Source organism: Furipterus horrens, unplaced genomic scaffold (genome assembly GCF_987537825.1).
Source record: "Furipterus horrens unplaced genomic scaffold, mFurHor1.1.pri manual_scaffold_10, whole genome shotgun sequence".
Lineage (NCBI taxonomy): Eukaryota > Metazoa > Chordata > Mammalia > Chiroptera > Furipteridae > Furipterus > Furipterus horrens.
This window is the reverse complement of record NW_028327180.1, coordinates 55,364,437-55,436,525: the sequence shown is the minus strand read 5'-3', so window position 1 is coordinate 55,436,525 and position 72,089 is coordinate 55,364,437. Positions and strand designations below refer to the sequence as shown.

Below are 72,089 nucleotides of genomic sequence, written 5' to 3'. Positions count from 1 at the left end.
TACCATCTAACACCTGTCAGAATGGCTATCATCAATAAATCAACAAACAAGTGTTGGCAAGGATGTGGAGAAAGGGGAACCTTTTTGCACTGTTGGTGGGAAGGCAGTTTGGTGCAGCCACTGTGGAAAGCAGTATGGAGTTACCTCAAAAAATTAAAAATGGATCTACCTTTTGACTCAGTGATCCCACTTCTGGGAATATATCTGAAGGAACACAAAACACTAATTCAAAAGAACATAAGCAACCATTTGTTCATGGGAGTGCTATTTACAATTGCCAAGATACGGAAGCAGCCTGTGTCCATCAGTAGATGAGTGGATAAAACAGCTGTTAGCCAAGGAAGATGGCGGGTGAGTGAGGAGAGGCTGCCCTTTCTTGCTCCTGATATTTGTCTATAGTTTCAGCTAAATATGGACAGAGCATCTGTTAACATATGGATACAGGCAGGAGTTGAACTGTAGCACTGCTGACAGTGGAAGAGGTCACCTCTGAGCGACCCGTCTGGTGAGGTTCACGGAGGAGACAAGGGAGAGGCGCGAGTTCTGGCTGGCTTGGCTCCCCAGACAGCGGCTGGAGGAGCACAAAGTTTTCTCAATATCCCTGGTTCTCCCCTGAGAACAGTTGGTGGTGGAGATCCAGGCTCTGCCCACTGGCAGAACCAGGAGTTGGCCAGGTGGCATCTGGTTCTGGGAGGCTGGGAGCAGCATTCTTGTGTGTGTGTGTGTGTGTGTGTGTGTGTGTGTGTGTTTTAATTTGTTGATTGTTTTCTGCAGATAAGAGAGGAAAGGCTAGGGGTAGGGAGAGATCCTTGAGGAGCTCATGTGCAGGAGCCCACTTGCAGGGGTGTGCTTGGGCCCCACACCCACCACCCGGGCCAAGCGCCTGCTGACCCTCCCTCTGGAACAGAGGATCACTACCGGCCCGCATGCATGCCAGCCAGTGCAGAGGAACACCCCTGGCCTGCATGCCAGCACAGGGGAACGCCCTCTGGCCCGTGCACCCACCGCCGCCCTGGCCTGCCTGCCAGCTGGAGGGAAAAAGTACACTTGCCATGCTTGACCTGGGCTACAGCTGAAAGAGGGTGAAATGAACTAGAGGAGCTTTGGAAAACTTTGGATGCTGGTTCTGGAGAAAAACCTGGGGGAGCAGCAGACCAGACCCCAGATAGATTCAACCTCAGTGCTATGGGACAAATCTCATAAGCAGACTACTCCCCTCCAAGAGGCATCAGCCAGAGGCAGCTCAACAGCTGTCAGAAGTGGGCAGAGTAACTTTCAGCTAACTTAAGGGAAGGATCCACCAAAGAGCAACACAACAACCAAAACCAAAATACTATTAGAGTCCAAATAAAAGGAATAAAGAGCATCCCAAGAGCATCAAGTTAAGGAGATCAAGGAGTCTGTACCACTGAATCACACAGGTATCTACCACAGAACGTCACACCACAAAGGCAGAAAAAAAAAAGAAAAAAAGAAAAGCAGGTCAATCTAAGCAGAAACAAACAAGAACAGCCATCCAAAATGGGGAGGTGGAATAATACCACACCAAACAGAAACAACATCCCACCAAAAGGAAAAAAGAAATTCCCAGAAGGAGGGATAGATGAAACAGAAGCAAACAAACTATCACAAAGAACTCCAGGGAGGCTACAAAGAACTCTAGGGAAGCTACAAGGAACTTACTGAGAACTACACCAGCATGAAAAAGGACATAGAAACTATCAATAAGAACCAGTAATAAATGAAGAATACAATTTCTGAACTGAAGAACACAGTAGAAGCAATCAAAAGCAGGGTAAATGAAGCAGAAGATTGGATCAGTGAGTTAGAGGACAATGTAGAAAAAAATTCCCAGACAATGCAACAAAATGAAAAAAGACTTAAAAAGAATGAAGAGGGTTTAAGAGAACTGCAGGATAGCATGAAACAAAACAATATTCATATCATAGGGATACCAGAAGGAGAAGAAGAGGAGCAAGGGATAGAAAACCTGATTGAAAAAGTAAGGACAGAAAACTTCCTTAACTTGATGAGAGAAAAAGTCATGCAAGTCCAGGAAGTGTAGAGGGTTCCAATGAATATGAACCTAAGAATGCCCACCAGAATGCACATCATAATTAAAATGGCAACATTCAAAGACAAAGAGATAATCCTAAGGCAACAAGAGAAAAACAGCAAATAACATACAGGAGAGCTCTGACAAGACTATCAACTGATTTCTCAACAGAAACAGTACAAGCCACAAGGGAATGGCAAAAAATATTTCAAGCAATGAAAAACAAAGGCCTACAACCAAGACTACTCTACCCAGCAAGGCTCGCTTTCAAAACGGAAGGTGAAATAAAGTTTTTCAGACAAAGGGAGACTAAAAGAATACATCTTCACCAAACCACCATTACGAGAGATGCTAATGAGAATGCTTTAAGAAAAAGAAGAGAAAGAGAGAGGGAGAGGAACACAGGCATGAAGGGACATGAGTAAATACTTGTCAATAATAACCTTAAATGTAAATGGATTAAATGCTACAATCAAAAGACACAGGGTGGCAGAATGAATATGAAAACATGACCCACATATAAGCTGTCTACAAGAGACACACCTCAGAACAAAAGATCTACACAGACTGAAAGTGAAGGGATGGAAAAAGGAATTCCAAGAAAATGGACTTTGACTGCTGTGGCTCAGTGGATTGAGCATTGGCCTGTGAGCCAAGTGTTGCTGGTTCGATTACCAGTCAGGACACATTACTAGGTTGCACATCAGGTCTCAAGTCGGGGGCGCGAGTGAGAGGCAACTACACAGTGATGTTTCTTTCCCTCTCTTTCTCCTTTTCCCTCTCTAAAAATAAAATAAACAAACAAATAAATTCTAAAAATAAAAATTAAGAAATAAAAGAAAATGGACATGAAAAAAAAGCTAGGGTAGCAATACTTATATCAGACAAAACAGATTTCACAGCAAAGGCCATAAAGAGAGACAAAGAAGGACATTTCATAATGCTTAAGGGAACAATCCATCAAGAAGATATAACCCTGGTAAACATATATGCACCCAATGTAGGAGCACCCAAATATATAAGGAAAATGTTGGAAGACTACAGGAAGGATATCAACAGCAACACACATATAGTAGGGGACTTTAACACCCCATTGTCAACAATGGATGACCTTTGAAGCAGATAAACACCAAGGATATTGAAGCACTGAACAACACTCTAGATCAAATGGACTTAGTTGATATATATAGAACTTTTCACCCCAAAGAAGCAAAATATACATTCTTTTCAAGTGCACATGGGACATTTTCAAAGGCAGACAACATGGTAGGACACAATCAAGCCTCAACAAATTCAAGAAAATTGAAATTATATCGAGCATCTTCTCAGATCACAATGCCTTGAAACTAGAAATCAATCTCTAGGAAAAAAAATTAAAGACATTCAAGCTCATGGAGAAGGAATAACATGCTATTAAATAATGAATGGGTTAACAATGACATCAAGGAAAAAATCAAGAAGTTTCTGGAAACAAATGACAATGAACACACAACATCCCAAAACCTATGGGACACAGTGAAAACAGTCCTGAGAGGAAAGTTCATAGCAATACAGGCCTACCTAAAAAGGATAAAAGAATCTCAAATAAAAATCTAACCCTACAGCTACAAGAACTAAAGGAACAACAAGAAACAAAGCCCAGAGTGAGTAGAAGGAAGGAAATCATCAAGATCAGAGCAGAATTAAATGACATACAGACTAAACAAACAATTGGCTTATCCAGAAAAAAAAGAAAAGAAGACCCTAATAAACAAATTCAGAAACGAAAGAGAAGAAATTACAACCGATATCACAGAAATACAAAGGGCTGTAAGAAATTACTATGAACGATTGTATGGCAAGAAACTTGACAACCTGGATAAAATGAACAAATTTCTGGAAACATATAGTCTTCCAAAACTGAATCAAGAAGAAGCAGAAAGCCTGAACAGGCCTATAGCACCTAGTGAAATCGAAGCAGTAATGAAAAAACCTTCCAGCACACAAAAGTCCTGGAACAGATGGCTTCACGGGCAAGTTTTACAAAACATTTAGGGAAGAACTAATGCCTACACTTCTCAAACTATTCCAAAAATCCAAGAAAAGGAAAGACTCCCAAACTCTTTCTCTGAAGCCAGTATTACCCTAATCCCAAAACCAAGTCAAGACACAACAAAGAAAACTATAGGCCAATATCGCTGATGAACATAGATGCTAAAATCCTCAACAAAATTTTGGCAAACCAGATCCAGCAACACATTAGAAATATCATACACCACGATCAAGTGGGATTCATCCCAGGGATGCAAGGATGGTTTAATATCCGCAAATCAATAAACATAATACACCACATAAACAAAATGAAAGACAAAAATCACATGAACATATCAATAGATGCTGAAAAAGCATTTCATAAAGTACAACACCCATTTATGATTAAAACACTCAGCAAAAGAAGAATAGAGGGAGCTTACCTCAACATAATAAAGGCCATATATGAGAAACCTGAAGCCAAGATTATACTCAATGGGCAAAAACTGAAAGCATTTTCCCTGAGGTCAGGAACAAGACAAGGATGTTCACTCTCCCCACTCTTATTCAACATAGTCTTGGGAGTTCTAGCCACAGCAATCAGACAAGAAAGAGAAATAAAAGGCATCCAAATTGGAAAAGAGGACATAAAACTGTCATTATTTGCAGGTGACATGATAGTGTACAAAGAAAACCCTATAGACTCCACAAAAAACCTACTCAACATAATAAGTGAATTTGGCAAAATAGCAGGGTACAAAGTCAATATTCAGAAATCGAGGCATTTCTGTACATCAACAATAAAATAGCAGAGGTAGAAACTAGAAAAAAGTCCCATTTACTATAGCAACAAGAAAAATAAAGTACCTACAAATAATATTTAACCAAAGAGGTAAAAGATCTCTACTCAGAAAACTACATAACCCTGAAGAAAAAAAATTAAGGAAGATACAAATAAATGGAAGCATATACCATGTTCATGGATGGGAAGAATCAACATCATTAAAGTGTCCATACTACCCAAAGCAATTTATAGATTCAACGCAATTCCTATTAAAATACCAGTGACATATTTCACAGGCCTAGAACAAATACTTCAAAAATTTTTATGGAACCTAAAAAGACCCTGAATAGCCTCAGCAGTCTTGAGGAAGAAGAACACAGTAGGAGGAGTCACAATACCTGATATCTAACTATACTAAAAGCCACTGTAATAAAAACAGTCTGGTACTAGCATAAGAACAGACATATATAACTTCCGGCCAACATGAAGGAGTAGACAGCCACGTGGCATCTCCCTCCACAACTAAGAAGGAATACAAATACCTCAAAACTAGAAACAAACAGAGGTTCCAGAAAAAAATACTGCATGGAAGTCCAGCAAACAAAGATATAAAAAAGAAATACTCATCTAGACACGTAGGAGACTTGGAGTGGGGGCAGAGAGGACGCAATGTGGTGGCAGCAGCAGTGGCGGCAGCAGCAGAGGCAGTGGCAGGTCGGCAGAAAGCGCAGTCACACGTTTTAAAAAGTCAGAAGGGACACCAGGGGAGCATTCCCAACTCCTCACTGGACCTCGCAGCCCATGGTCCCAGCACTGGGGAAAATCAAGCCTCACTGCTTCTGACTGTGGAGACTAGTGAGGGTTGTGGTGGAGGCAGAAACTGCCAGTCTCTCACCAGAGTTCACTTGTTTAAAGGGCCCACAGGGTCCTAGAACATCCGCAGACCCATCCATTCTGGGAACGACAGCCAGGGTGGCAGCTAGAGGGGCACCAGTCCAGTGGGGAAGTGGGAGAGGTGCCTGGAAAAGGGGCCAGTGCTGGGCAGGCGGCATTGTTCCCTCTCCAACCCCTCCCCCACATACAGTGCCACAATGTGGTGAAACAGGTCGCCCTGTACTGACGAGTCCCTAAGGCTCCGCCCCTTACAACATAACAGGAGCGACAGCTCTACCTGGGATGTGCAGGCAAACAACCACTGGAGCCTGTCAGAATAAAGAGACAGAGAAGTATGGCCCAAAAGTGGGAACAGATCAAGGTTCCAGTGGGAGAACTAAGCAATGAGGAGATAGCCAACCTAACAGATGAGGAGATAGCCAACCAAACAGATGCAAAATTCAAAACACTGGTGATAAAGATGCTCACAGGCTTGACAGAAATGCTTGAGTACAGCAAACGCATAAGAGAAGAAGTGAAGGCTATGCTAAGTGAAACAAAGGAAAATCCACCCAAAACCAATGGTGAAGGGAAGGAAACTGGTGTTCAAATAAATGATTTGGAACATAAGGAAGAAAAACAACAGTCAACCAATGCAGAATGAGGAAGCAAGAATTGAAAAAATGAGAGAAATTTCCCAAATTTTGCGAAGGAGATGGACATACAGGTCCGGGAAGCACGGAAGGTCCCGGGCGAGCTGGACCCAGAGGGGACCACACCAGGACGCATCATGACTGAAATGCCAAAAGTGAAAGATAAAGACAGAGTCCTGGGGGCAGCAAGAGAGAGGTGGAGAGTTGCCTACACGGGGGTGCCTATAGCCTATAGGACCAGCAGCTGATTTCTCAGAGGACACTTTGCAGGCAGGAAGGGACTGGCAAGCAGTATTCAATGTGATAAAAAGCAACCTACAACCAGAGATTACTCTATCCAGCAAAGCTATCATTTGGAATGGAAGGGCAGATGAAGTGCTTCCCAGACAAGGTGAAGCTAAAGAGTTTATCATCACCGAGCCATTATTATATGAAATGCTAAAGGGACTTACTTAAGAAAAAGATCAAAACTATGAACACTAAAATGACAACAAACTCACAACTATCAACAACTGAATCTAAAAAATAAAAACAAAACCCAACTGAGCAAACCAGAGTAGGAACATACTCAGAGATATGGGGATCATATGGAGGGTTATCAGCTGGGAAGGGGGGAGGGGGAGAAATGGGGAAATGGTGCAGAGACTAAGAAACATAATTGGTTGGTACAGAACAGACAGGGGGATGTTTAGAATAATATAGGAAAGTGTGAAGCCAAGGAACTTATATGCACGACCCATGGACATGAACTAAGGGGGTTGGGATTGCTGGAGGGAGGGTGGCTACTGGGCAGAGAGGAGCAAAGGGGAAATAATTGGAACTACTATAACAACATAATTAATAAAATATACTTTAAAAAAAAGAAGAAGAACAGACCTATAGATCAATGGAACAGAATAGAGAGCCCGGAAATAAACCCAGGTCTATACAGTCAACTTATATTTGACAAAGGGGGAAGAAAAATAAAGTGGACTGAGAAGAACCTTTTTACCAAATCATGCTGGGAGAACTGGACAGGGACATGCAAAAAAATGAAACTAGACCACCAACTTACACCACACACCAGAATAAACTCAAGATGGATCAAAGACTTAAATGTAAGCCGTGACACCATAAAAGTCCTAGAGGAAAACATAGGCAGGAAAATTTCTGATATTCCACTGATACTTCTCCTAAGGAAGGGAATAAATGAAAGAATAAAGAAATGGAACTTCATCAAACTAAAGAGTTTCTGCTCAGCAAAAGAAAACACCAGCAAGATGAAAAAGAAACCAACCATATGGGAAAATATATTTGCCAATGATACTTCAGACAAGGGATTGATCTCCGAAATATATAAAGAACTTACACATCTCAATACCAAAAAGACAGATAACCCAATTAAAAAATGGGCTAAGGACCTGAACAAATGCTTCTCCAAGAAGAATATACAGAGGGTCCACAGGCATCTGAAAGAATGCTCAACATCACTAGCCATCAGAAAGATGCAAATAAAATCCACAATAAGATACCACTTTACACCAGTCAGAATGGCCATCATCAACAATCAACAAACAACATGTGCTGGCGAGGATGTGGAGAAAATGGGAACCCTAATGCACTGTTGGTGGGAACGCAGACTGGTGCAGCCACTGTGGAAAACAGTATGGAATTTCCTCAAGAAACTAAAAATGGAGCTGCCTTTTGAACCAGCAATTCCACTGTTAGGATCACACCTGAAGAATCCTGAAACCCTAATTCAAAAGAACTTATACACGCCTATGTTCATAGCAGCGCTATTTACAACAGCCAAGTGCTGGAAACAGCCTAAGGGCCTGTCTGTAGATAAGTAGATCAAAAAACCGTGGTACATTTACACAATTAAAAACTATGCAGCAGAAAGGAAAACGAAACTCCTACCATTTGCAATAGCTTGGATTGAACTAGAGAGAATTATGCTTAGTGAAATAAGCCAAGCAATGAAATTCAAATAGCATATGGTATCACATAATACAGGAAACTAATAAACAACACAAACAAATGAGCAAAATTGAACCAGAGGCATGTAAACAAGGAACAGACTAACAATTACCGGGTGTGGTGGGGTGGGAGAGGGGAGGGAAGGGGAGTAAGTAGGGGATGGGTTTAGTAAAGGAACTAGTATAAATAACCTATGGACATGTACAACGAGGTGGGGATTGACGGTGGGAGAAGGGGTGGGCTGGGTAGCGGGGAGCAATGGGGGAAAAAAGTGGGACAACTGTTATAGAAAAACAATAAATAAATCAAAAACTTAAAAAACAAAACAAAAAACAGCTGTTGTTTTGTGGGAGGGAAATGAGACCCCCTCCCACTGTGTTGTTTCTCCCATCCTGGGCTTCCAGACCAGCTCAACTTCTCCTTACCACCATTTAGAAAACCCTCCGTCATTCTTTCCAGGGTGCTTGGGAGGAAGAGTAGGGAGAAGCAGGTCTATGCCATTTTGCCAGGGCTGAAAGTTGTACCACAATGTTTTTGCTAAAAACACAGAGATTGATTTCTGAGGAGATTTCACAAATACAATGCCAGTTTTTATATGTCATCACACCAAATAACTCCCAAATAATCTGAGAAATGAGTGTACTATGGAGATATGTATCATTTTAATGTGATTAGTTCTCCGTAGCTTTAGGTGCATTTATGGCCAGTACTGGTATCAGAAGCAAACTTTTTGCTGTGTAGTGATAATGTGCGAGGTTTCTTTCCTGATGAACACAAGAAAAATTATGTTAAATGTTAATATACACATATCCTATTCTCTAATGATAACATATTGAAAGCAACTTGTAGAATTTCTACAGGCGTTTAGACTAAAAACTTTATTATTAAAATCACATCTACTTGCCAAAAATATGCAAACCACTGATGTGATGCTATATCAGGATCCCCTCACCTCTCCCAACTGCAATTTACAACTGTAATTAATTGTGGATGACTTGGCCATGACTTTGTAATTTATTCCAGGCTAGAGATTTCAGAAACAAAGCATCTCCACCTGTCTCTGTCTTCAGTCTTTATTGATTTTTTATTTGGGGAAGTGACAAAGGTACTAGACATCCAAATAAATTACTGATCATTACCTTCTTTGCATGGTTCTGAATTTAAAAAAACTACATGTATATAAGACATACATCATTCTGTTCAATATAAATAGTTTATAATACCTTGTAAGTGTCTCCCCCACTTAAAACATATGCACAAACAAATATATATAATCTCACTGGCATTTATTGGTTTATAAATGAAAATTCTATTGGCAGGCTTTTAAAAAAATTTTAAATTTTATTACATTGTATTGATTATATTGTCACAATAGTTCTATTTTTTCCCCTTTGCTCCCCCCCGCCCAGCACCCCCTCCCCCAGCAATCTCTCCCTTGTCCAGTCCATGCCCATGAGTCATGCATGCAATCTCTCCGGTTTCTCCCTTTCCTATATTATTGTTATTTTAGAATTATTTCACTAACTGATTTCTTTTTATAACAATAAAAAAAAAGTAACATTCCCCCTCCCCTCAGACTTTAGACCCTATAGAGGACAATGGGCGACGGTCTCATGCTCTTCTAGCTGTGGCAGGCTTTTTTTGATGTCCCAAGTGATAATTAAGTTACATTATCATTACAAAATGTCATTGTATTTGTACACAGACTATTTGGATGTTTTATGTCCTGTTCATTAAAAATTTTCAGTACACTTTTACATTTATGATCTTCTGTTTCTTTTATGACCCAGCTTTGTAAATTATCTTCATTTACTTATTTTTTCTTTAGGTCAAATAGTCAACTTCTAGTGGCCCTGAGACCAGGATATGGATCTTCTGATGCCAGGCTCTTTGCAGTGAACATCAGTCCTTCTGTGACTTAAGTCCAAACACAGGGTGAAAGGAAACATGCAGGAGAATACAAAGAGGGTTATTTTGTGCTGCATTAGGAGTATCATCTGGACCCAGGAAACACTGTTAATTGCCAATCTGGTGTTAATTGACTGATCTATGTCTAGTCTATGACTAAACATTATTCATCCCATGCTGATTAATTCTATATGAATCTGATAATTTCATTATTGGCTAAAATTTATGTTTTAGCCATATCTCTATATAAACAGTCTCCTACCCCATATACTCCATATCCCAGAGACTGTCTATTAGTAGTTATTTAAAAAATTGTGATTCATAGAATTGCCATTTATGAGTTGCCAAAAAAAATGCATAGAATGATTATTATATAGAGAATGATGTTAGACTCATTATATGCCAGTTAATCTAACTTGATTCAGAATCCTGCACAGAACAGGAGACCAAATTGAAGACTCAGTCTTCATCTGCTCACAGATTTAACCAGAGAATCCATCTCCACTTTATATGAACAATATAATTTTTTTCTTTATTCAATGTGCTGCCTTCCTCACTTTATTATAAAAATTGCTTGCAAGGTTTTGAAATAATTGAATCTATTTGTTTCACTTTCCCTGATGTATTAATTTCTGGGGGCATGGTACTATAGAAAATATATGACCTAGAGAACAGCCTAATTCTTGTTATAGCTGCAGCCTTACTGAGGCAGAAATTGGCGTTTATATAAAATGAAACCATCTCCAATGCTTTGTTCGCCTTTCTAGAGCCGCCTTTGTTTAATTGCCATGTTTAGAGTCTTTACAAAAGGCCTGCTTTGGGGAGTAAGTGGATAGGAATGAGGGTGTGCTGATAATATGTGAATAAAATATCTGGTGATATGTGAATAAAATGGTGATATAAAAGGAAATTGATTTTTCCCTCAAGCTGCAATCTGTGGAGGTTGCCTGCCTGTCACCAAGAGCTATATGAGTCAGCCTCTGATTTGTGAATTACTATCCTGACCCTTCCAGACCAGGATTGCCTTGCTCTGCGTTTCTATGGTGTCCAACTTCCCCATCATAATGCATGGTTTTTATTGCTTATCGTGTCTTCTATATTCTATGATAGATGTTCAGGGCCAGGGATAGTGTCCATCTTGCTTCCCTTTGCTGTACAACACCTAGTTCAGTGCTGGCAGGGGTGGGGGTGGGAGGTGCTTAATAAATGTTTGCTCAATGAAAGAATGAATGCAGTTTAAAATTTGAGCTCACTTCCAAGATCCTCTATAATTCTCCTTTTTAGACATTATTGAGGTAAAACTAATATGCAAAAAACCCTGCATATTTAATGTATACAATTTTATGAGTTCGGACATATGCATACACCCATGAAACCCTCACCATCATCAGCTAATAAACATACCCATCACTTCTGAGCGTTTCCTTGTGCCCTCTGCTTTGCAGTAAGTATACCACAGAAAATGTAAAGCCACGTTTGAGCATATGACCCTGTGTTGTTACATCTTCCCAAACTACTTGCATTGTTACTTCCTCCTATCTTCCATCCCTCTTACAAATGTTGGACAAAGTAAATCATTCTTGAAATGCATAAAATGAATGGGGAAAAAAACCAAAAGAATAAATACAGGGAAAACATTGACTGGGCCAGCTTTCTCTCGGCCAGCTTCTCTCATTCCCCCAAAATAGCAGGCATGAACCCTGATACTCAGTTTCCATTCTTTATCTGGCTACTATTACACTGAGTGATAGTTTTAGAGAAAGAGGGAGGTGGGAATTGAGTATCCATGGCACTATCACAATTTTTATTTACCTTAAAAATAATTCTGACTTTCTATAGAAACTGTGTCCTAAACTAACTGCCTGTTTCATCTTAATCTTCTCAACATAATGGGTGCTCCACACCAGGGCAAGGCATTCTTCCCCTCACGGGAGGGAAGGCATGAATTCCACAGGGCCTGGGACTCTGGAAGGAAGTCCTCCTGTTGGCGAGGCTGATGACCCAGAAAACCACGGAGGAAAGGTGTAAGCCCCTCATAGGGGCAGGGGCTTAGAGAAGTGTCTTCCGTTCTAACAAGCACCACTCACAGTAGTTAAACAAGCGTCATGTGTGTGTGTGTGTGCACGTGCGCACACACACATGTAGTGGGGAGGTCGCCCAGAACATCCTTCTGAGTGCACACGAGCCATTTCCTCCAGGTAGTGGGGGTGAGAGGACTTGCTTATTTACTGAAAGTCTCAGTTAAGAACTCAGCCATTCACTCTCCTGGTAGAGACATGAAAAGGAGAGGAACCCATCCAATGAAGGGAGGTTCCGCTTGTAATTTATACATTCCATTTATTGGTAAACATAGGGAATGTATAGCTTTTATGAGAGTATGAGGGAAGATAATGAAACCAACATGTCATGTATGAATAAATTTTTTGAAAAGAAAACAGCATCAGGAAGACTCAAGAAAGTCACAACTCTGAAATGAGCTACCACAGACCTCAGAAGAAAATTACAGTTAACTGATATCTTCAGAAAAATAACAACAAATCATGATCTATGAGTTAGGAACAAAAATTCACAAGGGAAATACAGGCTAAGAAAGAAAAAGAATTGATTGAGAGATAAATAAGATATAAAAGGACAGCCACAAATCTTACATTTTATTTGGAAAACATATATTCAAAGTCAAGAAATTCTTGAGAATGGAGAGCGTAGAGGAGGAATTTGCTTTACCAAATACTAATACATTACTGTATTAAGTTGTGTTCCATGGGAAATAGATTCTGAGGTGAAGAATGGTATGTGAGAAATTTATTAGGATCTATCCTTAGGACCAAGACTGGGAAGAGGTAGGCATTGACAGGTGACACAGTCACATTGAAGCCTACAGCATCTTCCCTGGTGGTGGTGGGTGGGTGTCTGGAGCCAAGATGGGCCCTCAGAGCTGATGAAATTGAGGGAAGAGGGTCTGATCTTTGTACTACTTCACTGGCCAATCCTGGGCTTCCAGCTTACCCTGTGTGAGGCAACTTCCTTTAGCAGACCGCAGTCCTTGGGGAGCGACTGGGGAAGTAAAATGCCTTCATCTTGAAGGAGAGTCTTCGTGGTGCCCCACAGCACCCTCTGCACTACAACAGAAGAATAATTGAAACACAATGATACTGGAATGGACTCCTACTTATCCACATCCTTGGAACTACAGAAAGTGTTCAGAAACATATCCAGCTCTGACCAGTGTGGTTCAGTGGGTTTGGGTGTCACCTTGCAAGGCTGGGGGTCACTGGTTCAGTTCCTGGTCAGGGCATGTGCCTGGATTATAGGCCATGTCCCCAGTTGGAGGCTTTCAAGAAGAAATGAGGCAATTGGTGTTTCTTTCCCTCTCGTTCTCCCTCCCTTTCCCTTTCTCTAAAAATAAAATCTTTAAAAAAGAAACATATCAGAATATAGAAGTTGTACATACATTCAGAATACAGTAAGAGTGGTTTTACAAATTATTAGGAGAAAGAATGGATTATTCAGTAGAGTTCAGGGTGACAAGGGATTAACCACTTTTACAAAATTAAAATTATGCCCTTAATTTACCCTAATTATCTAGGACATAGATTTGCTCTATGGAACAGAAATTGAGAAAACCCAATGACAAAGTTATTGCTGTCGCATTTCACAGTCAGAGTGGAGAAAGTCTAGGTGTGGGTTGGTGGCCCTGACACACTCATTGTCTGCATTCCTTTTATCTGGTTGTTCTGCCATGGCTGAAGAGTGGCATGTAGGGATGTTCCAAGATGTCACACAAACATGTTGTAAGCAGTAAGATGGGTGATAAAGAGAGAAAAGGGGTCATTTCTTTAAGAACAAAACCAGAAATCGTATAAGTCACTTCCACTCACATTCCATTGGGCAGATCATAGCTGTGAGAGAGACTGAGATGTGTATCTTGATTCTGAATGGCCAAACACATCGCCCCAAATTAGGCCCTTTGCTTCCATTTTAGAGAAAGCAAGCATGAATATTGGAGAATACCTCTGACACACACGTTATAAGCCAAAATGAATTTCAGATGAATTAAACTTTTAGATATAAAAAAGGAAGCCATAAATTATTGGGAAGTTTATTCAGTGATGTGGAAAATAACACTCTCAAATATAAACATTAAAAGTATTATTCTAATCAAGCCTATTGACCTAGGATTTCCACTTTTAGTTATTTATCCTGAGGAAGGAAGGAACATGTGCAAACATTTAAGTGCAATAGGTATCGCATTATTGTGCATATTAATAAAAATTGAGAAGAATGAGAGATTGTTAAATATTCAATAATACGATATAGGCAATTTTATGTATTTATGTTTTTTTTTTTTTAAATTTTATTTATTTATTTATTTTTAGAGAGAGGGGAAAGGAGAAAGAGAGGGAGAGAAACATCACTGTGTGGTTGCCTCTCACTGGCACCCCCAACTGGGGACCTGACGTGCAACCTAGTCATGTGCCCTGACTGGGAATCGAACCAGCAACACTTGGTTTGCAGGCCGACGCTCAATCCACTGAGCCACAGCAGCCAGGGCTTGTATTTATGTTTTTATGTTGAGTTCATTCAGCTTTAAAATGAAATACTACACAGTCATTCAATATTTTATTGCAAAGAACATTTGCCCTGACCAGTGTGACTCAATTGGTTAGGCATCATTCCGCAAAGCAAAAGGTCACTGGTTCAATTCCTGGTCAGGGCACAGGCCTGGGTTGCGGGTTCCATCCCCAACTGGGGCATGTTTGAGGGGCAGCGGATTGATGTTTCTCACTCACATTGATGTTTTTGTCCCTTTCTTTCTCCCTCCCTCCCCTATAAATAAATAAATTTAAAAAATAAAAAAATATTTGATGTAATGGAAATATTAAGCACGTTTTTGAGTGAAAAAATTACAGAGGTGTATGTACAATAAAATCCCATTTTTCTAAAGATCATATATGGGTAGATAAGAAAACTAAAAAGGTATAAGACAAAACGGTTCATAATGCTTATCACTATTTGCCTATGTACTTCCTCAAAACATGTATAAAATATTACTTTGTAAGCAAAAAGTAAAATCATTTCAGAGACTAGAGACTCTAAAATGTTAGTAGCCTTTAAGATGCATGCAATGTGATGCATGGGACTTCTGGGTGACTTCACCGAGAAAGTGGCCCTGACTCAGCTTTTGAGGGCTCTTGATGGACGTGCGGAATTTCAGGTTTGGAAGAGGGGAGGAGCCTGTATAATAGCAAAGTGATGCGGAAGGGTAAAGTACATTTAGGGAAGAGTGAGAAATGGATTGTGTGTGGGAGATGAGTCTGGACAGCTAGGCTAGCATCCTAGTTCCAAGTGATATTAGTAAGCTTGAACTTCTCCTTTTGAATGGTTAAGAGCCATTGAAGGCGCCCATTGGAGGAGGTAATAAGGTTAGATTTAACTGCTGAAATAGACAGTGGTATTTTTCCTGTCCCTCACCTCCTCAGCCATGCCTCTCGCCTCCCGAGTCACTACTCCAGCACATGGCCAGGAGCACCCTGGGTTTCTCAGCTCCCCTCTATGTTCAGGAAATCCTGACTCTTAAATTATTCATTGCACCCATGTTCCCCTAAGATTCATATATTGAAAACTAATTCCTGTTTTATGATTGTATTAGGAGGTGGAGCCTTTGGGAGGTGATTAGGTCATAAGGGTGGAGACCTCATAATGAGATTAGTGCCCTTATTATAGACCCCAGAGAGGTCCCTTGTGTCTTCTGCCATGTGAGGGTGCAGTAAGAAATTGGCCACCTGTGAACCAAGAAGCAGTTCCTCACCAGACAACAAGTCTTGATCTCAAGTGTCTAGCCTCCAGAACTGTGAGAAATACATTCCTGTTTATAAGCCACCCAATCTACAGTAATTTGTGGCAGCAGCCTGCAGAACAAGACACACTGTTGGTTAAGTGTGTTGCTTTTCACTAGACATCTGCAATTGTGATATTCTTCACCTCTCTGACTGGCTTAGAAAACTTTTTTCACTTGTATGGTTACATATATACTTTTGTATAAATTCATCAATGCGATTATATCAAATAAACTTTTTAGTGCATTTTAATAAATTTGACTCCTTCCATTTTTTAAAATGCATGAACATAGTGACACAGCCACATCCACACACAAACACATATGTAGGATCTGTGTCATCATTTGTTTTCCAACAAATGGGATCATACTATACACATCTTACTGAATGTGCATTTCTTCCTCATGAATAACTAGAAATATCACCAAATTGATGGGAATTATTCCGAGGCATTCTTTTCAAACTGCACATCTATGGTTTCTATGTAATATGTTTTCAGTCACTTTCCTAGTGATGGTTTTCATCATTAAAATTCAATAAACACAGAAACATATTTGTTTCTATGGGATACCCCGAAAACAGGGTTGCTGGGTCAAAAGATGTATAACTGTAAGGGGATATGGCCAGATTGCTTTCCAATGGCATTAGGAGAGAACACCTACTGTTCAGATCTCAACCAGTGGTAAATGTTATAGCTCTTTCTGACATTATTGTTGCCAGCCTGATGGGTAAAAATATCTTATTATTTTTTAAGTTTTCATTTCTCTGACTACTAGTGAATTTCAGCCTCTTTCTCATGATGTTCTTATCTATTTCACTTGTATTTCTATGGGCTATTATTTATATCTTGCTTTCCAAATTTTTGTCCCTTCATAGCCTTTTTTGATACAGGGCAAGCTGACTGGCCATTTAGATTCTCCCTGGCATCTGTGCCACAGTGTCCTGAGCACTGTTAGGGTTGTCATTTTTAAACCTGAACTGACTCCTCTGTACAGGTCTTTCTGTTGAGAGATAGTATTCCCTACTGAAGCTAGATAAACTCTAGGCAGGAGGAGCTGGGAGACTCACTCACATCCCCCTTCTGGGAAAAGTGGATGAACAGAACACAAATTTCCAGCCCCTAAAACAGCTGAATGAATTAGGTGCCTTATCAAGAACTGCAGGTGCATAGCTGTGGGCTAAGTCTCTCTAGCTGTGACAAATACCACCTTTGAAACATGAACCAGCCCACAAATAAAGTATTCCCCAGGCACAGCAGGATTTCAGAGTGACAGATGTGACTGCGGGCAGGTTTGGTTTCGAAGGACACTCTGAGGGGATGGCATGTGTCTCTGTCTGTGATTAGGAAGTGTCTGTGCTCATCATTCTAATCTATTGCCACCAGCTGCCTGCAGCCAATTGTTAGTGAGTCAATAGGGAACACAGCAGCTGCCGGGGAGGTGTAGGTCATTACGCAGTCATGCTGAGCAGCCACTGAGACTGACTTTTTCCCCGGGTGCCCTTTAATAATTAAAATGATGTGGATTGCTGATCTCCTTGTCACTACAATGAAAGAAAAATCAAAAGAAGCCAGACTTGTCTTTATGACTAACATCAGCTGGTTTTCTAAGGAGAGGCTGCCAGAGGACGAGTGCCCACCAGGATCCTCTGCTTCCTGCCACCACCTGAAATGAGTCACCTGCTCACTGCATCCTTGTCCAGCATCAACTGGGAGCACAGGCTCTCTAACTAGTTTGGAACTGTTTGCTCCAAAATAATAATAATAATAAAGAGAGACCTCTCTGATTCCTTTGCAAAGCAGTGATCTCTTTGATATCAAAGTAATTATGTAACCTGAGATGTTAAAGTGAAGAAAACCATCTCTATATGCTTGACAGGTCTCCAAGTCAAATGAAGAGAGTGGCTTGCCCAGTTACATTGGCAATGTCAAGATCAAGACCATAGCATGTCTAACATGAGTGTTAGACTGTTCATGGATGATTTGTAGGGAACCTGTGAGAACTCTAAAATTGTATGAAATTTTAGCATTTTTTTTTCTAAGTAAGAGCCCATGGTCTTCATCAGATTCCCCAATAGGTCCCAGGTAGAAAATGAGTTAAAAGTTACCATTCTAGAGGAAGCTCAGGTCCTCCCTCCAGTTACTGTGAGGTGACTCTCCTGTGAGCAAGGACAAGTCAGAAACCTCGGTGATATTCAATGGGACCCACAGAGCAGAAGGATAGAGCTTTTGGTGAAGGGGCAAAGGAGACTGTAATTCTCTTTCAACTTTTGATTTTATTCTACACGTGTTCTTTTCTCTCACCAAGGGAATGTGATCAAATGGAGCTCTGAGTGCCCCCCGTTGGGACTTTTCTTCCTTCTTTGATGCTAAGGGACCCCAGGTGAGGCTCAAGGGTGGATGACTGGAAGTGCAGACTTGTCAGGCTCTGCACCAAGCCTCTCCTGTTCTCACTGTCCCTGTCCTTAGTGAGGAAGAGTCAGAGGGCCAGCTGGACCAGGTGGGACCAACGGACAGAAGGCAGCTGGTTTGACTTGCCCAGACTTTCTTTGACCCAAACGAATAGCAGGAGCTTAGACTTTCATGCTCTTCCATCCAGGCCCACAGCTGGAGACCAGCCCTGAGCTTCCCATAGGAGCCTAACTAGCAACAAGATGGACACACCTGCTTGGTGGCCCAGCTCAGGAATAAGTGGCTCCTTGGGAACACAGAACTAGGGACTGGCCACATTCAACATGACTGACACATTTCATATCAATGGTTCACGGCACCTCAGTGCACTCGAGACCCAGAAGACAGGGGTTGTGTGGAGGCAAAGCAAATTCATTTCATAACAATGCCAGGAAAACCAGACTTGTGAAGTCTGACATACATCAACCAGCACACATTTATAAATGGACTTGTATGTGCGTGTATCCACAGGCAGATGTGTGTGCGCATGCTCTGTGATAACCAGAGATGCTTTTGAACCACCACTCCTTTAGGTGGTCCCCACTGCTAGTGTTCTTCAATAATAGAAACACTCAAGACACAGGGACTGCTCTTCTCTCCGCTTTCATCATGTCTAGATTAACGTTCACACAGCCACATGTCCAAGAACACTACGATACCTCCTTCCAGTAAGCAGCCAATGCATGTGCTGCTGCTGCCTCTGCACAGCAGAACTCAGCTTCAGGCAGCTTTGCTCTCAAGGCCACTGCACCGAAGCCCTGTGCCTCAAACAATTATTCATTTATTCTATAAACATTTATTGACAGTACACTTTGTGAGTCCCTGTGCAAGAGCTGGAGACACAAGATGGAGGAAACTGCTATGAGAAAATAAGTGAGCGAGAGGGACAGAGCTGTCAGAAGTGGGGGGGGGCATATGTGGTTTAAGACAGAGACAGCCTCACTGAAAGGGACATGTTTGAGCAAAGATGCAGAGGAGGAAGGAATGGCCTGTGCAAAGGCCCTGAGGCAGGAGTGCACTTGGAGGCTAGTGTGGCTGCCAGAGAGGAACCACAAAGTCAAGAGGTGACAGCAGCCAGTCTGCCACTCAGAAGAGAAATCTGACTCTGATACATTTTTTGATCATTTTTTCAAAGCTTCTGGACAGATAACTGTTTCTCAAATTTAAACATGACAAAGAGAGGTTCTGGAAAAAAGTTTCAGTGGTGATTTCCTCACACTCTTTTTTTGTTTCTTCTGGTCCCTATCTCCTCAGACCTTCTTTAGCTCTCTAGTTGCCCATGCTCCTGTTACATAATAGCTTAAGAATTTAACCTTCAAATTCAAAACCCAGGGGAGATCCAGAGACAGCTGATTGTCAGTAACCAGACTCATGTGGCTCATGCTGGGAGAGAAGGGCCAGAATCTCGCCCATTGCCAGATCACTGGGGGAGGAGCCCCAGGACCAGTGTGGGCACTGGCCTCATGCACAGCACTCCCATCTCTGGCATCCTGAGAAAGACCTGTTGGCTTTTGTCCACTCCCTGCTGTCACTGGCCATTGCTACGCCCACTACTGCTTCTCACACCTAGAGGTTGGCCTGGGTTACAACTTCTAGGCTCTGTTTCCATGACATGGTAGAATTCCACTGAGGTCCATGGCCCACTGTCCTCCAAACCCACTGGCCTCCCTTATGTCCTTACAAACCACAGTCACTGGCTGAACATGGTCGTCCCCTGTGACAGCTACTGGGCCTAGACCTCGAGTAGTCACCAGATCATGTTGACTGTTTCTCCTAATTACAGGTGGGATCTAGTCTCTTCTTTCCTCTCTCCTACTCTTAGCCGTGCCTGTCTGGTCTTCACCACCCTGGGCTCCAGCTGTCCCACCCAAACCATTTTCTTTAGAGCAGTGAGATCATCTTCTAGAGGACAAATCCGAGCATATCACTCTTCTGGGTCACTTAGAATGAAGTCCAAAGTTCTTCAGCTGGCCAGCAAGGGCTCTGTATGATTTTTCTCCCTCACCTGCTTCTCTGGCTTATTATGACTCAATTGTCTTCCTTCTGTCCTGAGCTCCAGTCTTTCTGCCTCTTCAGCCTCAAATGTGTCGAGTTACTTCCATCCCAGAGACTACATCTGCCATGGTCTCTCCCCGAGATGCCCTCCCTCACACCCGCCTCGCCTCCAGACACCCGCTCACCTGTGCGGTCTTAGCAAGTGTGGGTCTTCCTCAGGAATGCCCTTCCACATACTTGCCCAAATTAGATGCCCCTCCGATGTGGATTTTCAACTCCTGGAACTTTTATCTTGTGGCACTCTGCGAAGTGATCATTGATCATTAAGTGATAATTTATTATCTGGACTATAAATGCAAGGATTCCCTCTTTGCTTCTACCATGTGTTCCCAGCACCTGTTAAAGAGAAATTTTATTCATGACACTTTTTAAAGACAATGAGGCAGACATTATTCGGGGAGACTACTACAGTGGTGTTTGTAGTAGAGGAGAGATCGAGCTAAACCCCAAATCCAGTGAGGATGAATGGAGATTTATGTACAAGGAGCAGGATGGGTCAGAGGGTCAATGGATGAAAAATTAATAAGAGGAAAACACCAGAGCTAGGGAATTCTTGCTAGACTGGCTCAACAGGATTCTTGCTAAAGGCAGGCCAATGAGACAAGATATGGGGGAGGGAGGATGAGGACTCTAATAAGACATTGAGGTGGGGAAATTTTCAATACACTGGTCAACCAGGATTGTCACCAGTCAAGGACAAAGTTTAAAGATTCGGGTCTTGAGGGCTGAACCAAGCCTGAGTAAAGTTGGATCAAGGGCAGAATCTTTGTCACACCTAGAACAATGCCTGGCACATAGTAGGTGGTCAAGAAATATTTATAAAGTGAAGTAAGTGGCTGTGAATCTAATGGTGAAAGAGTAAGTGTGATTAGTGATCAAGGTTGCCCACTCCAATTTCACCTCTAACGTGAACAGACAGATGGTCAAGCTCTTCTTAAAAATTGGAAGATGATTTTATTAATTTAAGTATTCCTTCATTATATCTGAAGTTGAATTTTCTTTGAGTTCATTTCACTACAGTAACATAAAGGCCCTTGAAAAAGTGTAGTTTTTCCACAATAGATACATAATTCTCTAAGTGATTAAAAAACACACAGTTATAGATTTAGAAAGCAATGTTTTATTGTAGAATAATGTTATTTATACAAAACCAGACATTTTCCTTCCTTAAGCCGGCAGCAGAGGTTCCGAGCACCTGATAGAAGCCGGAAATAACAGCCACTGTTCCATCCGCCTCTGGGATATTCCAGTTGGCCCGGCCAGCGCTCTGCCCACTAAACATGTAGGAATGCCTCTTTCTATTTCAAATCATGGTTACAAATTTTAAGATCATTTCAGGATGTGTGGACAGCCAAGTTATGCTGTAGATGTGTTACTGTAAAGACACAGGGTGTCTTAAGCCAGTTCTTAAAACAAAGCACATTAGCTCAGCTTCTGGGTATTTGTTTCCTTCTGTTTTGCTTTGGCTCCTGGCTCTTGCCTGAATGGTTCTCCTCCCCTACACGGCCTAGGCAGCCTTATCACATTGGACTCAATGGAAGATCAATAGACTTCTTTGCATTTAAGTAGATAACACTCCATTGAAATGTAATCCGCCTCAGAGAGTCTGATTTTTTCCAAAAAATAAAAATGACTTAATGCTCTTTCAGTCAGATCACTGCTTAAGTCTGAAACACAGCAACTATTCTAACCCTTACTAAGCATGTCTGCATTTTCTTTTTCTTTGGTTCTGAATTTGTACTTGTTCTTTTATTGAGGGTTATGTCTTTGGTTTAAAAATCTCAAGTTCTTTTGCTTTTAGAAAGGAGTGAATTTAATTAAGATTAATATATAAAATATTTTAAAGTGATTTTATATTACAGTATGATACTCTATGTAAATTTTAAAAATACAAAATAACACTAAGTACTGCTTATCAAAGTGTTCATATTAAAGGAAGATTAAAGATAGGGAATATATAAAATAGAATCACTTTAACCAAGCTGCTAAAATTAGTAACATCATGAAGTTTGGGGCATGAGAAAGCAATTTTATTTTTATTTCAACTAACCTGGGGACTTAAAATTTGAACTTTCTAGTCCTGTGCCAATGTGTGGTGTATCGATTTGTTGTGTTGTTACCCGGACATACATCAGACCACCAGAAAACCCTCTGATTTCCCTCTGAAGGCCTCATGTATCCAGCCCACCTAATATCTATTATTCAGACCACAGGATGTGATTGGATGGTGTGGCATTCATTTTTCAGACCACCTGGCACCCATTGTTCAGACTCCATCTGACTGATATCCATCCTAGATCAATCCTAGGACTGAGAATGCAAGACTGATAATTCTCAAAAATGCACTTTTTTACTATAAGAACTCTTAACTTTTCTTTCTTCTTTAAAACACTTCTGGGTTTTTGTCTAGGTGTGTGTTCCTAGTTATCAAACTTGAAGAACCTTGAATAAGTCTTTAACATTTATTTCTATCTAGCAAAGGCTCCAGACTTTTTTTGAGTTCATTAGACAATATAAAGTAAAGGTACAAAACACACATGGAAATGACATGCCAATTTCAGGAGAGTGGAGACCTGAAAAAGAAGGGGGAAAAGGAGGAAGAATGGGATGAGCTGGTGACTGTAATTTAGCTTTAAAATTTGTAACACTTTGATATTGTACAAACAGTAAGATTTGCAGCCCTGGCTCAGCAACTCAGTTGGTTAGAGCGTTGTCTCAATGTGTCGTTTGTGGGTTCGATCCCTAGTCAGGGTACATACAAGAATCAACCAATGAATGAATCAATAAGGGGACCAACAGATCGATGTCTCTCTCTCTTTCTCTCTCTCTCTCTCTCTCTCTCTCTCTCTCCCTCCTGCCCTCCCTCATTTCCTCTCTCTCTCTCTCAAGTCAATAAATTTTTTAAAAAGTGAGATTTGCAAGATTGCAAGGAACTATGGTTAATGGTTCCCTCCAAGAACTCAGTTTGGGAATGTTCCAGGGTGAAAGTCAGGGTGAACCTGTCTAATAACTTAGGAACTATCAGATCCCTCCACCCAATTGGGACATTTGAGTAGGCTGGTGTGTGAGGAAATTGCAGGTGACATTAAAGGGAGAGCCACAGCAAGGGCAAAGTAGAGAGAGGGCTCTTAAGTAAACTCTTTTCTCTCTCCAAATTAACCCGAGCAGGTCAGCCTGATCAGCACTTGGAGGAAGAAAACCAAATCACAGACCGATGTCCAAGCCAGGGGATGGATGACCCCCAAAGGAATGAGAGCCCAGTGGAGGTGCAAGGAGAGTTTGCAACAGGTCCTGGTTACCACCCAACGGAGGTGACAAGCCTCTAGTGACATGAACCCACAGAGAAATGTAACGAATGTTCAGAGTTTATCTGGAGAACCAACACAAAGTGAAGCACAATTAATTAATTTAAGTAAACAAAAGAAACATTCTTCAGTAGCATAATGGAAATTTGAAGCCAGAACAAAGGGTTAAAGGAAGAGGTAATTATCAGTTATCATTATAATAAGAAACTGGTAGATGTACTTAATATTGGAATGCATATAGCCAAAAAATGGGCTAGTAAGCTGGAAAAACATATACTGGAATTCTCCCAAAGGTATCAAGTATGAATAAAGAAAAAAAAAAAAAAGAAAAGAAAACAACAGCATAACAACAAAACACAAAGAGACAGGGAGGATATAAGAAGCTTCGAAGGAAGAGAATACAATGAATGCAGGAAAGAAAATAGTGGAAAACATAATGATTGAGAATTTTCTATAATTAAAGAAGGAAGACCACAAAGTGAAAGGTTTTAGAAGTGTCAACAGAATAGATAAGAAAAATCCACACTTTGTAATATTACAATATTATACAGTTTAAGACCATCAATGTCAAAGAGAAGATTACTGGGACAAAGGAACAAAAAAACAAATTGGTATTAGACTTAGCATTCTTCATATTATGTGAGAGTAGGCTAATATTTTCAACATGTTGAAGTAAAATAAATACATTTGAAACTAGAATGTTTTCCTCTAGCTGAGTTTGTCAGTGCGGTCAAGATGTTCACAAGCATAGAATTGCCTCAGAAAAATTAACACAAAGACTGTCTTTGAAATCACTCGTGGAGAAAATATTCCGGACAAAGAGCATGCATCCAGAAGGTACAGAAAGATGCACATGAGAAGTAGGGTGAGTAAATACTGAAGACAATTTGTGGTTTTCTCAGGGAGCACTGGCCTACCGGATGAAGGCCAAAATAGAATAATTTGGATGACTAAAAATAACGAGAATGATAAGAATCAGAAATGTTGGGTTTGTAGATGCTACTTCGGTGTTTTCTGCTATAGTGTTTAGTGTATAGGGACCAAAATTTGAGTGGATTAGATTGATGGGGAAGTGACGATTGGGTTGGTGAGTAAATGGATGAGAAGGAAGAACAACAGGGCTGCTGGTTGTGATTTAGTTTTAAAATTTTTAACATTTTGATAATTTGTAAATTGTTTTTCTAGAAAATAACCTTTCACTAATGCTAAAACTATTGTGTCATTGACAACTGTAGTTGGAATTGATATCTGCTCCTGATGCTTGACTGACTTTCTTGCTTGCCTAAACTCTGAGTGTGGGAAGTGTTGGGAGTAGGCTCAGTGTATTTAATCTTCATTCATTAAGATAAACTAAAGGAATTCTATTGCAACTTTATCAGTTTTATCCTTTAGGGACATGGTATGCTATCATGACACCCATTAATCAGATTCAATCAACTTTTAGACACAGAACATCAGACCTAAGGGGAAAGGGTCATATAGGCTTGGTCATTATAGCATATGGCTTAATCCTTAAATTCTAATTTTACAAAGTAGGAATGCTGTTGAATATTTCCCTTCAAGCCATAAAATAACAAATTTGTGCATGTACTGAGCTTTCTGAGGCTAAAATGTAATTTTAATTGACAGCACCAAAATAGAATGTTTACATAGTCTAAACCAGATTTCTTTTTTTTTTTTTAAATTTCCAAGACATTTTGGAGTTCAATTCCCAACTTATATTTTGTAAACTATTATTTCAGAATGTTTAACCCTGGCTGGTTTGGCTCAGTGGATTGAGCGTCGGCCTGCGAGCTAAGTGTCGCTGGTTCGATCTTCCAGTCAGGGCACATCAGAGAAGGAAAACTCTGACTCCAAAAAACCTCCGCTGCCTTGCGGCATACCTCTTCAGGGGAAAGGCTAAGGGAGTAAACCCCAACAGAAAATCCGGAGCCGGAGTCCCTAAGGCGGTTTGACGTTGTAGTCAACACCGGCAACTCCTGCGGCGCACCTGAAGCCAAGCCGTATTGACTCCGTCTTTCCCTTGGACCCTTCAGCTGCGAAGAGAGGGGGGGTCTGCTGCATGGGCAACAGCAGACCCTCCATATCACCCTGCCCAGGCTCTGTAGCTTCAGCTTCACTGGAGAGGACACTCCAGCGTCATCGCAAGATGTCGATTCAACACGGGAGGAGACAGATACCGTGTCACTCCCGAGTTGGACTGCACAGCCATCCTCGGCGGTGCAGATAGACTCTTAAGAAGCTACACCATCGTCTCTCGAGACGGACGGCTGCCGACGATTTCAGAATGTGTTTCATTACTTAGAAAGGAATCCATACTCAGCACAAAATACCCAGAAAATAAGAATAGAAAGAAACAAAAGTTAGTGCTAACCATTCAGCACTGTTGTTCATTTCCTTCCATTATTTTCATTAATTCTATCCTACACACATGAACTAAGATTCTCTTGGCTGAGTGCCAGCTCACTTCTCTACCTCTTAGGGAGCTTATCTATCAAGAATGATAATTACCCATCCCACTGAGTTGCTGTGTGGACAAAGTGGGAAAAGCAGTGAAGCATTTAACTCCATTCCTAGTGCTTAGAAAGTATTCAGTAAAGGTTTATTATCTTAAATACCATGATTACTACTTTGAACACAGATTCTAGGTGAAATTTAGAATCTCTGGAGATTGTGCCTAGTAGTTCACATTTTTCCTGAATCTTTTCCACTGACTAAAACATTGCTCTGGACAAGGTTGTATTCAAAGAGATTATTGACGTTAAATGTATTATTTAGTGTTTTCTACTCCAAAGCAGAAATTCCTGTATACTAAATGTGAAGATTACTGGGGAAGTAGAGGTACCTGATACTACATGTTAGTCATTTGAACACGACATTCTTTTTTTTTTAAAATTGAAACATGATAACATGATGAAATCCATGGATTGTAAGTGTTCAGTGCAATGAGTTTGGCAATTGAATGTGTCCATGTCACCAAATGCAGAACATTTCCATCCCCTGTGGAAAAGTCCCTTGTTTCCCTTCCAGTCATTCTACACTGTCCCACAGGCCTTCCAACAGCTGTCACCTGCTGTCTGCTTTCTATTGACACAGAGTAGTTTGGTCTGTATCTGGATTTCATATACATGATTCATACAGCATGTACTTTTTGTGTCTGGATTCATTCGCTCAGCCTAATGTTTTTGAGATACATTATATATGTCATTTGTGATAGTTTCAAATACTTAAAATTTTAGGGATCAGAAGGAAGAGAGTCAAAAGAGCAAACAGCATAGATTTGAAAAACCTGCATTGAAATTCAGACTATTTTTAGTTGTGTGACTTCAAACAAATAACATTAATTTCAGTGCTGGTTGTTGTGACAAACTAAACCTCAACTTCCTTAATGTAAAATAGTGATAGAAATACTTACCTCATGAAGTGATTGTCACAGTCGAGATAAAAAAGTGAGAACATGGTGCTAGACACATAACAGTTGTTAAAAAAAAGATTTGTTCAATTTGAATATAGCAGGCCAGTCACAGATATTGACCAATTACACCTTCTTAATGACCAACTGCAGAGGAGATGAAAAGAAACAGGAACTGTTTCTGCTTTTTACCATCAAACGTGGCAATATAAACGTTATTTTCTCTCCCGAAAAAGATTTAAAGGTTTGAAAGGAATTATATAGAAGAATATATAATCTTAGGTTTAAAACAAACAAGCACGCATGCAAACAAACAAACAAACAAACAAATACAAAGAAACCCACACATACAAAGCACAGCGACACTTCGGGCTGGGACTCTCGTGCATCCTGTCCATGTACTTCAGAGCGCACACCCAGTCATTGCCCCCAGCTCTCCTCTGGGAGGATGCAATGCATTCTGTAAGGATAGCAGCAGGCATACATAAAGATGCTTTTGGATTGCATTCCATATTCAGAGTATTGATTACATGTTTTTTTTTACATATAAATCTTCAATAATTTTACTTAATTCTTAATAAATAAGATAAAGATACCTGTTATGTTAAAACATCATGGTGTTCATCAGCAAGTGCTATGTATGACTCCAGCAAAATGGTTTTTTTTAAGAGAATAAAGGAGAACCAGTTTTGCTGGTGGCATTAAAATAAAATGATAGACACAAAAGCCCCATTATTTTTCTGCCTATATTTCATTCAGCTCAGAGAAATTCTTCCCATTTACACTAATGATTCCAAGATGCGGGGAATTAAAGATGTAACAATCATTTTCAGTGATCTGTGCTGTTCTTTCAGAACTATGGGTGGTAGACCACTGTAAAGAGCTCATTGAGGAATGAAGGCAATCTCTGAGTACATTGAACATTTAGACACCTTGCACTATACTGACACTTTGATATCTAGTTTGATGTGACAATTGAGACTGCTATTTGACTGTGCCCTTTCTACCTTGATACTTCTGGAACTGGGCAGCTTATGGTGAAAAAATACTAAAGCATATAAATTTTTCTTCTTGTAGTGAATTTTACATGAATCAAAAGAGATAATACAAGTCAACCCCTTACTAATACTTCTGAGTAAGGTATAGAAATCTAATTATGAGCCATAATAAACCTATTAGGAGACTGTAGCAAAGATAAAGATATGAAATAAGGTGTATAAAGTTAACAAAAATAAATATGCTATTTAAAAAATCAATACATCTTTATAGTATTTTTAGATTTCATGCATATTTACTCTCTTATCTATAAATAATCCTGTAAAACAGGTAGAGTGAGTATTATGATCTCCAACTTATAGATGAAGAGTTTGGAGGGGACTAATATTAAAAGACATGATGCTTTTGTCCATATATTATCACTGCCTCAAATTATTATGGCCCCTTTATCATTTATGAAGCACTTAGACATGCCTTGCTAAGGGAGGAACTCAAACCAGTTTAATTAAAAAAGAAGGGCATTCATTGGTTCCCATAACTGGGAAAACCAGTATGACTAAATGCAGACAGAGTCAAACTCTACATTGATGAGATTTCTTGTTTCTTTCTCTCCCTCAGCGCCCCACTCCTTCAGTGCCTTTGTGTGTGTGGCCCCCTTCTCCTCCCTCTTTGGATGGGCTTCTTCTATGTGACCAGAAAGGTGACAACCACCAGCACCAAAATGACTTCCTCCCAGCACCCAGATTACAAATGCCAGGGATAATCTGCTTCACTTGCTTCAGTTAAAAACCCAGGTGCCCAGCTTGGGTCATGTGCCAGTGTTTGAACTATGTTCTAAGACCAGGTTTGTTGAGAGCTCGACTGGCCCATGTAGAACCCCTGTACCCCATGTGTGAGATGGGGACAGAACATGTGATTGACCACATGTGATGGGAGAAGGTGATGCTTCAAAGAAAGGGATGTTGGCAAATAATACAGTCCCCTATATACTGGAATAGAAGCAGATAGACAAGCAGCTTAATGGGCCAGACTGGAATGTCTAGAAACAGATACATGTCCGTGTAGAGTTTATTACAGGATGTTTATGGAAATTCAAATAGGTGGAGGAAGAATAAACAAACTATTTAATAGTAAATGTGAAAACTGAGTTGATGATCCTTGAATCATGTTTGTTGAATGTAATAACAGGTGTAAATGAAATGAATAGATGAATGGAAAAGTCAGAGTTAGAGTCTTTGTTCTGCCACTAAGCTCTGAGATCTTGAAATAGTTACTTATATCTCTTAACTTCTATCTTTATTTCAGTTCTTCATTGTTGGAGCATTGAAGGAGCCCTTAAAACCACAGAAGCTCCAACGGTATTAGCAGAAGACACAAATATATAATAAAAATATACAACTCAATAAAAAGTAAATGCAAAAAGTCAATTGGAAAATATTAACACTAATGCTCCATTTGGTTGGAGGGGCAGGAATACACCTGACTGAGTCACATTTAAATTGGTGCAACAATTGGAAACTAATTTGGCAATATTTTGCCAAAATTCTACAAACTTTTGTGCTAGCAGTTCACATCTATAAATTATGGTTCTATAAGGTATAGATGTGAAATTATTATCAATTACACAGATTCCTAGCATTGTTTATAAGAGCAAATAATTGGAACTGACTAAAACACCCAATAATAGGGGATAACTAGCTAAATTATAATATATCAATAAATGGAAACATTATAGTATAGGCATTAAAAGTGATTTTGGGAAAGAATATATCATGACACAAAATTATTATTGTATATTTTAAAATTAAAACATAGGGTTTACAAATAGTAATGGAAATAATTCCATTTCAATAAATAACATGTATTTAAGTGATTTTTAAAGAAAAAGTAGAAAGTTGTGCCCATATAGCTTGGACAGATACTGCCAGATAAGGACAGTCTTCACAATCCCACTGACCTTGCTCATTTCCAAGACTGATCTTTCTGAACCTCAGTTCCTTGTTGTTTAAAATGAAAACAACCATACACACCTTACTGCCAGACTGTTCATTTTAAATGAAATAGTGTATGACCAGTGCTTACAAGAGTGGCCTGGGGCACATGGTGGTCAGGGTGTAGTATGAAAAATGTCAATACTTCTCTTTGATTGGACAAAGGATTGTTTTTACTTTGTTTCTTTGTTTTCTATAAATTCCTTTTAATTCACATATGTTAGTTAGGAAACAAACATAAAGGTAAAAGTGATTTTATAAATTCTATTGAAAAAATGAAGAGCATTGTAAAAAGGTTGGTGGGAAAGAACCCAATGAAAAATTGTAGTTATCTTTGGAAGATGAACTTTGAGCAATGTTTTCCTTTGTATCGTTCTCCATTTTCAAAACTTCTTATGACAAATATGTAGTTTCATTGAGAGTTAGTTTCCTAGTCTAGTTTCCTTTCCTTTCACCCACACCGCCCTTTCCTCTAGCAAGGAGGAGGTGGGCAATGCAAACTGGAAGTCCCGGACATGGCTTTCCATGCTGGCAGAGACCTGAGCCACCTTCTTTTGCACTCTGCTTTAGGCATCACAGAGTGAGTGATAACTATAGGATTTTTGAAATCTAAAGTTGGAACGTGCCATTGAATATGCTTTTTCAAAGCATAGTGTGGCTGTGGGACTTAATATGTGAGTTTAACAAGACTTACCGGAAAGTCAGAAGTAAATTTTCTCAGAAGCCAAGTCTCCTTTTCTTTCTGAGTGGCTCACGCATGCTCTTCAAAACCCAAGCAGGTTACTGTGGCCTAATAAAAGAGTGCTTTTTTCTTTTACTCATTTTCTCACTTACTCATTTTCCCATTCCCCCTGTGATGTAAGAAGGACCCAGGTACTTCATGCACATCACTGGTTTTAGTCCTAGAAAGGAAGAGTTTGCTATAACAATCATTGTTAAAGTGTGTGTACCAATTCACTGTCATTAAATCAGATAGATTTTCTCCTGTAAAATGATTTGCTAATCTCTGGTCAAGATGGTGGCATAGGCAGACATGGGTCACCTCTTTGCACAACCACATCAAAATTACAACTAAAATATAGAACAACCATCACTCAGAACCATCAGAAATCAAGTAGAATGGATATCTGACAACTATGGAATTAAAGAAACCACATCCACCCAGACTGGTAGGAGGGGCACAGATGTGGAATGAGCTGGTTCTTCACTCACCTGTGGTGGATAAAAATTTGGGAGGGATCTCTCAGGAGCAAGGAGTTCCAGCCCCACAGCAGGCCCACAATCTCAGGGTCCCAGTGTTAGGAAGATAAGTCCCCACAACTTCTGGCCCCCCAAACCAGTGGGGATTGAGTCAGTGGAAGAAACTGCTGGAGCTCTAAGCAGTTCCTGTTAAAGAACCTGTATAAGAACCCACAAATGGATTCACCTATTCAGACTCACTCCTTCTGAACTCCAGCACTGGGGTAGCAGCTTGAAAGGCACCAGTGGCATACAGGGAGAGACTGAATTGTCTGGCATAAGGTGAGCAGAGGCCATTGTCTCTTTTCTAAACCCTCCACCAACAGAGACACCGACCCAGCAAGCTGGCGCCATATCTGAGACTCCATCTACCTGGCTGACACTGTTTGACCTGCCTTGGAGATCTTCAGAGACTCTGCATCACCTAACTGATGAGCCCACCCAAGCTGCTTTTCCATATGAATGGCTAGTTTTGGCTTAGGCTTCACAACTTCCTAAATCCTATTAAACAAGTGACAGCTGGCTTCAGTGAGCCACAGGCTTGGCACTAGCAGCAGTTAGCCTAGTTTCACAACTTGGCCTCACCTGGGAATCTCCAAGCTAAGCACAAGTAGCAGCCATCTCAGATTGCTTTATAGCTCAGGCAGCATGTCTCCAGGCAAAACACAAATTGGGGCTGACCTTGGCCTGCATTGCCTAGGACCCCAGGGACAGCACACCCAGTGGACAGCTATAGACCACATCGAAACACCACCACCCTATCCCTGCACAGGTGATTCTTCACAGAGGGCAGAGGTTGGTGGTCAGTGGTCACAGCCAGTCCTTGCAGCTCAGTGGCCTGGGTAAATCCCTCCCATTGATCTGCCAACAACAACCAAGTCTCAACTACATAAGGAGGGTGTACTCAGCCCACATGAAGGGCTCACCTTGAATACCCAGCTTGGGTGGTAGGTAAGCCTGTGCCACTGGACCCTAAAGGACATCTACTACATTAGGCCACACTACTAAGACATGAAGTCAAAGCAACTTTAGCTAATACATAGAAACAAACACAGGGAGGCTGCCAAAATGAGGAGGCAAAGAAACATGGTCCAAATGAAAGAACAGATCAACCCCCCTTCAAAGAACTGAACAAAATGGAGATAAGCAATCTATCAAATGTATAGTTCAAAACACTGGTTATAAGGATGCTCAGTGAACTTAGTGAGGACCTCAGCAGCATAAAAAAGATCCAGTCAGAAATGAAGGATGCCCTAATTAAAATAAAGAACAATTTACAGGGAAACAACATAGAGTGGATGAAGCTGAGAATCAAATCAATGATATGGAACGTTAGAAAGCAAAAAAACAACCAATGAGAACAAGAAGAAGAAAAAAGAATAAAAAAAAATTAGGATAGTGTAAGCAGCCTCTGGGACAACTTCAAATGTTCCAACATTTGCATCACAGGGGTGCCAGAGGGAAGAGAGGAGCAAGAAGTTGGAAATCTATTTGAAAAAATAATGAAAGAAAACTTCCCTCATTTGGTGAAGAAAATAGAAATGCTAGTCCAGGAAGCACAGAGAGTCCCAAACAAGGTGGATGCAAAGAGGCTCACTCCAAGACATATCATAATTAAAATGTCAAAGGTTAAAGATAAATAGAGAATCTTAAAAGCAGCAAAAAAAAAAAAAAAAAAAAGTTAGTTACCTATAGAGGAGTTCCCATAAGACTGTCAGCTGTTTTCTCAAAAGAAACATTGCAGGCTAGGAGGGATAGGCAAGAAATACTCAAAGCCATGAAAAGCAGGAACCTAGAGCCAAGATTGCTCTACCCAACAAAGCTATCATTTAGAATGAAAGGGCAAATGAAGAGCTTCCCAGATAAGAAAAAACTAAAGGAGTCCCTCATCACCAATCCATTATTACATGAAATGTTAAAGGGACTTACTTAAGAAAAAGAAGACCAAACTATGAACAATAAAGTGACAAAAAATACAAATCTATCAACAATTGAATATGAAAACAAACTAAGTAAACAAGAAGAACAGAGACAGAATCATGGATACAGAGAGCATTTTGATGGTTGCCAGATGGAAGGGGGTTATGGGAGAATGGGTGAAGAGGTGAGGGGATTAATAAGTACAAATTGGTAGTTACAGAATAGCCATCAGGATGTAAAGTACAGCATAGGAAGTGGAGTAGCCAAAGAATTTACAGGCATTACCCATGGACATTAACAATGGTGGGGGGACTGCCTGAGGGAGTAGGGGTGCTGAGTGGAGAGGGCAAAAGGAGGAACATCAGAACAACTGTAGTAACATAATCAATAAAATATAATTTAAAAACATAAATAAAATGTTCTGCTTTCACTTATCTACAGAGGGTTAATTTTAAATTTGATTTTCTTAGAAGGGAGCATACATTATTCCTCAAAGACACAAAGAAATATCTATGCGTATGTAGTATTAAGATTGCAACATACAAATAAGAAAGACTTTATTGTCCCCTAAGTCTCTCAATTTTCTTTTCTTTTAAAAAAAATGTTTTATTGATTACGCTGTTGCAGTTGTCCCAATTTCTTTTCCCTCTGCTCCTCCCCACCCAGTAACCCCCTCCCCTCCAGTTGTCCCCCCCCCGCTTAGTCCATGCCCATTGGTTGTGCATATAGTTCTTCTCAACATCTTCCTGTCTACTCCACTCCCTCTTACTATCCTTCTAAATTCCTGCATCATCTCCCTCCCTTTTCCCCTTTCCCCTCTCTGCTGAGCTCCCCCCATAAAGTTCCCCCTACCTATAATTCTTTTCCCACTCTCCTTGCCTACTTAGTTTGCCTTTGTTTCGGTTCCCTAGCTTCTGTTGTTGGTTGTTGTGATACAGTTCTCATTTTTCTGTTAATAGTTTTGATCCTCCTTCTCCTAAACAAATCCCTTTAACATTTCATATAAGAGTGGCTTGGATCCGATGAACACCTTCAGTTTTATTTTGTCCTGGAAGCACTTTCTCTGCCCTTCTATTTTGAATGTCAGCTTTGCTGGATAGAGTAATTGTGGCTGTAGGTTTTTGATTTTCATTACTTTGAATATTTCTTGCCAGTCCCTTCGTGCCTGCAGAGTCTCCTTTGAGAAATCCTCTGATAGTCTAATTGGGACCCCTTTGTACACAATTATTTTTTTTTCTCTTGCTGCTTTTAAGATTCTCTCTTTATCTTTAATTGTTGACATTTTGAATACAATGTGTCTTGGTGTGGTTCTCCCTGGGTCCATTTTTTCTGGAATTCTCTGTGCTTCTTGGACCTGTAAGCCTATTTCCTTCCCCCAGTTAGGGAAGTTCTGCTGCATTATTTTTTTCACATAATTTTTTTTTTTTTTTTTTTTTTTTATCTCCAAAGGATCCTTTATTGACCAGAGCAGGACCGTGGCATTTATATATATATATATATAAAAAGGTTTGAAGATCTGGCAGGCAGGAATCCCTTTGCCCGACCGCCACCCTCAGCACAGATATTTCTGGCCACCACCCATTTACGCGGAAAGGGATCACTGTCCCATGCAGGCCGCAAGGCCATACACCACTGCAGAGGGAAAAACAGGCTTTTCCACGGCCACCCCCTGGACATCAGAAATCAACAAGTATTCTCTCAAAGAAAAAAAAAAAAAAACACAAATCAATTAAAACATTTAAATATGAAAAACCAAAGGGAACTGGGTAGGGAGAGGCAAGAGGAAAGGAACTAGAGTTTCTTGGGAAAGAAGGGTCTCCCATGTCCCCCTGCCCATTAACGAACGGGCTTGAGGCCTGGGATACGAGGCTCACACAGTGAGTTTGCAGTGACACAGCTCCTTGTAGATCTGCCGACGAAGTTTGGGCATGTCCTGCTGGGTGAAGCTGAATGGTTGAGACAGGGCCAGGTGCTTGCAGTACTGCAACACAAAGGCGCCACAATCACTGTCATTATTCTGCCTGGCCACATTCATTTTGAAGTAACCTTTCCAACCTTGGTGGAAATCCAGCCGATCTTTCTTCACTGCCTCTGCCTGTAGATACTTGGCAATATGCTTAGGGCAGCGTCGGTTTAGAGTGCGTTGCGAGTCAAAATAGGTGATGGTGCGTCGCCTCACATCAACAGAGATGAGGGACCAATGCACCTCCAGATGGATGGGGATTAGCAGTAGCTCCTTATTAAAGATGTCCACATTTTTGGTCCACCTTTTCACCCCATCATAACCCTTGGTACGAAGTTTATCATAGAAGAAACTGTTGAAGAAATGCACCTTTTCAGGGACTGTGTCCATGACCAGGTCTCCATACATGTTCATCACCTGGTCATTGAGCCAGTTCTGTCCATACAAGGTCCCCAAGTCATCCATGGTCAGCACATGCCGCTTATAGGCCACTCGGAAACCCCTCACCATGGCATTGCCTGGCATCCGCTGGTATGACTGGATCAGCTGTAGCACCAGGCCCTTCCTGGAAGGTGTAGAAAACTCCTGCTGGAAAATGTCCTCCAATTTCTCTACTACCTCATCAGCGCTGAGAGGGATGAGGCTGCCGTAAGTTTGAAGGAATTCATCTAAGATGCTCTGCACGCAGGTCACATGCTCTTCCCTCAGGGGGCTATGCTGGCCAGTTTTTTCCCCAGGCCGCTCTGCCTCTTCTGTAGCGCCCAAATTTGAGCCCTGAAAAAGCTCCTGGGCCACATGGTCTCCAATGCTGCATACATTGCTGATGAGGATGCTGGCATCGGGGGGTGCCAGACTTCGCTCCCCTTCTGGCCCAGGTGGTCCCCCAAAGCCATTGGGCAGAGTACAAGAGAGGAGGCCCGAGTCAGGGTCCAGAGGAGACTTTGGAGTCCACCTTAATCCATCTTCCTCCACGGGGGGCCCAGAGGGCACTGGTGGAGACCCTCTCACCCCATCCTCAGCCATGAGAGCACCTAGCAGACCCAGCCGAGGGGGGGGTGGCCCCCGGGGGGAGTCAAAACGACAGCAGGGGGATGGCACCTGTGGTGTCGCACCCCCTTCCTGGGGTGAAAGATGGTTCTTGGCGTGTGCAAGGCTCCGCCGCCGGCCCCGGTGGCGCCCCCAAAGCTTCCAGTGGAATGTCAGCGAGGTGCTTTTTGAGTACAGCAGCATCCGGAAGGCTCTCATAGCTCTGCGGCGGCGCTGTGAGCAGGTTTTTCGATGAGTAGAGCGGGGAGGACGAGACCGCTGGGTGGCTCCCAGCTGACCCCATCTGGGGGGCAGCCTCCAAGCTGCTACTTCCTCTTCCTCATCTTCATCCTCCTCCTCTTCTTCCTCCTCTTCACTAGCTGAGGCATCAAAAGAAGGCCGAGGGACAGGGAGGCGTCTGGATGATACTGTGGTCCCTGACCCGGGATCTGGCCCAAACCCTCCACCTGATTTGAGTCGGGGTTTAGGGGGTGGGGGCCAACGAAGACGCTCCCGCCTAGGGCTTGAGTAAGCTGGGGCTATGCCAGGTCCTGAAGGCTCAGGCCCCCAAGGCCTGGTTCCTTGTATAGTATCTTTCATCTTTCAGTAGCCGGGAGCGGTGAAGCCGGACTGACGGGCCCGAGGGCGGGCGTCGCCGGCCTCAGGCTTCCCGGCTCATCTGTCCGGTGACGGCGGCGGACCCGCCACTCCTGCTGTCTTTAACCGTAGCCGTCTCAATTCAGTGTTCCAACGCTCTGGGCCGCGCCGCTGAGCCGCCCCGCCGCGGCCGCCTCCAGCTCTGCTTCAGCTTCCACCTCCACCACCTCCCCCTCCCCCTCCTGTTTCCCCTCCCGTGAGCCCCCTCACATAATTTTTAAATTTCTAGTTCTTCTTCTGCACCTTCTGGCAACCCTATAATTAGGATGTTCACTCTCTTATAGTTGTCCCAGAGGTTTCTGACCCTCTCTTCATATTCCTCACTTTTTCTTTCCTTTTTCTGCACTGGTTGACGGTTTGTTCCTTCCCTATGTTCCGATTTGTTGATTTGATGCCTGGTTTCCCTTCCTCACCACTTGTCTCGTATGTGTTTACATTCATTTCAGCAGGACTAGCCTTCATTCCTTCCCCATCTTGTTCAATATCTTTTGTTAATTCTGTAAGCTGCCTTATGACTTATAGCTCTATACTGAGCCTCAGAAAGATTATCTATTTGTTCATTGGTTAATTCACATATTTGCTTTTTGGTCAGCTGCGTGATTGGTATTTCAATCATGATTTCTGCCATCCTGACTGTTTTTGTTTATCTTTCCTTCTTGGGAGGGGCTGTCACACCTCCTACGCTATAGGGGGAAGAGCCTCATGCACTCATCACAACCGGACAACCCTTCTCACCACACTGTGGCATTTTCTGTGGGGGTGGGGGTCAAGATGGATTCCTGTCATTACTCTCCATTGAGAGACCGGGAGCCTCCTCCTCCATCCCCATACCCTCTGGGCCTCACAGTCTGAGACAATGGGGGTCTGCCTTCGCTGGCATTGAAATTGTGAGCTGACAGGTTCAGTCTGAAGCCAGGGGTGGTTCCCCGGGCGCTTTTCTCCTTTCCTTAAATACAGGTGTCTGTGCTTACCATGGTCCATCGCTGTAGCCATCAGTACAGCTTGATGTCTCCGCCCTGGATTCGCCCCTCCTACCCGTCCAGATGAACAGTACTTGTTTATAACTTCATACGTTGGACTTCCATGTAGCTTTATTTGCTGGAACTTCTGGTTATTTCTGGTTTTGCGGTAGTTGTAGTCCTTAGTTGTGGAGGGAGACAGAGCGTGTCAGTCTAAGCCTCCATCTTGGCCATAAGTCTCTGTTTATCTCAATTTTCTTGTTGTTAAAGAAGGTGAACAGGCTTGAGGCCAATGTGAGTTCTATCTTATTACCTTAAAAATATCTTTCTGGTTCTTATTAGCTTAATTTCTCTGCAGTTTTTTTTTTTTCCTCACTGAAATAGGAAGACGGTCTAGAGAAAACAAAAACAGATCCAAACAAAACCCACTAGCAACCTTTATGGAATTCATAAGCATCTAATTTCTCTCTGCTTGCCCTGCCTTGTCTCTCACAACCTGCAAATGGACAAAAGGACTCGGTAGGGCAGGCCAGCATTTCCACATGCTGTGCATTAGACTGATCTGCATTTTGTCACATAATCTGCCATCCCTAACAAGTGGACTACAGGCCTGGTTGCAGGGAATTTTCCTAGCCTGACCTGTTGAGATCACTTCATACAGGGTGGCTTTGGCCCCAACAACGCCATAGCTCTCACTTACACAACACTAGGTTGTGTAGAAGCCAAGTTATTATTTTGACATTGCTTGACTCTCCAAAAGAATACTTAAAAGGAAGACTATCTCAGGGTCAGGCGAAGAGGCTTTGGGGTTAGAGAAACATCATCAACTCAGTATTTATTTTATATAGTGAAGTGAATGACAAGCAAGATGAATAACCTCTAGAAATCTGTGGCACAATACTTCTCCTACAGTCAATGATAATGTATACTGAAAAATGTGTTGAGAGGGCATATGTCGTGTTAAGTGCTTTTTCCACAACTAAAAAAATAGAAGAAAGAAAGAAAGAAAAAAAGAAATATATAAGTGAATGAACAATGAGGTTGAGTCAGAGTCTTAGGTCTGGCACTGAGAGTTTTAGCATCTCGGGGTAACAATGAACTCTCATAGTTTCCATCTTCATCACCCTGTTGAAGGGCTCAGTGAGACAGAAGTGTATAAAGAAAGCACTCAGTAAGCTCCATGGAAGTGCTCAATAATTACCTGGCTTTGAGGTGATGGCTATAGTACCTGTAGGCTTCATAAACACTGCAGGAAAAAGTGGTCATTACACCATAATGTCAGCCCAGTTACAAAAAATTCTGGCTGGGGATTTTTTTCCTTTAGACTGTGGCAAACATTCTCACACTAGACAGGGCCCGGCCCTGAGACTGTTGGAAAAGCTAAACGACACCAGACAAGGCAAGACTTGCCCCCAGAACCCAGGAGCAGTCTCACCAAAGCTGGCGCTGCACCTTCTCTACAGGTCGTCAGACAAAGGTATTTGCTTTGTGGCACGTGCCAAGAATAAAAGGAAACCTAGGAGCTGGAGAGTAACACATTCACATTGTTCACATTCTTTTCACTTTGACACTGTTGCTTATTGCATTGGCATATAGTAGAACAAGTGTACCTTTTATTTACCTTGAAAAGAGGGTTAATTTGCCTCTAGAAAGATTACTATTCTTGGAATTTCTTAGGGACAGGAAAATCTGGAAGTCCTACAGAAACCCATTTTCCCCCATGTACTCCCTTCCCCAGTTCTGTAGCTTTAGACGCTCTGGGGCTACTGGTCAAAACTGAACATTTATCTGGAGTGTAACTGATTGAAGTGTTCTATCCTATTTTGAATTCATAGCTTGTTGCACTGAAGCAAGCAACAACTTCCTGTTTAGGAAAAGAAATGAGCTAACGTAAATATCCTGGCTTCCTTCTGAGCTAAAGCGTCAGATAGGACAGCCAGCTTAGCCAGCTGCGCTTCAGTCCCCTGCAGCAAAGGGACTTGGCCTCCATCACCCACCCTGCAGTATATATATGAGGCTGGAAAACAGATTAAATGATGTCTCCAATGCATATAGGAAGGGGGAGTAGCGACTTGTTTCCCAAAGAGTAGCAATTCCACAGACCTAAAGCAATTTCTAGGAGCAGAAAAAAATAATACATGCTCAGGATTTCACTGCCAGTGTTTGAGGCTAGTGGGCATCTGCTGGTTCATCTCATTATTTACATATCTGCATGACTGTGGGGACAGGCAATGCATAGTCTGTAGAGGCAAGGATTATAGGAGTCAAAAGAGAATTGAGCAGGGATCTCAGACTCAGATGCCCACAGGACCAAGCAGACGACCCGACTGTGTGAAACAAACCAGGCACAGCCACTTCCGGTGGCTTGTTTCACAGTGTGCCTTAACTTTCATTCTTTGACGAAGACACATTCAGTTTGCATATAAACATGTAAGAATATTATTTACTTCCACCAAGATATGTGTCTTCTGTTTTGCTGGAAACTCCTGGCCTTCTCAGTCTTGTTGCACTTTCTCACTTTTGATAGAGACAAGTGCACAATAACTATTTCATTTCCTCTTATTTCTGCTCTAAGAAGTACTGATGAACGGCAACCGATTCCCGTCAGCGTCAGGAAGACAAGGAGTGATGAAGATTGTGGCTAACTGGGGAGTACGAGCCTCGAACTATGACTGAACTATGCCCCCCACCCCCAATTCATATGCTGAGTCCCTGCTCCCAAAGTGACTATGTTTATAGATAAGGCCTTTAGGAAATAAGGTTAAATAAGGTAGATTAGCACCTTCTTAGGAAGAGACACCAAAGGGGGTTCTCTCCTGTCCCCGGGGGCATAGAGAAAAGGTCACCTGAGCTCACAGTGAGATGGTCTCAGCAGAGGGTCCTTGCTGGCACCTTGATCTTGGACTTCTCAGCTTTCAGAACTGTGAGAGATAAACTTTCATTGTTTAAACCACCCAGATGGTGGTATTTTCTATGGCAGCTCCAACAGACAAATGCACCTTGCCAAAGTAGGCAGCTACTTTTAATTACAGATTATTATTACCAGGCAGGAGTAAGAGCCCAGAATGGCAGAAACCTATATTTTTACATGAAAAAACTTCTGGGTTTTTAATGTTACTAGTTCATTAAAAATTTAAACACTATGAAGATATGAAATGATGTACATAAAGTTCTTCATTGCAACATTATTTGTAAAAGTAAAATGTTGGAAATAACCTAAGTGTCTATCAAAACTGGACTAGTTAAATCAATAGTGGAACATTTATGAATGGATTCAGAGCTAGTATAACCTTTATTACCAAATGTTTTGCAATGCTCCCTTATAATTAAATCTATTGATAATATAATTGATCTCCAGATACAATTAAAAAATTGTGTCAATCCTAAATTAAAACCCTAAATTAAATTAATGTAATTTGGAATTAATTATAAAATATATAATTCAATGTATACACATTCCAACTCAACCACTCGATAATGTAACCACGCAGTCAGGCATACCTGGCCACAGAGCCACTGTGAAGGCAATAGCTCCAATTCAGACCCACACAGCACACTGCATTATAGAAAGTTGTGAACACAGCAAAGCATATTCTATTTTCAATTTCCATAGTCTGGCAACTTCACTGCAAAATACATTTTATGTTTCTAGATAAACTAGAATCAAGTTTAAGTTTGGGTAATTATAAATAATTCTACGACTGTCCAGTGATGTTTTTGGAAATGTTGCCTAAGGGCATGTAGGGAAAATATTCATCAGGTTATGCATTGCAGCATGTCTAACACCCCCCCCCCCAATGCCAGTGGTACCCCCAATCTCTGTGTCAGCCAAAAACCCCTCTGTAAATTTCCCACACACTTCCTAGGGGCAGGCAGGTTTGTGTTTACTGAGTGCTACAGACAGAATGTTTGCATATGTTGAAGCCCTAACCCCAATGTGATGTTATTTCGTAGGTTATTAGTTTGAGGGTGCGGCCCCAAAGACAGGATCAGTGCCCTTATAAGAGGAGACACAGACTGCTTTCCTCCTCTCTCTCCACTCTGTAAAGACACAGCAAGAAGGCGGCCATCTGCAAACCAGAGAGAGGGACATCACCGGACATGAATCTGCCAGCACCTTGATCTTTGGTGTCTCAGCCTCCAGAACTGTGAGAAGTCAGTGTTTGCTGTTTAAGCCACAGTCTCTGTGGCTTTGTTAGAGAACCTGAGCTGGCTAAGACATTGAGGATCATGGGACTAGATAATTTCTCTTTTTGCTCTTTCCCATGTAGTAAATGTACAGAAATAGTTTCAGTGTGCAGGCAACTGGAGGTGCATGTTTATCATAAATTCAAGGCCAAGTGGAGTGAATATTTGGTGAGACACCAGGTCTCAGAAGAAAAGACAGAGAAGAGGAAGTCAGATGTGGAAATGTGGGTGCACTGTGGGCCTGCTGCCAACAGGAAAGCTGTCAGGTGGTTGTAGGTGTCTTCAGAGGTTCTGGCTTTCCCCGAGGCAGAACCATGTACCATCTGAAGATCAGTGTAGGATTTTGAAGGAGAGAGAAAAAATGAGCTCAAATGCCTGTGAAGAACCTGATGGCACTAGACTGAGGTCACTGACCAATACCCAAAGGCTACAAGAAAAGAATGGGTTTCGAATCACATGAAGAGCACCACTCTTATCAAATTCCCTGTAGAAATGCCATCTATAAACCTTAAAAATTAAGTATTCAACAATTATTTTATTCTGCGCCCTTAAAAAATATATTTTTTAATCCTCACCCAAGGACATTTTTTCATTGCTTTTTTTTTTAGCATGAGAGGAAGGGAGAGAAAGAGGGAGAGAAAGAGGGAGAGAGAGAGACAGAAACATCAGTGTGAGAGGATAACATTGATTGTTTGCTTCCCATGTGTGCCCTGACCAAGGATCAAACCTACAGCTTGGATATAGGCCTTGACCAGGAGTTGAACCCATGAACTTCCTGTCCATGGGATGGTGCTCCAACCAATTGAGCCACACTGGACAGGGCTCTGCCCCTTTTTTACTGAATAATTCTTTCATCAAGAGTCCCTAAAGAACAGAAAATTTCAGGTGTGAAGACTAAGCCCACAAACAGATGATCTCATCTCAAGATTGCTGTTTGCATTTCCACTGTTGCCTCATGTATGTGATGGCTAATGTGCTTTAAAATTACATCACCCAAATTCTGCATTCTTACAGGGTGTGATTACATGAATAATCCTGTCAAAATGAAGTGGATACTCTGTCCACTCCTGACCCTATATTCCTCCACAGCAGTCAGCCCTCCTCCCTCTCTGGAGCTTAACCAAAGTTTTCCATCAGCTACCCAACATGGATCTGGAAATGGAGTGAGGACCCCATGAAATGGATGTTAGTGAAGGAACATGTTTCAAAATCAGCAAGAAGGATCCAGTTAAGAAGGAGAGATTGCATCTACAAGAGGAGAGGCAGCATCATCTTAAATGTTAGGTTTCTGAGAAGACTTGAGAGAATTTTCAAGTAGAAGGAGGGATCACAAAAGGGGATGACAGCCCCCAACTCCTTCTCTGCTTCCTTTTCCTCCTCTCTAGCCTTCCTCCCCCACTTTCCTCCCTCCTTTCCATTACTCTCACTTCAGGTTCCAAACATGAAAGTATTTGGACCTAAGTTCATCACTGCTGACTTATACTTTTAGTTTCCAGAATTTTTTTAAAGGTTTATTTTATGAGAGAGGGAGAGAGAGAGACAGAGAGAGAGAGAGAGAGAGAGAGAGAGAGAGAGAGAGAGAGAGAGAGAGAAACATACATCAATGTGAGAGAGAAACATCAACTGGTTGTTCCTGACTGGAGATTAAACCTGAAACGTTGGTATGTGCCCTCACCAGGAATTGAACCAGCAACCTTTTGCTTACAGGATGACACTCTAATCAACTGAGATACCTGGCCAGGGCAGTTTTTAGCAATTTCAAGAGTGTTCCTAACCTGTGTTGGAATGATCCTAGCCTTGGTTGGAGTCATTAATAAAATATTATAGCTCTCACCAGATAGTTGAGAATATAATATTGCCCCTAATTTGTGTTGGATGGGTTCTATCATGGACTAAGAATGTCCAAGTTTTAAAAATAAAATACTAAGCAAAGTTAGATAGGAAACACAGAGAAACCCTTTCCATTCCCCCACTTCCCCAAACCCACCCACATCTGGATACCAAAGATTAGTGACTTCTGAGTCAATGTGTTGGAGTTGGTCTTTCATAGTTATCTCAAAAGTTTGTTTCCCATAATCATTCGTTCTTAGGTGATGTTAAAGAGCAAGGTCAAGTCTCACAGCAGGTAAAATGATTAGACACATCCATTGCTCTAGCCCCTTCCATTGGCTTTGTTGTAGGGGCTTCACACTCTGACATGAGTCTTCAACTGCACAGGCCAATGTATAAATACTCTTAATCAAGTTTGTCTATTATGCACTCATTTAACAGGAGACTTCTGGGGCGTTATATTTGACTGACAGAGATGTTCCAAGCACTGGTGTGCAGGCTGCAGACACACCTGCCAGGATATGACCTGGGTTGGCTATGGCTCCCTCTCCAGCATGTTGTGTCCACTCTGCTCATTTCAGTTTTCTTCTTTTGGGTAAGACAAATTTCAGTGAAACTCAACCACCCATATTGGATACTGATAAATGTAAGGTGCTATTCCTAGTGACTGCAAGGAACATAGAGTTATATTCATTAGACTGCGAGTGCCTCAAGGACAGAGACAATGTCTTCTGATCCTTGTATTTCTGACTTTCTAGCATAGTGCCTGGCACATAGCAGGTGCCTCGTAAGTATAACTTGAACCGAACAAAAATGAATCTGTCTCAGCTGCCACCTTTTGGTAACTCATCAAGCAGGAGGGGATAAGGCAACTGCCAAATTTAATTGCAATTCAAGGTAGAATTGCCAACATGATAATACAGAGAGAAACAAGGATAAAAGTAGAGCAATAACATATTTTAGTTAATTAAAAGGAGCTTCATGGAGGAGATAATAATTAAGGTGGTCTGTGAAGAATGGCGATGTTGGGTGGAAGAAGAGAGATAAAAATTGGATGAAGAACATTCAAGATGGAGAGATGATATGAAGGAAGGTGCTGAGGTCTGGGAGATGCAGGTGGCTACACATATATGGGCACCATTACATAGTAATTACATATACAGGCTTTGGGGTTCAAATCCCTGTGCTGTCACTTACTAATTATGCAGCTTGGGTCAAATTCCTAAAGCTCCACTGTGAATCTCCTCCATAAGGCTACTCAAAGGGTTAAATTTGTTTCCACATGTGCCTGGCACATAGTGATTACTCAATAATTATTATTTATCCTGATGATTGCAATAGAAATTTGAAGACTAGATAGGCTGTTTTCTAATTTCAACTATTCTACTATGTAGGCATAGAATCCTGGGAAATTTTCTCAGTCAACAGAGTGTCTACTAAGTGTCTCTCAGTTAAGCTCACTGGGATTCGCTTTTTCATCTATTAAACAAGAGTTTTGATGACATTGTTTTTAAATCCTCTTTAATTCTGTGTGTTTATCATACATGAATTAAAATGTCAGATACATGTAGAAGAAACAAAAGGAAACAAAGATGGAAAGGAAGACAACGCCAAGTTGTGAGTCTCTAAGGGCCAGGTGAGAAGTTGGTATTTCAGCAAATGCAAGACTTCCGTAGAGTTCTGAGTGGAGGGACAATCTATCAGTTTCCTAGCTTGAGAAGAGGATTTAAAGAATCCAAAAGTATTCATTAGTGTCATCTACTTAACTTTACCCAGCAACCCATTTCTGTAAAAATGATTTAATGTAAAGAGTATACAATTTGTAGTGTCAATAGATCACTGTTAAATAAATAAATTATTTAAAAGTTTCTACTATTGACTGCTTCACAGACACAAAAAAAAATCCAAATGTGAATCCTAAGCCTACCCTGTAGCTAGTCATATCTACAGAGAGGTTATGAGCATTAAATACACAATTGCCTGTGATTAAAAAATGCTTCATGAAAATCATGACAATCTCAGTGGTAAGCTGAGTCAAAGCTGACCGCAGTTAGAGGTGATGAAACATTATTTTCCTTAATGTATTTAATCCAGGGATTTAAAAATGGAATATTTAGATTTTAAATTCTCATGACCCCTTGTCCAGAGTGTAAGATTTTTACTAATTGGTACTTTAGATACTCCCTCGATAAACTGTTCCATTTAAAAAATAACTCTATTTCCTGTAATCTGAACTCACTACTTCTTGTGTTCACTCAACAAATATTTACTGGCTGCCTGCTCTATCCACCAGGCATGATTCAGGGCTCTGTTGAACAACATAGACAAAGTTCCTATCTTAGAGCTTATAAGTTAGCAGAGAGACTAGACATTGAACAAGAAAACAAAATAAATATACGTATATACATATGTTACTGAAATTATGATAAAGTCAGTAAAAAAGAAGGAAGTCTCTGAGAAGCTTGTTAACTAACTGTGGATCTGACAGCCCAGGAAGGCCTTTTGGGGGAGGAAACATGGCAGTTGAGACCTGACAGCAGAGTCAGCCTTGCAGACCGGGGCCAGGAGAGTTCCAAGAAAAGGCATGAACCTCTGGGGATGGCCCTAGCTGGGAAAGAGTTTAGCTTCCTGGGGAGGCAAAATAAGACAAATGGGAATAGAAGAGAATGCTTTGGTCTCATTTACATTACACAAATATGTCTCCCATTGTTGTGTGGAAGATGGATTGAAGAAGGGCAGGTATGTATTTGGGAAGCAGTTGGACAGTGGACAGTTTGAAATATGTTTTATAGATAGAACCTAGTTGTTTGGAGAAGGAACAAGCAATCGGGGTCATTCTTACAGGGTAATACCATTTAGAGTCGAAGGGATTTACCAATTAGAGCAGGGATTTTCACACATTACTTTGGAATTTAAATGCATTTTCAAATAAGATTTTATGCAAGAATCTCACAATTCAAAGTTGCTTTGGTTGAAACAGGAGCTGGAGCAGGAAACCCAGAACCCATCCACAGCTTGGCCACTGGCTTCACTACAGGGGTAGTCCATCCAGCACAGCCTTGGGAAGAAAGTTGCATATAGCTTGAAAGCCGTGCTATAATCATTTATTGGACATATCTCACTTTACAGCTACATTAATTCAACAAATGTTTACAGGGCACTGTTGAACAACACTGGGGTTAGGAGTAACCAATGCCCAAGTAGTAGAAAATCTGCTCTAACTACAGTCAACCTCCACATATGTGGATTCTCAAGCACAGAGTTGGCCCTTGAACAACACGAGGCTGTGAACTGCATGTGTCAACTGAACTGTGGTCCACTGAAAAAAACTCATACAACTCAATAGCAAAAAAGAAAACAATTTGATTAAAAAATGGGCAGAAGATCTAAATAGATATTTTTCCAAAGAGGACATACAGATGGCCAACAGGTACATGAAAAGATGCTCAACATCACTAATGATCAGGGAAATACAAATCAAAATCACAATAAAATAATACCTCACACCTGTCAGAATGGCTATCAGCAAGAAGTCAACAAGCAATGTGTTGGTGAGGATGTAGAGAAAAAGGAACCCTCGTGTACTGTTGGTGGGATTGTAAATTGTTGCAGCTACTAGGGAAAACAGTATAGAAATTCCACAAAAAATGAAAACAGAGCTGCCATATGACCCAGCAATTCCACTTTGGGGTATTTATCTGAGGAAAACAAAAGTGAAAACACCAATTCAAAAAGATGTATACATTCTCTATGTTCACTGCAGCATTATTTACATGAGCAAGATATGGAAGTGACCAAGGTGTCTGTCCACAGATGAATGAAGAAATAAGTTGTACACACACACAATGGAATATTACTCAGCCACAAAAAAGAATGAAATCTTGCAATTTGTGACAACATGGATGGACCTAGAGGGTATTATGTTAAGTGAAATGAGTCAGATAAAGACAAATACTTATATGTGGAATCTAAAAAAAAAAAAAATAAGACAAAATAACAAACAAGCCAAAGCAACCAGACTCATAGATACAGAGAACAAGGTGATGGTTGAAAAAGGCAAGGGGTGAGGGCATGAGGTAAAATAAAATATAAAAACACCAAAAATGTACTCATAACCAAAACTACAATTGTTCAAGAAGGTCCATTAAATAGACCACAAGCATGCAAAGATCTTAAACTTAAATAGATGCCAAAATGTACTCATGACCCAAACTGAAATTGTTCAAGAAATATGAAAACAACAACAGAACAAAACAAACACCAGCAACTCTATTTGACAACAGTTGAATTTAGGAAGACATAGATTTTGAACTCATGTTTTAATCTGCACATAACATAAGGATTAAAAGTCATTAAGTAAATTTAAATTAATTGTTTGAATAAACTATAGAATCTGGTGTAGGTTGTTTACTTGTATAAATTTCCTGAATATCCTATAGTGAGTTAACATAAAAGTTACTTATTTGCATGCAGGTTAAACAAACTGGAAATACAAAAAAACCTGAATTTTGAAATGACAATTGAATCAGTACTTATTTGTTTATTTTGTAGACCCACCTTAATCTGAAATGTCAAAGAAGAAGAAGGACAGTGATTCCTGTACACCTGCTCTTACTTGCATGGTGGATAAGATGCAATGGTGGAACACAAAAGCCACCATGTTTCCTGTCAATGAAAGTGTGCTGCAAACTGCTACAGCATTTCACATCTGTTTGTGCCAACAATGGGATACAGAAGGTGCTTTGGATGAGGGGGTGGAATGAGAAAATCTCAACTCAAAAGAGCCAGGACTGTCTTAAGCCTTGAATTTGCTGTTTTGCAGAAGTCTTTTCTTGATGTGTCTTAGGCAGGAGTGCTTCTGTTTTTTGAGGCTTAAGTAAAGCCATGTGTGGCAACCAGTCGAGCTGGTCTGTGAAACAGAACAGAGGAAAAAGTGAAGTGGTTTTCTTGACCAACGACATGTTCTGGAATAGTTGATTTTGCTTTTAACATTTCAAAGCAAATCATCAAGCAATTGACAGCCTCCTTATACCCTTTCAGTATGCAACTGGGAGAAACTACAGCTATCTTTTATGTAATCACCTCCTTTTCTATAGTCACTATTTACATGCTAATGACCATAAAGAAAATCTTATTCTGTGAGCCTCTTTTGAAATTACACAGATTGCCAATGTTTGGAAATGGTAAGAAGTTTTTTTGCCAGACAACTTTCACTGAAAGTCATAGTTTTATCCGCTGCACAATGAAAACCCTGTAATGCTTGGTAAGACATCTGATTCTGCTACGTTAGGGGGAAAGGAAGCTCTCCACATTTTCATCAAGCACAGACATGTAATCGTCGGCAGCCGTCCGTCTCGAGAGACGATGGTGTAGCTTCTTAAGAGTCTATCTGCACCGCCGAGAATGGCTGTGCAGTCCGACTCGGGAGTGACATGGTATCTGTCTCCTCCCATGTTGAATCGACATCTTGTGATGACGCTGAAGCTACAGAGCCTGGGCAGGGTAATATGGAGGGTCTGCTGTTGCCCATGCAGCAGACCCCCCCTCTCTTCGCAGCTGAAGGGTCCAAGGGAAAGACGGAGTCGATACAGCTTGGGTTCAGGTGCGCCGCAGGAGTTGCCGGTGTTGACTACAACGTCAAACCGCCTTAGGGACTCCGGCTCCGGATTTTCTGTCGGGGTTTACTCCCTTAGCCTTTCCCCTGAAGAGGTATGCCGCAAGGCAGCGGAGGTTTTTTGGAGTCAGAGTTTTCCTTCTCTGATGTACCCTGACTGGAAGATCGAACCAGCGACACTTAGCTCGCAGGCCGACGCTCAATCCACTGAGCTAAACCAGCCAGGGTCACAGACATGTAATACTCTTCTGATATTCCTGAAAGAAGTTTGGTTGACCTTCATGAAGTCATAAACTTCATCAGAATGGACCATAATTCCTTGGTTACAAACAACTGAAACTGAATCTGAAACTTGATTGAAAAGGGAATTTATGGCTCTGGCTGGGTAGATCAGTTGGCTGGAGCATCGTTCAATACATCAAAAGGTTGCAGGCTTGATCGCCAGTTGGGGCGTGTGTGGAGGGAGGCTGATCAATGTTTCCCTCCCGCCTGCTTCCCTCTCTCTCTAAAATCAATTTTCTGTTTAAGGGAAATGTATGTGAAAGGACTGACCGTACATAATAAGGCTAGTGAGCCAGGCTTGGGCAGGACTGAAAGGAGGGCACTGTCTCAATTCCTGTCCCTGGAATGGCTGGTGAGAGTGCCAATGCCACTAGACTCATGACTCAGCTGCAGCCATTAGAAACAATCTTGACTGAGCCTCTACTTTTGGGTTCCTCCTTCAAAAATACTGGTTTGTCACCCTTATGTCATGTGACTACACTCAGGTTGCCTAGAGATGGTGAGGAGGAACCGTCTCCTTTTGGTTTCCCCAGTAGGAGGAAAGCTGCCGTTTTTAAAAATACACAGCTTTCTGGAGGTGCACACATGCAATAAATAAGGCTGAGCTCCTTCCTATCAAATTTTTATAGTGGTATCACACTATAAATTTCACTTTTAGATAACAGCCTAACATTGTAAATTCATATATATTATGCCATCCCACGGAAGTCAATTAAGAATGACTGCAGGCGGGATGTGTGTGTATGGGTGTATGTGTGTGTGTGTGTGTGTATTTTGTGACAAGTTTAAAAAGAACTATTGGTTATGCATCAATCCTTTTAGTCATACCTGCAAGCAGGAATAATAATAATTGATTTTATCATCTGTCATGCTGAATAGAAGAGTGTTTTATTTTTAAGTGCAAAATTTTTACTTCTTTCCAGGCTAGTGAAATCGTGTGCTTGAGGGGAAAAAAAGATAAATTTCTTTTGGGTGAGATGTTAGAGAGGGTAATTGGCTGTGGAAAGAATCAACAAAGACACATTTCTATTTCAATAAACTAATTAAATTCAGAGATTTTTTTTTGAGGAATTGTATCTCCAAATCATGGTTGAATAACTTGTCAACAATGCTTTATTGCAGGACAACAGGTCCTCAGAGTTATGACTGAAGAATTATTGGTGTGGAATTGGATTACAAAATAAAGAACCTCTAAGATTTTGTTATTGATGAACAGATAATGGACAAAGGGGATGGGAGGGGGTATAAGAGGGAGATTGGGAGGAGTGTGATGGATGGGAAGGTTAGGGTGAGAGGTTGGGAAGAAAGGGCTCTGAGGATTTTCTGGCCTCGACAGCCCCCATGCCCATGTCAGCTTCTCCCATCCTTTATCAGCAGTGGGTTTCCAGGAGCTACCCCATGACAGTGCCACTCTTTCTCAGGAGCAAAGCATGCAGATGGGATGAGTCACAGGGCATTGGCTGGACATGCAGAACTGGGGCATTTTGAAGCTGGACTGACCAGAGAATCAGGCACACTGGCAGGGTGGACACTGCTGCTGGATGGCCATGCCAATGGGTCTCCGCTGTGGAACCAAGAGCTAAGCCACTCTGGTTGTTGGAACTGAGAGTAGTCTGATCTCTACTGTATTTTCCACCAAGTTCTCCACAAGTAAATCCCCCTTTACTTAAGAGAAACAGAGAAGTTCCTGAAAACTGTTATCTGTAGACGAGGCAAACACAGTCTGTGTCCAATGGGACCCAGTGGAAATCATGGGGTCCTGATTGATGAGTCTAAAGAGGACTTGTGAGAAACACTCACAATAAAAACTGGGACACAGGACTTGAGCAGTAAAGCCAGGCCTTTATTCACGAGTCTGCAGAGCCGGGCGCACCCCCACAGCCAGGAGAATGTGCGCACCAAGTAGACAAAGGAACCTGGTTTTATAGTTTTGGCTTCCCCACCCTGAAATTGCCACCCTAAAGCGATTATCTTCTTCACCCTAAAATTGCCACCCTAAAGTGAGAGCGATTAGCTTCCCCGCCCTAACACAACTAGCTCCCCCTCTCCTCTCCTTCCCCGTTTCTCCATGACTGGATACTCCGGAATTACAATATAAAGCATTCATTTAAATGCCCCTATTGTGATTTGTAGATATGCTAATGCTGTCAACTTCCTTCTCAGAATTCCTTTAATTACATTTGCCCTTAAAGACCCTTTAATTACATTTGCCCTTTGTTACTAATGACTTTTTACTGGTTTGGGAGTCACTATGACCTTGTTTCTTACAGACTTGAGAATCTTCAGACCAGGAGCTTGGTTTGCCTGCTTCTGTGGAGCCAAGAACTTGGAAGAACCTGTCCTTGTTTCACATACACAAGTTGGCTTTCAGCTTAGAAAATAAATACAATTTTAAAAAGAAAGATTTTCCTGAGCTGTGAGAACAGAAAAGACTCTGCAGGCTGACATCATTGTGAAATTATCGGGGGAACCTTGCTCTTACACAAAGCATCTGTGTTTGAGGAGGTCTTTTCCGAGAAAGGTTTTAAAAATGTTATTAAATGTCTTAAGCATCCTTTTTTTCTCTCAACCAAAACATCATGGAAAGTTCTCGACTAAAACTATGAAGTCTAAGTGAAACCAGTAAAATTCTAACCATAGGCAAAAGAGCGAATATCTTGCTGTACTATGTATACTTTGGTTGGTGATCTCCAGAGTAATTCTCCCTTCCCCGTTGTTCGGATACCTTAAAATAATGTGCCTTAAAGTGGTTCTGTTTGTAACCACTGTTCTGAACAGGCAGTGGGCTCTTTCAGTTTGGAAACCCTTGCGCTTCTGTTCTAGGGCATTTTGTTGAATTATTTCTTTGGTTACTGCTTTTATTCCGTTTTGTCTATTCTCTTTCTGGAACTCCAGTTGTTCAGACGTTGGGAACTCTACTAATCCTCTGATTGTTTTGTATTTTCACCTTTTCTGTTTTCCATCTTTGCCTTTCTTTCTACTTTCTGGTATATTTCCTCAAATTTTTTCCAAATCCTGTATTGAATTTTTCTTTTTTCTGATTTCATCTTTTTATAATTTCCAAAAACTTTTAATTAATTAATTAAATTTACATATTGATAATAATGTGTATATGTAATCACCTTGTGTTTGTTTCAAGAGTGCAATGCCTTAAAAAAATCTCTTGGAAGATATTAGTAATTGTTTTAGAGATTTAGAGAGTTATCATCTTCTTAGATAATCTCTAGTCCTTCCAAGAGGCTTTTTTCTGCTTGTTTTTGTCTCTAATATTTTTGTCAGACTCTTTCCCCAGAAGTCTGTCAATCTCTTGTAGTTAAAGCATGAGTAATTTTAATTCAAAGCTGTGCTCCCTGGACAGGACTTGGGTGCTTCCTTGTCCCTGTGGGTGCCCTGGCTGAGGTTTCATTGTGGATCTTGTGATGTGGCTCTCTCCAGAGTTTATTGTGTTGCTGTCTTTTCGTTTTTAGTTGTTGTTTTTCCCCTTTGGCCTAGTCAGCTTTCCCAGAGAAAATCTTCCATCATCTTTCCCGGGGGATATAAATGTCACTGCCGGTGTTTTGAAAATCCAGTTAGGGAAGAAAGTTGGAGGTCTCAACGTGGAGCAATAGATTCTGCTTAACCCCTCCCTCCTCTGTGCTGACTGCCCCTCGCCCCAATATGGTCTTTTCAGAGAACAAATATCAGGGTTTTTTGAACTGGGGTGGAAGGCCTAAATGCTTCATAAACAGCCTTTCAAACATTCTTTCCATTTGGGACACCACTCACCCTTGAATGGACAGTGGTGTCTAAGTGCTGAGGTTGGGAGGTTCTGCGAGGGACACTGCTCCTCCGGCCAGGGCCAGCAGCCAGTGTGGCATTTAGCTCTGCAGGTGTAATTAGCAAACCACAATTTCTCCTTCAGCTTTTCACTCACAAAAATTTTGTCCTGTGGTCTCTTTCTCCTACTCTTACGTGTGGGTTTATTCTTTTTGTCACAAATATAATCCCTTCTCTGTCATTTTCCTGGTTTTGGAAGAAGCAGAAATAAAGATTCAAGTTTAACCTGCAATCTTTAACCACCACATTGATTATCAATTTCTAAAGATAAAAAATTCTTTCTTTTCTTGCTCTATTTACTTCACCAAAATTATGATTTTTTTTTCCCATAGTACTGTAGGAAAATAAATTTTTATTTGACATTTTTGCCCAGTTAACTAAAAATATGTTTGCTGTTTTTTGGTTTAAATTTTTTGTTAACTCTTTTAAGGCATTTTTTTTTTAAACTTCTACAATCTTAATTCAATAATGTGGTTGCAAAATTAGAAATTATTTGAGCTCTTGGAATTTTAATGTCTGTGGATGATTTGAAAAATGTATGAACTTCTCCCAATATAATATTTTTTATTTTGAAGAGTTTAGCTCATCTCTGACTAAAACACTAATAATGTAAGTAGTTCTGGAAAGTAATTAATCACGATTTTGGAAAGAAATTGATCTGCAATAGGATTTCTGTGTAAGGAAGACCAGCCCACTAATGGGACAACTTCCTGCTCTAATTGACCAAAGGACATGATGACTATAACTAGCAAAATGGGAAGGAGCTGCATTTTTTTCCCATTATTTTATGCATGTTTTCACAGTCTCTTTTCTTATTCAATATTTAAAGGAGGACTAATGTGAAAATGATATAATAGCTGGGTGTAACAAAAGCTATCCAATTTCCACTGGCATTGCTAAACCAGCACAGTTCATTGTCTTTATTTTAGATGTACTCATATTTTTATGGAACACCACTTATCATATAAAAATTATGTAACAAACACAGAATTCCTAAGAAGAACCTCAGTTTTGATCAATTTGAAGCACATTTTTCTAACCTTGACAATCCTTTGATCTAAGTAGGAGGATAATTGGCCTTAGAATTCAAATGATGATCATTATAGAACGAGCAGAGACATTTTGAGCTTTTCTGGCTGATGGAACAAGTTTCAGTCTCAGCTTCAATGGAATTATTTGGATTCATAGGAATGGTAGATACTGCATCTCTTAGACTCCATAGAGTTAAAATCTTTTATTAAGGATACTTCTATTATAAGTTCAAGCATAGAACATTGAAAGATACTGTTAAGAAATAGAAAATTAAAGACAAACCCAAACACAAAGATTAACTCCTTACGGTTCTGAAGTGGCCCCGTCTATGAGGACTCTACGTGTTCCTTCTCATGGGAAAGAATGGGGTTAGAACCTCACCTCACTCACATGATGCCCAAGCAAATGAATTTCACATAGCTAAAGACCTGAAATCCTGAAGCACAACTTTAAAACTCTTAGAAGAAAATGTCTACTGTGTTTATGAACTTAGAGTATGAAAGGATTTCTTCAACAAGGCATTAAAGGCAAAAGATTAATAGATTTGACTACATTAAAATTAAAACCTATTGTTAAAAACATTACAAGTATTGTGAAGATTTAGGTTGTCCTCAATTTTTCTCCATTTCACTTCTATAATAAACATACTTATATATACATCTTTAATGCAAGTTTTATAAATTAAATTTCTTAAAGGAGAATTGCTGATAAATAGTCTGTCAATTTATATTTACATTAACACTAATTGGAAGTGTGTTTTCTTCACATTTTCAATATTGGTTATTATGACTTTAATTTTTTGTATCTACCATATTTATTTTGTTTATAGTCTTTTGCTCTCTCAAGTAATGCTGCAAGAAACATCCTTGTACATGTACATTTTTGAATCATTAATGTTCTATGTAAAACAGAAAACTATGTAAGGTTCTATATAACACAGTCCTGGAAGTAAAATTGCTGAGTCAAAAATGTGTATATTTCTCCAAAACATGAGACAGTATATTCAGTATCTTGAAAATATATATGGAAATATTGGAAATACATATTTGGAATATATATAAAAATAAAAAATATCGGAAAAAATCAATTCCCTTCCCTCATCAACTAGGAAAACAGTTCTGAAACTCTTTCTTTTAGATTCCCCAGCACCTATGGCAGCAGCTCAGGGGCCACTGGGAAGGCTGAGGGGAAGGCTCAGTCCCTGGGCACCCCGATGAGAGTAGCAACACTGACATTTATTTCTGACATCCCACATAAAATTTCCTTTGAAAGATGAACATGGGAGGTGGGAGAGGTGAGTAGGCAGAGCACAGAGGTTTTTGAGCAGCAAAACTAAGATGTGTGATAGTGTAATAGTAGATACTTGTCATCATTCATTTGTCCCAACCCACAGAATGTACAACAGCAAGAGTGAACCCAGTGTAAACTACGGACTCTGGGTGATGATAATGTGTCAGTGTAGCTTCATCAGTTACAACAAAGGTTCCCTCTGGTGGGGATGCAGACGATGGGGGAGGGGCTGTGTGTGTAAGGACAAGGGGCACAGGGTAAGTCTCCACCTTCCTGTCACCCTCTCTGAAATAGAAAATCTACGAATAAAAACATAAACATGGAAACTTCAAAAATTTGTTTAATTATTGCCAACTTGCTGTGGAAAGAGATAGTACCAGTTTGTGCTCCTACCAGCTGTCCATGAGGGTGGCTGCTTCCTCATGCCCTGTGCACAGTGGGGAGCTCCCCAAGTTCTCCGTGCCTGTGAATCTGACAGGGGCAGAAGATACAGCCACTTTCAAGACTGCATTTCATTTGCATTGAGTGTGATTGAACCACTTTTAATATTTTCTAAAGCTATTTGGATTTCTTTTTCTACAAATTTCCTGCTCTTGTCATGTCCCCATTTTTTAATCGTGCTTATCAATTCACTTCACGATTTTTACTGAACATCTACTATGTGCCAGGCATTGTTCTGGACTCTGGGGAAACAATGATGAAAAGGGCAGACGAGGTCCCCTGGCTCATGGGGAGAGTTATGTAACACACACACACAAAACTTCAGTGTAATGGAGAAGACAACACACCATACTGGGCAAACAGTCACTGGGGAAATGGCAGGGTAAGTTGAGGCTGCATCCTTGGTGAGCTCATTTTTCCATTTTCCCTTCTTATTATCTAAATATACCATCTTTTCCTACGCTGTAACATATACACCATTTATGATTCTGCTTGGCAATCACAACTAACAGAGGTTTAGTTTTAATGCATTCAAATCACATAACCATCCTTTCTTCCCACAGCCTTCACACTTCTGAGTTCTTACTTTTGATTCATTTATTGATTTGTTTAGATTTTGTCTTCCTGTGTTTCTTTTGAAGAAACAGTTGATATGTGCTCTATTCCCTGAATTCTTGCACACCAGAAAAGGCTGATCTGGTCAAGAACAACTTAGCTCAGGATAAAATTCTTGGGTCAACCTTTCCCTCCTAATGTTTTAGTTGTTTCAGTGTCTTCTGGCATTGGGAGGGCTCCTGGGACTTAGTCTGAGACCAGTTTTTCTTTCCGTTTCTTCAGCGTGACTTGCCTATTTACACTTGGGATTCAGAATGTGCTTCCTTCACACCTGAGGTGCAGAAATGAGGTCAGGATACTGACCAGTTCTGTGCTGTCCTACTTAAAGTTTCCAAGGACATCATGCTCCCCTTTAGTGCTGAGACTTGTGTAAATCTTAGCTTCAGCAATTTTTAATATTTTCAGTCTAACAGTGTTCTGAATTTCACATTCTTATTTTAATCTGACTGCTTGAAATATGGCTGTAATTTACATAATGTTTTATTTTTCTCTCATTTTCCTTCTGAACTCTGCCAGCTCACTTTTTATTGCCTTGTGTGGTCTTAGCATCTCCCTCTTGATCTGTTGCACCTCTCCTTTTAACTTATTTTTAAGAGGCCATGTTTCCTTAATCCTCTCAAATCATGGATATTTTTAAAAACTTTCTCCTATTTTGAGGCCAAATTTATCTTCTGTTGTGCATTTGTTATTTATTTTCTGATTTCATTTCATGGTTAAAAAAAAGTTTATTCAATTAATTAATTAATTAATTAATATTTTAATTAAATTTATTGGGGTGACTGACATTGGTTAATAATATTCTATAGGTTTCACGTGCACATGTCATGATATGTGATCTGTATATTGTATTGTGTGCCCACCACCCAAAGTCAGGTAACTGACTTCCCTCAGGTAATTGAACATTTCTCTCTGGTCAAAATACTGCTCAGCAATTAGAAAGAATGAAATACTGCCATTTGCAACATGCAGGGACCTTGAGAACATTATGCTAAGTGAAATAAGTCAGACAGAAAAAGCTAACAACCATATGGTTTTGCTCATATGTGGGATATAAAACTGAAACTCATGAAGTTTATATGCATAAGAGCTGCAATAGACTGTGTGTCCCCCAAAATTCAGAGGCAGAAATGTGACCCCCAGTGTGATGGTGTTGGCAGATGGTGCCATAGGCAGGTGATCAGGTCATGAGGCAGAGCCCTCATGAGTGGGATTAGCGCCCTTACAAAGGGGGCCCCAGAGAGCTCCCTCGTCCTTCTGCCGGCTGAGGACACCCGAGAAGTGCGTCATCTCTGACCAGGAGGTGGGCTCTCCCCTGACACTGAGTTTGCCTGCACCTGGCTCTTGGACTTCAGGCCTCCAGAACTGTGAGAAAAAAATTTTCTGTTGTTCATAAGCCCTGCAGTGTGTGAAATTTTATTATAGCAGCCTGCATGGACTAGAGAAAAAACTTGACATCCATTTCTTTCTCTTTTATTTCTCATAACTTCTCAGTCTCATGAAGGACATTTTAGGGAGGAGGGAATATGAATGCTGCAGTGCCCACTTCCAGAACCCGTTCCCACAGATTTGGATGTATCCCACAACATGTCACACCTTAGGGAAGCAAGTCTATCCCCTCTTTATTTTTAGTACAATTAGTGGATTTTTTCAAAATGGAAAAACATTTGACTTATAACACTGTATAAATTTAAATGTACAACATGGTGATTTGATACATTTGTATACTGTAATATGATTGTCAGGTAGCCTTGCTCTGAGTAGCACATCACCCAGAGACCACTCTAGGATTAAACAACAGGTTTATTGAGGGAAAAAAAGGGGGGTGCATAAAGGAAAGAGGAAACTCCCAGACTGACTCAAGAACTGACTCAAGGACATATAGGAGCAGGTGAAAGGGGAGAGGGGAATAGAGACTCCAGGTCACCCGTGCAGGCCCGTGGGAATCGCCTGCCTGAGCTGCCGTAGGTGCCAACTCCACACTTTGCCAAACACACATTTCAGTTAGGGTGAGTTTACCCATCGACACATTCAGCAGGTCATTTACATCTCCCTGCTTTCCCCTCACCAGACCAGTCAACATATCAGGTTATGTCCATCAGCATTTCTTCTGGGGCCCTGGCTGCTGTGGCTCAGTGGATTGAGCATCAGCCTGCGAGCCAAGTGTCGCTCGATTCCCAGTCAGGGCACATTACTAGGTTGCATGTCAGGTCCCCAGTTGGGGGCGCGAGTGAGAGGCAACCACACATTGATGTTTTTCTCCATCTCTTTCTCTTTTCCTCTCCCTCTAATAAAATAAAATAAAGAAACAAACAAATAATAAAAAAAACATTTCTTCTGGGAAAAAGAAAAGTCCATTTTCATTTCCTATCAGAGGGGCTAGGTCCAGGTTAATTTGCATATGGTTCATTTGCATATATCAAAAGTCCAGGTGGGCAGTCCAGCTGCTGCCATGTTCTGACAGTGATTGCCATTGTAACCATAATTAGCACATCTATTATGTCAAAATTATCATTTCTTTTTAGTGGTTTGAATAATTAAGTCTAGTCTCCTAGCAAGTTTGATGATTTTAACTGTGGTGAGCAGAGGGTCTATGTGACCCATGGTAAAGCACATATTTTTTCTGTGCAGCTCCTTAGATCAGTATTTCACATAATGTAGCGTGCATACAAGGACCCAGAGTGTCTTGTGAAAATACAGGTTTGGATTGAATGAGTCTGGGAAGGGGTCTGAGGTTCTGCATTTCTAACATGCTCTAAGTGTGTTCAATTCCACTAGTCCATGGTGGCCACTTTGAATTGAAAGGATTCGGGGTTTACTTTTTTTTTTTTTCAGCTGTCTTAGCTGTTTCCAAACAGACTGACATCCATAACGCTCCATCAGCCCAATTGGCCCTGCCACTCTTTTGGCCCAGTGTGCCTGCTGCTCTAGAAGATGGTGTTTACAATTTATATTTATATTATTTGAATTAACATTTGTATTTTTTAAATTCTAATTATATTGCGATGGGGTTTTTTGTTCTTACTTAAAAAATTGTTTTATTAAGAGAGGATCCAAGATGGCGGAGGAGTAAGTGGAAGCTACACTAACCTCCTCCCAGGACAAGTCTGGATTTACAACTTAATTTTGGAGAAATCATCTGGAATAACTAACTGAACACTAGCTGGAGAGAAGTCTTATAACCATGGAGAGACAGAAAAGGCCGCTACATCACAACGTGACTGGTAGGGAGTACAGAGACACGAAGGGCTGGCTGGGCTCCCACGGGTGGCAGCTGAAGGGACTGAGAAACAGCTCAGCAGCCGGGGGTTCCCCCTGAGAAGGGTGGGGTCTAGACAAGGCTTCCCAGCCTACAACAACAGAGTGGAAAGTAAAATAGTATCCAGCTGTGAAAAGCAAAAAACCACAGGGTTTCTTGCTACTTGGAGAGAAACAGCTGGAGAAAAAGAGCTCTTAAGCGGATCACATACAAAAATATTTTGGTCCGCACTTACCCTGGGCTCAAGCAGAGGGGAGGCAGAGAGGACTGGAGATGCCTGGGGAGAGTTTGGCACGGTGGCTTTGAGGGGAGAACTGGAGAAGCAGCTGACTGAGTCCCAGTGCTGACTTATCCCCAGTACTGCAGGCAGACCATTTTCCTCCGAGTGGCGTCAGCCTGAGGAGAAGCAAAAGACCTGCCTGCAGGAATTAAGCTGCCACACCCTCGGTCCTTAAACCTGATGGCTAATCACAGGTTGAATAGATTGACAACTAAAGGAGACAGACAAAGGCAGTAGGTCTCTGGAAGACTCCAACAGGCTACCTAGAGCCAGACTGGTATACGATCTGATGCCAGCAGGGGCAGATCCAGGAAGTGCAGATCATTCTAAGAAGCAACAACAAACAATAAGAGTCACAAAAATGGGGAGACAAAGAAACAACCCCCCATTGAAAGAAAACATAGAATCCCCAGAAAGAGTGCGAAATGAAATAGAGGGGAGCCAACTATCAGATATGGAATTGAAAGCATGGATTATGGAGAAGCTCAATGAACTCAGAGGAAACTACAGAGAACTCCAGGGAAACTACAAGGAACTCCAGAAAAACTACAAGGAACTTACTGAGAATTACACCAGCATGAAAAAGAACACAGAAGCTATCAATAAGAGCCAGGAGGAAATGAAGAATACAACCTCTGAATTGAAGAACACAGTAGAAGGAATTAAAAGCAGGCTAGAGGAAGCAGAAGATCAGATCACTGAGCTGGAGGACAACGTAGACAAAAACTCCCAGACAGTGCAACAAAATGAAAAAAGACTGAACAAGACTGAAGAGGCTCTAAGACAGCTGCAGGACAACATGAAACATAATAATATCTGTATCATAGGAATTCCAGAAGGGGAAGAAGAAGAGCAAGGGATGGGAAACCTCTTTGAAAAACTAATGACAGAAAACTTCCCTAACATGAGGAGAGAAAGAGTCATGCAAGTCCAGGAAGCACAGAGGGTCCCAATGAAGATGAACCCCAACAGGCCCACCTCAAGACACATCATAATTAAAATGGCAACATTCAAAGACAAAGAGAGAATCCTAAAAGAAGCAAGAGAGAAACAACTAATAACATATAAGGGAGCTCCAATAAGGCTATCATCAGATTTCTCAGCAGAAACAAAACAAGCCAGGAGGGAATGGCAAAAAAATATTCCAAGCAATGAAAAACAAAGGCCTACAGTCTAGAATACTCTACCCAGCAAAGCTCTCATTCAAAATGGAGGGTGAAATAAGGAGCTTCCAAGGCAAAAGAAGGCTAAAAGAATACACCTCCACCAAACCAGCAATGCAAGAGATGCTAAAGGGTCTGCTTTAAGAAGATGAAGAAACAGAGAGAGACAGAGAAGAACACGAGTACAAAGGGGGAAAATGACAATGAATAAGTACCTATCGGTAATAACCTTAAATATAAATGGATTAAATGTATCAATCAAAAGACATAGGGTAGCTGAATGAATAAGAAAGCATGACCCATATATGCTGTCTACAAGAGACCCACCTTAGAACAAAAGATCTACACAGACTGAAAGTGAAGGGATTGGAAAAAAGTATTTCAAGCAAATGGACATGAAAGAAAAAAGCAATACTTCTATCAGACAAAACAGATTTCACAGAAAAGGCCATATAAAGAGACAAAGAAGGACATTTTATAATACTTAAAGGAAAAATCCATCAAGAAGATATAACCCTTGTAAACATATATGCACCCAACTTAGGAGCACCCAAATATGTAAGAAAAATTTTAAAAGACTCCAGGAAAGATATAGACAGCAACACACTCATAGTAGGGGATTTTAACACCCCATTGTCAACAATGGACAGATCTCTCAAGCAAAGAAACATCAAAGATATTGAGGCATTGAACAACACTCTAGATCAAATGGACTTAGTCGATATATATAGAACTTTTCACCCCAAAGAAGCAAAATATATATTCTTCTCAAGTACACATGGAACATTTTCAAAGATAGACCATGTGGTAGGACACAAAACAAGCCTCAACAAATTCAAGAAAACTGAAAATATATCAAGCATCTTCTCAGATCACAATGGCTTAAAATTGGAAATCAACCTCACAGAATAAAATGAAAAACATTCAAACTCATGGAGAATAAATAACATGCTATTAAATAATGAATAGGTTAACAATGACATCAAGGAAGAAATCAAAAAGTTTCTGGAAACAAATAATAATGAACAACCCAAAACCTATGGGAAACAGTGAAAGCAGTCCTTAGAGGAAAGTTCATAGCAATATAGGCCTACCTAAAAAAACTAGAAGAATTGCTAATGAAAAATTTAACACTACAGCTACAAGAACTGTGGGAAGAACAACAAGCAAAACCCAGAGCGAGTAGAAGGAAGAAAATCAGCAAGATCAGAGCAGAATTTAATGACATAGAGACTAAACTAACAATTCAAAAGGTCAACAAAAGTAGGAGCAGCTGGTTCTTTGAAAAGATAAACAAAATTGACAAGCCTTTAACCAGTCTCATAAAAAAAAAGAGAGAGAGAGGACCCAAATAAATAAAATCAGAAACGAAAGAAGAGAAATCACAACCGATATCACAGAAATACAAAGGATTGTAAGAAATTATTATGAACAACTGTATGGCAAGAAATTTGGAAGCATAGAATCTTCCAAAACTAAGTCAAAAAGAAGCAGAAAGCCTGAATAAACCAATAACAACTAGTGAAATTGAAGCAGTAATAAAAAAACTCCCGGCACACTAAAGTCCTGGACTGGATGGCTTCATAGGTGAGTTCTACAAAACATTTAGGAAAGAACTAACTCCTATCCTTCTCAGACTATTCCAAAAAGTCCAAGAAGAGGGAAGACTCCCAATCTTGTTCTATGGAGCCAGTATTACCCTAATTCCAAAACCAGCTCAAGACACAACAAAGAAAGAAAACTACAGGCTAATATTGCTAATAAACATAGAAGCTAAAATCCAGAACAAAATTTGGCAAACCAAATCCAGCAGCACATTAGAAAGATCATACACCACGATCAAGTGGTATTCATCCCAGCGATGCAAGGATGGTTTAATATTTGCAAATCGATAAATGTAATACACCACATAAACAAAATGAAAGACAAAAACCACATGATCATATCAATAAATGCAGAAAAAGCATTTGTTAAAGTATAACACCCATTTATGATGAAAACTCTCAGCAGAATGGGAATAGAGGGAGAATACCTCAACATAATAAAGGCCACATACGAGAAACCTGAAGCCAACATCATACTCCATGGACAAAAACTGAGAGCATTCCCCCTGAGGTCAGGAATAAGACAAGGATGTCCACTCTCTCCACTCCTATTTAACATAGTCTTGGAAGTTCTAGCCACAGCAATCACACAAGACGGAGAAATAAAAGGCATTCAAACTGGGAAAGAGGAAGTAAAACTGTCATTATTTGCAGATGACATGATAGTGTACATAGAAAACTCTATAGACTGCACAAAAAAACTACTCGACCTAATAAGTGTATTCGGCAAAATAACAGGGTACAAAGTCAATAATCAGAAATCGAGGCATTTCTGTACACCAACAATAAAATCTCAGAGATAGAAACTAAAAGAAAAATCCCATTTACCATAGCAACAAGAAAAATAAAGTACCTAGAAATAAATTTAACCAGGGAGGCAAAAGACCTGTACTCAGAAAACTACATAACCCCGAAGAATGAAATTAAGGACGATACAAATAAATGGAAGCATATACCATGTTCATGGATGGAAAGAATCAACATCATTAAAATGTTCATAGTACCCAAAGCAATTTATAGATTTAATGCAATTTCTATTAAAATACCAGTGACATATTTCACAGGACTAGAAGAAATACTTCAAAAATTTATATAAAACCAAAAAAGAGCCTGAATAGCCACAGCAGTTTTGAGGAAGAAAAACACAGTAGAAGGAATCACAATACCTGATATCAAACTATACTACGAGGCCACGGTAATCAAAACAGTCTGGTACTGGTATAAGAACAGACATATAGATCAATGGAACAGAATAAAGAGCCCAGAAATAAACACAGTTCTATATGGTCAACTAATATTTGACAAAGGGGGAAGGAATATCAAATGGAGTGAAAAGAAACTTCAATAAATGGTGTTGGGAGAACTGGACAGGGACATGCAAAAAAATGAAACTAGACTACCAACTTACACCATACACCAGAATAAACTCAAGATGGATCAAAGACTTAAATGTAAGCCATGGCACCATAAAAGTCCTAGAGAAAAAAATAGGCAGGAGAATTTTAGATATCCCACGTAACAACATTTTCACTGATACATCTCCTAAGGCAACGGAAATAAAGACAAGAATAAACAAATGGGACTACATCAAACTAAAGAGTTTCTGCTCAGCAAAAGAAAACATCAGCAAGATGAAAAGGGAACCAACGATATGGGAAAACATATTTTCCAATGATACCTCAGACAAGAGATTGATCTCCAAAATATATAAAGAACTTATACAACTCAACACCAAGAAGACAGACATTCCAATTAAAAAATGGGCAAAGGACCTGAACAAACACTTTCCAAAGAGGACAGACAGAGGGTCCATAGACATATGAAAAATGCCTCAATATCACTAGCCATCAGAGAGATGCAAATAAAAACCACAATGAGATACCACCTCACACCAGTCAGAATGGCCATCATCAAGAAATCAACAAACGTCTGCTGGCAACGATGCAGAGAAATGGGAACACTGGTGCATTGCTGGTGGAAATGCAAACTGGTGCAGCCACTGTGGAAAAGAGTTTGGAATTTCCTCAGAAAACTAAAAATGGAACTGCCTTTTGAACTAGCAATTCCATTGCTAGGATTATATCTAAAAAATCCTAAAACCCTAATTCAAAAGAACTTATGCATCCCTATGTTCATAGCAGCACTATTTACAATAGCCAAGTGCTGGAAACAACCTAAGTGCCCATCTGTAGATGAGTGGATCAAAAAACTATGATACATTTACACAATGGAGTACTATGTAGCAGAAAGGAAGAAGGAACTTCTACCATTTGCAACAACATGGATAGAACTAGAGAGAATTATGCTTAGCGAAATAAGCCAGGCAACGAAAGAAAAATACCTTATGCTATCACCTATTACAGGAAACTAATGAACAACACAAACAAATGAGCAAAATTGAACCAGAGGAATGTAAAGAAGAAATAAACTTTCAGTAGGAAGGGGGGAGGCGGGAGGGAGAGAAGGGGGTAAGAAGGGGAAGGGTCTAGTCAAAGAACATGTATAAATGACCCACGGACATGGACAACTGAGTGGGGACTGAATGTGGGAGAAGGGCGGGGAAGGGTGCAGGGAAGCAAAAGGGGGAAAAAAGTAAAACAACTGTAATGGAAAAACAAACAAACAAAATTTTTAGTGGGGATAAAAATGAAAATATAAAGAATGGAAATGCAAGTTCAGTGAATATTAGAAAGACAAGGATTTTCCTTCACACTGTATATTTTTCTGCCTATCTGATCCATCCAGAGTTTGGCATTCTAAACAAGTAAGTAATGACATAAGTTTCTTTGCACAAAACTAATAAGACCAGTCATTGATAGAAGTTTTATTGACAAAGACTTTGACTGAAATGTCATGCCTAAAGGAGACATGCTTGGGCTCTGGTTGTTACCAAAAAGCCCTGAGGAACTGGGATTGATTTTTGAAGGTAATAAAAGCCCACGAGATAAAGGGCCTGGTACCTTGGTTTGTTCTGCGGTTTTACAGCAATCTTTCCAGGGAAGGAATGAAGGTTGTTTTCCTGAAAGATGGCTAGAAGGGACCTTAAGGCACAATGGAAAACCAGAAGGACTTGGAAAAGACAAGTGTGTACAGGCAAGGCTGAATGCCAGGTATGTGGATCTGCTTCTGTGCCTTGAAGGGCAGACTGAAGGTCACCCTAAATGTTCCTTGAGTAAGTTCCAGCAAAGCAGAACTAAAGATCATAAGTGATCATTTGCTGCTCTTGTTGTGTTTATGCAAATGAACAGGATAAATTAAAACTGGACTTAATGCAGTCCCTTTAATGACAAGGAGGGTAATCTTAGGGAGAAAAATCATGATTCAAGGAAAATCACAATGCTCAGTGGTAGACTATAAAGTAGTGCAGCTAACTGTCTTTAAAGTTTATCTTCATTTAAAGTTTGTTTTGATTTGAAAATTAAACTATGTTTGTGGTATTATCAAAGATGTTCAATTTACAGGCAAGAAGAATGTCAAATGCCTTGTAACTGGATGTCTTTCCGATAAGACAGTCCTACAGATTTAGAGCCTTGTTTGTGGGTTATGTTACATAAATTAACATGTGTTTTCTGTTTTCAAAGGGCATAAGCCTATGATCTCATTACCTGAGTGATTGTCTGTACTTATAGGCCTCACTTAATGCTGTCTGCATCGCTGCTTCCTGAGACTCAACGGTTTGGCTTAACTAAATGGCTGGGTTGGTGAAGTATGGGGTGGTCTGTGGGCTTCACTTTAAAACTGTTTTCTCTTTTCTATTCTAATGGCTTGGACAGAAAGAGCTCAGAGGTCTGAGAGGGCGGAAGCCTAAAATATTTCCCCCAGCCCAAACTAAGTATAATGGGCAAAAGCATTTTAGACAGGTGAGATGTACCTGGCACACCTTCCTCCAAAGAAGCTCTTCTTTTCCCTAATGTGGGACATAGAAAAATTAATACCTGCCTTTTGTCATCTAGTGGTTATGGATTGAATGATATCCTTTAACCCTGTTGCCAAATCTGTTGCCCCCAGGTTACAACAAGGATGCCAGCCTGTTAAACCAAGCACGTCATTGTCTGGGGACAGCCAACTGACCTGGAGTCTGCACCATCCTTCCCCATGTCGGAAGGCCACCATCCCCTCCACACCCCCACTCTTATTAAGGATTTCTGGACCCAAGGGTAGGTAGGACGATTACCATGTCCAGCTTGAAGCAGCTAGAGGAGCTCAAGAACTTCGCCCATTGTCCTTTATAAGATTATAAAGGGTCTTAAATCTGAGAGGGAGGGATTGTTATTTTTTATTGTTAAAATAATTAATTAATTAATTAATTAATTATAAAGAAGAAGAATATATGAAAGGGTGAAGTGGGAGAGCTTGTATGTATGACCCATGGGCATGGACTTGAGGGGGATTGCTGGGGGAGGTGGGTGCTGAGTGAAGGGGAGCAAAGGGGAAAAATTGGAATAATTGTAACAGTATAATCAATAAAATATACTTAAAAATTTTTTATTAAGTTTTTGCTGATATGATTTTTAATTTAAGAAATTTATTAAGATTTTTTTTCCTGTTGGCCTAAATGGCAACCTCTTTTTGTAAATGCCACAGACGTACTAGAAAAGGAAATGCAAGGTAGAAACAACTGGAATGTCCATCAGTGGATGAATGAAAAAATAAATGTGAAGTTATTCAGCTATAAAAAGAAATAAAGAGACTTCCGGCCAAGATGGAGGCCTAGACTGACATGCTCTGTCTCCCTCCACAACTAAGAAGGAACGCAACTACTGCAAAACCAGAAATAATCAGAAGTTCCAGAAAATAAAGCTACATGGAAGTCCAACGTGTGAAGTTATAAAAAAGTGGTGCTCATCTGGACAGGTAGGAGGGGTGAAGCCCGGGAAGAGAGGTCAAGCTGTGCTGGCTGTGGCGGTGGCGGCGACCAGCAGTGGGAGTGAGGTAAGCACAGATACCTGTATTTAAGGGGAGGCGAGAAGTGCCTGGGGAGCACCCTCGGCTGTAGACCAGACCCTTCAGCTCATGATTCCAACACTGTAGAAAGCAGACCCCCATTGCCTTGGATTGTGAGACCCAGAGGTCGTGGGGATGGAGGAGGAGGCTCCCGGTCTCTCAGCGGAGAGAGAACGGCAGGAATCCATCTTGGATTCCCGTTCCCACACAAAGTGCCACAGTGGGTGGTGAGAAGAGTCACCTGGTAGTGACAAGTGCATGGGGCTCTGCCCCCTATAGCATAGGAGGTGTGACAGCCCTGCCCAGGAAGAAAAAACTGCCAGGATGTCAGGAATAATGATAGAGATCCCAATCACGTAGCTGACCAGAAAACAAATACATGAATTAACTGACAGATAGATAACCTTTCTAAGGCTCAGTTCAGAGCTATAGTTATAAGATAGCATACAAAAATAACAGTGGGACTTAATGAAGATGGGGAAGAAATGAAGACTAGTCTTGTTGAAATGAACGAAAACACATATGAAACAAGATGAGGGAAGGAAAACCAGGGATCAAATCAGCAAATCAGAACATAGAGAAGGAACAGTCAACCAGTGCAGAAAGAGGAAACAAAAAGTGAGGAAAATGAGGAGAAGCTCAGAAACCTCTGGGACAACTATAAGAGAGTGAACTTTCAAATTATAGGGTTGCCAGAAGGATCAGAAGAAGAACCAGAAATTGAAAAATTATGTGAAAAAATAATGAAGCAGAACTTCCCTAACTTGGGGAAGGAAATAGACTTACAGGTCCAGGAAGCACAGAGAGTTCCAGAAAAATTGGACCCAGGGAGAACCACACCAAGACACATTATATTCAAAATGTCAAAAATTAAAGATAAAGAGAGAATCTTAAAAGCAGCAAGAGAAAAAAAAGTTGTGTACAAAGGGGTCCCAATTAGACTATCAGCGGATTTCTCAAAGGAGACTTTGCAGGCAAGAAGGGACTGGCAAGAAATATTCAAAGTAATGAAAACCAATAACATACCGCCACAATTACTCTATCGAGCGAAGCTGACATTCAGAATAGAAGGGCAGAAAATGCTTCCAGGACAAAGTAAAACTCAAGGAGTTCATTAGATCTGAATCACTGTTATATGAGATGTTAAAGAGACTTGTTTAGAAGAAGGTGGGTCAAAACTATTAATATTAAAATGAAAACTATCACAACAACCAACAACAGAAGCTAGGGAATTCAAACAAAGGTAAACTAAGTAGACAACGAGAATGGGAAAAGAATTGTAAGTATGGGGAACATATAGGGGGGAGGTCAACAGAGAGGGGGAAGGGGGAAAGGGAGGGAGATGATGCAGGAATTAAGAAGCATAGTAGGAGGGGGTGGAGTAGACAGGAAGATGTTGAGAAGAACTATATGCACAACCAATGGGCATGGACTAAGGGGGAAGGAATCTGAAGGGGGGTTTTCAATGCATGGAGGGGAGCAGAGGGAAAAGAAATCGTGACAACTGTAACAGCATAATCAATAAAACATATTAAATAAATAAATAAATAAAAGAAATAAAGCCCTGGCCAGTGCAGTTTAGCTGATTGGAGCCTCATCTCATTACCCAAAGTTTGCAGGTTCAATTCCCCAGGGCACATGCCTAGGTTGTGGGTTCAATTCCTGGTCCAGGCATGTTCAATCACCTCTCTGGGAGCATATGATTCCCAGTCTGGGTGTTTAAGGGAGGCAACCAATCAATATTTATTTTCACATTGATGTTCCTATTTATCTCCCTTCCTCTCTCTCTAAAACACAATGGAAAAATGTCCTCGAGTGAGAATTAAAAAAATAATAATAAATTAATAAATAAAATACTGATACATGCTACAACGTGGATATGCCATGAATGTTATGTAAAGTGAAAGAATCAGACACAAAAGGTCTGTATTGTATGATTCCACTTATGAAGTGCTCAGAATAAGCCAATCTGTAAAGACAGAGGTAGACTGATGTCTGCCAGAAGTTGAGGGAAGGGAGGGATAGGGAATGACTGCTACTGAAGACAAAGTTTCTTTCTGGGATGATCAATATGTTTTGGAATTAGATAGTGACAATGGTTTCACCACTTTATGAGTATAAGACCAGACATTGAACTGTAACACACTTTAGAAGAAAGTTTTGTAGTTCGTGAATCACACATCCATAAAAAAAAATTCTTTAAAAATACAGGGTGAATCCCAAATGGAGGGTGTGTAATTAGATTTTGAAAATCAGTACTTATGACAAATTATAACATCTTTAAGGAATTCTCTAGAAATCTAATGGGAGAGGATGTGGAATGCCATCAGCCTCTCTAGAGCCTGAAGCATGAATTGTCATCAAAGGAAATGCTCAAGTTCTTTTTTTGTTTTGTTCTTAGTACCTCCTTCCTGTACAATCAGACTAAATATGATTGATGGTAACTATTAATAGGCAAAATTCCAAATATTGGTGAATTAAGTGGCATTTAATGCCTGGAAGATATTGTAGGTCACTTACAATTTACTAAGCAACAAAATTAGCATGCTTCTCATGAAATTTTCTCGTAAACCAGAGCATAATTAAAAAATTTCTTCTAAAAACAGTAAAAGCACATTTTATATAACTTACCAGAAGAGGATAGTTTTAGACAAATGCTCAAGAGGTATTGCTTTCAAAGAACAATAAAGGAACTGTAAATAATTTAATATACAATTTTATTGATGACTATTTTATTATAAAAGAAACCACAAGCATGAAGAAAAGTCCTTCCAAACAAATGTACAACCTAATGATTTCTTATTAGGCCCTTTTGTAGCTGCTACCTAGGTGAAGACATGTGACCATTTCAATCACAATCCCCCTTGGAGCCCAAGGTAACTACTGTACAGACTTTTGTAGAGGTCACAAAATATCCATTCCTAGAGATGATAATTTAATTTTACTTGTGTTAGCATTTTATGTAAGCTTTAACCTATGTATTTTCCCTCCATCCCTTCTCTTTCTTATCATTTACCTATTGAGGAATTTAGGGCTTCACCCTATAGAACATTCCACACTCTGGATTCTGTTTATTACATACTTGTAGCGCATTTTCTCTGTTCTCTGTATTTCCTGCAAATTGGCAGCTGAACCCAGAGACATGGTCAGACCTGTGTTCAAGTCCTTTAGCAAGACTGTGTGATGATTACTTTCACCAGGAGACATCTACCCAGTTGTCTCTCTTTCTGTGGCCTTTAATAGCTGTTGAAACCCAATGCCTAGGTCCATTTATTCACTGATGGTTGCAAAACTATGATATTTTGATTTCATTATTTGTTTTTTATTTATTAGATAAATTTTAAAAATATGTTTTATTGATTATACTGTTACAGCTGTCCCAATTTCTCTTCCCTCTGCTCCTCTCCACCCAGTTGTCCCCCTCCCTCCAGTTGTCCCCCACTTTTAGTCCGTGTTCATTGGTTGTGCATATAGTTCTTCTCAACTTCTTCCTGTCTACTCCATTCCCTCATACTATGCTTCTTAATTCCTGTACGATCTCCCTCCCTTAACCCCTTACCCCTCCCTGCTGACCTCCCCCCAATGTGTTTCCCATACCTATAATTCTTTTTCCACTCTTGTTGCCTATTTAGTTTGCCTTTGTTTGAATTCCCTAGCTTCTGTTGTTGGTTCTTGTGTTGGA

At 40.6% G+C, this 72,089-nt stretch overlaps 1 protein-coding gene across 2 annotated transcripts; it reads right to left on the bottom strand.

Annotated features, from left to right (window-relative positions):
• Positions 1–35,151: 35,151 nt before the first annotated feature.
• LOC150000265 (sentrin-specific protease 3-like) lies at positions 35,152–37,265 on the bottom strand. 2 transcript variants are annotated; one of them, XM_090289019.1, is made up of 2 exons: positions 35,828–37,265; positions 35,152–35,779 (listed from the first exon to the last, which is right to left on the bottom strand). In XM_090289019.1, the coding sequence occupies exons 1-2, from the start codon at positions 37,034–37,036 to the stop codon at positions 35,318–35,320; spliced, it is 1,671 nt and encodes a 556-aa protein (XP_090145145.1). In that variant the 5' UTR covers positions 37,037–37,265; the 3' UTR covers positions 35,152–35,317. The 2 variants fall into 2 exon arrangements, with proteins under 2 accessions (XP_090145145.1, XP_090145144.1); XM_090289018.1 differs by having other exon boundaries at positions 35,152–37,265.
• Between the last annotated feature and the right edge of the window lie 34,824 nt (positions 37,266–72,089).

What these genes read in the sequence shown, in the direction of transcription:
- LOC150000265 (XM_090289018.1), bottom strand. Translation starts at nt 37,036, where the DNA reads ATGAAAGATACTATACAAGGAACCAGGCCTTGGGGGCCTGAGCCTTCA.